At 35.6% G+C, this 58,343-nt stretch overlaps 2 protein-coding genes and 3 pseudogenes across 2 annotated transcripts; all 5 read right to left on the bottom strand.

Moving 5' to 3' along the window:
* Nucleotides 1-27,899: 27,899 nt before the first annotated feature.
* On the bottom strand, nt 27,900-31,031 carry LOC120168078 (annotated as a pseudogene).
* Nucleotides 31,032-32,742: 1,711 nt separating this feature from the next.
* Nucleotides 32,743-35,123, bottom strand: LOC120168077 (annotated as a pseudogene).
* A 4,809-nt stretch (nt 35,124-39,932) lies between these two features.
* LOC120167971 lies at nt 39,933-42,355 on the bottom strand (annotated as a pseudogene).
* A 3,865-nt stretch (nt 42,356-46,220) lies between these two features.
* Nucleotides 46,221-47,017, bottom strand: LOC120168076 (transcription factor bHLH60-like). Its single transcript, XM_039176914.1, has 2 exons — nt 46,456-47,017; nt 46,221-46,358 (listed from the first exon to the last, which is right to left on the bottom strand). Exons 1-2 carry the CDS (start codon nt 46,942-46,944, stop codon nt 46,221-46,223), a joined length of 627 nt encoding a protein of 208 aa, XP_039032845.1. The 5' UTR covers nt 46,945-47,017.
* Nucleotides 47,018-51,221: 4,204 nt separating this feature from the next.
* LOC120168075 (extensin-2-like) lies at nt 51,222-57,527 on the bottom strand. Its single transcript, XM_039176913.1, has 2 exons — nt 56,719-57,527; nt 51,222-51,592 (listed from the first exon to the last, which is right to left on the bottom strand). The coding sequence occupies exons 1-2, from the start codon at nt 57,525-57,527 to the stop codon at nt 51,406-51,408; spliced, it is 996 nt and encodes a 331-aa protein (XP_039032844.1). The 3' UTR covers nt 51,222-51,405.
* Between the last annotated feature and the right edge of the window lie 816 nt (nt 57,528-58,343).

The following is a 58,343-nucleotide window of genomic DNA, read 5'->3' as shown; positions in this document are numbered from 1 at the left end:
ATTTTTTTTGCACCTAATGTGACCCTCTAAATAAATAAAAACTAAATGTGGTCTTTTGACTAACGGCTCCGTTATTTTGTGTTGATGTAGCACGTTAAACAGGCCAACATCTTATTTTTCCTTTCAATGTGGCCCTCCAACTCAAGAAAATAACTCAATGTGACCCTTTGACCATATGTTTAATGTTGTTATAAATAAAAAAAATTATACCACTCATCACTCAACTATCTACTATATTCTATTTCGTCACTAAACTTTAAAAACTCTTTAAGAACTCTTTACAATCCAAGTTTTCATCTTCTTGTTAATAGCCATAGTCTTAGCTCATTTCCTCATGTTTTTTATTCAAAGTTTGGTCCATGAAATCTTGAATCACTTGAAAACAATCACAATATTCTCATTTTTTTATCGTGTTCTCGACAACCCTTTACTTTAAAACCCGTTCTGCAAAAGTTTATTTGTTGGACTTTGCATGTTATAAGCCCCAAACAGATCAAATCTGCAACAAAGAACACGGGCTGCAGCCATGGAAACCCGAGCATATAAACGTCGACGCTGGAAAACGTTGAATATCACTACAAGTGACGAGGTCGTTTTTCACGTCAAAATAGATTCCTTCTTCTCAAAAAATAAAGAAAATTAAATATAATATAGGAGAAGTAAGAGTCAATTCCACAAAGACTAAGGAGGTAGATGAAATTCTTTGTTCTTTACTTTGGACCTTGGCGTGAATCGGAAAGAAATAAGTGGAGGTTTTTGTAGTTGAAGAAAAACAAGTAAAATTGAAAGAGAGGTTGTAAAGAAAATCCAGAGGAAGATTGATTTAAAGAAAATAAGGAAAATGGATTAAGGAAAGTAAAAACTAATTTAAAAAAAATGATTAAATCAGCCTTAGGCATCAGCTCTTACTCAACTTCTTCGGATCATCGAACGAGATTTACTCTTCCGGATTCACGTCGGTTACTTTATCTATAAAGACAAATCATTGTGACTAGCTTTGTATTACCCAAGCACAATTCTTTGATCTTGGCGTTGGAAGTTGGTCTAGGCAACAACAATGTTATAAACCAAAATCATTTAAGTGCATAAAAACTGACTCAGATGGTTGTTTCAATTAAAACCGTTTCCGGCCTCAATCCCCTGTTTAGCAACAATTTGTTAATTATGTTCCCAAGAAATCGAATTTGCTATCAATTAGTCGGTCCTTCCTCCCACATGTTTAATTGCAACAACATTCCGACCATCGACTATATTTGGTTTTGAAAATTGTTTTGATTTGAAATAAGCGTCGAGAAATGAGGAATGTATCCGAAGTTATTTTAGTGCTATTCAATTCTCACGTTAGAATTGAATCATCGCTTTTTCCCTCGGCTTAGAAGAAAATTAGCTAAGAATGACAAGGTCATACTTAGCATTTTTTAAAAAATGAAAACTTAAAAGAAATGAACAAAGTAAAATGGAAGAAATTTTATAAAAAGAAAGAAGAAAAACAAAGAACAAAGAACAAGGAAGAAATGTTTTCGATAATTCTGAATGATGAAATAGGCTTATTCTAAGAGGGTATTTATAGCCTTCTAAAACCTTAAATTGTGCTAAAAATTACAAATGATAAATCCTAAAAATAGTTTGAATTAAATCCAAAAAATAAGTCTAAAACCTTGAATTTTAAATTGCTTGAAATGCTCCAGCCATCCATCCACCTTATAAAATTGTTGACTGGACGCTCCTCACTCACTGCCACATCAACATTTCATGCCTATTGTTCCGGTCTTGACTCCAAAATAAAAAGTGCAGTTTTGAGGTCTTTTAAGCATATTTTCCAGCAATGACCGTCTTGCACAAAAAGCATACAAAATCGTCCAATTCAGGAGCAAACATAAATAATCGAAGAGCATTTAAGCACAAAATAGACCTAAGTCAACATGGTTGAAAAATCAAGAAATCAAGAGCAAGAAACCCATATTTGCAATCACTAAAATCAATAATACCAAGCAAAACATAATTACTTGGAATACCACTACAGAGTTGAAAAATCAAGAAATCAAGAACAATTAAAAACCCAGATTTGCAATCACTAAAATCTAATAATTACTTTGACTATACAAAGTTGAATATACGTGGCACGTCGGCGAGTGTGTAGTTCAGCGGTGATGGTGGCCTGTGCCTTGCCGATTTAATGGAGACGTGAGGGGGGGAGGCTGTGTGGGGTGGGGAATATTAAAGGGAGAGGGCTGGAGGTAGGGGATGAGGGTAGGATTTTTTAAACAAAAAAGGGTCTATTAAAAATAATAAAATAAGTTATGACAATTAAATAAAATTTAGTGGCTAAAATAGAAGAGAGAAAATAGATGAATGATAAATGACATAATTTACCCAATTTTTAATAATATTAAACGAAGGGTTTAATTACTTGACGTGTCACATCAACATAAAATAATATAATAATTGGTCAAAAACATAAAATATCGATTAAAGAATCGCATTGAATATTTTTTATGATTTAGAGAGTCGTATTGAGTATAAAAAAAAGAAAAGTAGAGGGTCACGTATTTTTTTTAAAATACGATAACTAAGTACTCATATTCCTTTATTTAAGGATCTTATAAAATTTTAATGCGCAAAGACAGTAATATCCTTTGAATGGATATTCAGCGAAGGTATAGTTTTGTCATTTAGGTGATTTTGTTCAAGTACAAATAATATTATTTTCAATTGGTGTTGAACCTTTAGCAGAATAATTAGATGTCAAATCCTATAAACAACATTTTCACAAATCATAAAATAAAAGAGAGCACATAAGTATGATTGCAAAATAAATTGATATAAAAATAATCTATCACAACTCACATATATATTAATATATTTAATGGGTCACATATCTTAAATACATTTTTTATTCTAATAATGATAATAAAATAACATATTGTTTCTTAAACTAAACATGAATTTTACTTTAAGAAGTTTAAAAATTATTCTATATGTTATAATTTATCATTGTATTAAAGCTGAAAAATTAATATAATTGTTAGAAATTAAGTGGGTTTAAAAGGTTGATTTTTATAATTTGTTGCATATAAATTACTATTTTATAATTATTTACACATAAATCATTGAAGGACTCCTTTTTGAGTAAGTCATTTGATGAAATATTTAATATTATTTTTTTTTTGTTTGGCATAATTTCTTAATTTCATAAAATATGAATTAAATTTTCAATATTAATATAGAATTTTTTAAAGTAAAATTAGGAGTTAAAATTTTAATATTGTTAATAGAGTAAAATTAAATTTGAATGATTATCCTCATAACATATCTCTGGAGTATTCATGTAACTATCTAGACCAAACTTAGGAGTTACAATTGAATTAGGGTGACCATGTTGATCACATATACGATCCATGAATGAAATTTTTTAATAAGTCGTTATGAAAATGTTTACCAAATATGAAATAAAAAACAAACTCATGCCATATTTTAAAAAGGCTGAAAAGTAAATATTAAACTGCATACAATGTATAATCGAGAACATATTTCTGATAGCCAAACTGGTCCTATATCTGGATGATCTGAAAAAGAAAGATAGAAATAGAGTGAGCTACAAGGCTCAATGTCTCCTCTAAAATTTAATTAGGTAATACCACAACGTAGAAAATTTTCAAGTATAAAATAATAATCAACCACGATTAAAATTTAGATATTTTACCAGTAAAATGTCCCAACAGAAATTCACAATCTTACCTTTAGGTCCGAATCAACATAATATGCATATTACCTTACAAGGAGACATCGAAAACTGAATACCAAAATCAGAATGAGAATTTAGCCCTCATATGAGGATCCAAACAGAGTCAAGACGGAGATATAATCTCATACAGATGTCAGAACGGGGAATTTATCCCATACAGATGTCAGAACGGGGAGTTTATCCCATACAGATGTCAGAACGGGGAATGAGGTCCCATGCAGAATCAGGACGGAGAATAAATCCCATGCAGAATCAGGACGGAGAATAAATCCCATACAGAATCAGGACGAGGATTATGCACTCCATAGAATATCCCATGCATATATCATAAATGCATCATGCAAATTAATGGTGATGTCACAGTATTCAGAAGTCAGATATGTCATATATATATATATATGTAATATAACACAAACATGTTTATAGATAGAAACATAACATAACACATTAAATATATCGAACAAGTCAAAGGGACGCACCTATAAAAGAAAAATGCATATCAACCAATCCTTACATTTCTCACGTTAGTAGTACTAGGTTCTGCGAAATGGGAACCTAAAACAGTATGAACACATAATCCATAATTTTAAATGGTAAAAGATTATAAAGTCACTAAAAATACTTATGCGTATCTTGAGACAAACGGGCAAAGTTGAAATGAGCGAGAACGGTCAGGGTCAACTGGTGAATGATGCTAAGAAGCGTGATCACCTTCGAAAATCAATATCAGAAAGTGAGTCCAAAATCCCATAATTTACTTAATTAAATCATGACTTTAAGTAATAAATTATGTAAAACAAGGCTTTTGGGTCAAAAATTGGCCAAACAGACTGTGAAAAAGGACTCTGTACATTAAAAAAATATAAAGATATGATTTCGAAAAAAGTCAAATGTCAAAGTCAAATTTAATGATAAACGGTCAACGGGTCGGTAAAATAGGTCAGGTCAACGGTAAACAGGTCGGTCAAATGGGTCAGTGATCAACCCAATCGATTTAGTCCAATGGGTGACTGATTCAAACAGTCCAAACTGTTAGACGAATCCCACTTGCGTACGGCGGCGTGTGGGAGCACGTGAGGGACTTTATGATGGTCGAAAAAAATACTAAAATTTGCAAAAAAAAAAAAAAATAATAATAATAATTCCAACTATGGGGAATCACTTACCGGGGTCGGTTTGCGAAAAATATCGACGGAGATGGGATTTTAGCGAAACCCAAAAATTTGAAATTTCACTAATTGCAAACGATGACGGTGAATGAAAAATCTAAGGATACCAAACAAACGGTGTCAACGAGACAAATGTAATGGTACCGGAGGTGTCAAACACCTCATCTCGGTTAGCAACGAATCGAAGAAAACCAAAAATGTTTTGTTGAGAGAGAGAAAATAAAGAGAGAGAACCGACTAATGTGTTTTTTTTTTCAAAATACCAAACGGTAACGGTTAATGCATGTTTTGGGTATTCAAACCCTAAAATTTATGGGTTAATTACAACCAAAGCATATTTTAAAGAGTTCCCAAATATTTTTAAAGAGTTCCTCAAATTTAACTAGTAAATTACCAACACTTCAGAAACTACAATTACTCTACAGTATATTAATTGTTGATATTCATATAATTCTCAGAATTTGACCCTCACAGATAAGCATTTGAATAGTTTTTTAACTGAAATAAGATCTTAGTTCATTAATCTCAACAGAAACAACATAAGGGGCTGGTAAATTAATCACGAACACACTTGAGCTCCAGCAGTAACTCATGATGTTATATAATTAGTCCTGTTCATCACATAATTTGTCAAGGAATAAACTTAATCAACGGTAAATGATCCCTCATTATCTTGGAACATTATAATACGACATTCAGCTTATCTTACGTTATCTGAGTGATCCGTTCAACAACCCACTAGTTTAAGGATAATAAATGGTATTAAAGTTTCAATCGCGGACACAACCTTAGGATGAATCTTTTGAATCGTGAAATAAATCCAGATCTCGATCAGTCACTATAGACAAGGAAAACTTGCAAAAATGAACAATCTTATAAGTAAACAACCCAATTAGTTGCCAGAAATATAACTGATTCAACCAGAATAAAATAAACGGACTTGTTGAGATGATCGATGAAACACAGAATGAATCTTACTTTGATATAGTCAAAGGCAATCTACTGAGATAGTCTACAGTTACTCATTCACAAATCTATTTTGAAGTCTGTATGGGTTGAAATAACTAGGTAGAGATAGAATTCTAGTTTTCATACTTTTAGAGTATTCCCAAAATTAACTCTCTCCCCTAGAGATTGTCTAAATCAGAGTAATAAAGATGTTATATCATTTTAGTTTTTCAGAATATAGACAATACATATAAATTTTTATATCCAGACTCAATCAGAATACTTCAGAACCTATACTTATGTTTTAGGACAATGAATATCACATACAGATTTAATATTCCAGAAATGATAGTGTTGAAACACTTTCCCCAAGTCAGATTGAATTAGAACGATACAAATATCATATTTATTAACCAAATAAGGAAGCTATTAGTAGATATCAGAATTAATCTACAGAGGATTTGATGGAATTCAAAATGGTTCATATCAAAATAATATTCTATTATGGAATGTCAAACTTTACACAAATTTTGACAGAATAAAAACTCGAACAAAATATTGCCAAAAAATCATTATTGTACATAGAAACCCACAATGTGACAGAATAAGAACTCGAACAGGTTTGCGTTATTACAGGGATCCATTTATATCTTATATTGTCATACAAAATTGGAATTTTTTTCAAAACTCATAATCGAGATGAAGTTGGAAGAATATTTAGTCATATGTCATACATAATAAATTCCTACGAGTTACCTCTTAGGAAAGATTTTATAACAGGTTCAGAGATTTCAGTTAGAATTTCCCATATAAAACTAAACATAATGCTGAAACCATATATTAACACATCTTATTTTCAGGAGAAAATCGAGAATAAATTCAGAATTGTTAATAAATTTTAACTGATGGTGACTGAAGAGTGTTAAAGAAAACCAAGAACATGTGTTGTTATTTGACTTAATTGTAATAGTTCACACCTTACACCCGAATATCCAATTAATAGTCTAAACGACCATCAAATATCCAAACCAGATTCACGACTATATATATATATCGAGTATTAGACTATCATTACATATAAGTAGTAACTTTCATAATTGCATCGGAGTTTCGATAATTTCAAAAATACTTGAAAATTTTATGGCATGATTTTTCAAAAATCATTTTTCATACTTTTTTAAAAATCTTTTTGTAAATTTGTTTTAAACAAATTTTATAATTATAATAGACTGCACAGCCCAAGAGTTTTAACATGAGCTCTTATACCACTAAATGTAACCCTCTAGACCCAGCCTAAGAGTTACAATTGAATCAAGGTGACCATGTTGATCACATACACGATCCACAAATGAAATTTTTTAATAAGTCTATAACCCCATCATGTACCCGACCCGGATACGAATACGAGGTGTCACATTAACTTTTTAAAACATATACTTTTACAAAAAACTAATCTTTATTTACATGCCAACTACATTCTTTAAACAAAATACATACTATTTAATTACATTAAAACATACTTTACAAAATAACTAAATTCAAGTTCACATTGAAAAAAAACTGAATAATTTACATTAATTACAATCATATGATTTTACAAAACCGATCAGAGCGTATACAATTCAAATCTTTATTTACAGCCAACTACATTCTTTAACAAATACATACTATTTAATTACATTTCTGATCTGATCTCAAGAAAGGAGAAACTGACATGTCTTGATCTCTTTTGCTCCCTAATCTCACTGTAACCTACGTGTGAACACTCATACGCTAAGTCGTCGACTTAGTGAGGCATATAAAACATATAATGTAACTTTAACTCCTAACAATGCATGAACATATAATTCTATCATAACAAAACAGATACCATTCATGTAACAAATACATACATGCACATATATCATCATCTATATTCTTAACATTATTATATTATTATTATTAATCCCTCTAATAATCTAATCTTGTACTTAACACTTATACACCTTATATCATACATTTTCATACAAAACACATAATATAACATAGAATTTATTTATGTTATATCTTTTTAATAGCCCATGTACACTTGAGAACTAAAGATATGTGAGCACATTGAGGTTGTGGATATGCGTCACCACTCGTATAAATTCCCACTAGGGGCATATAAGATTGTCCGAAGGACCACGTCGAAATGTCCCGAATGACCACATATATGTCCCGAAAGACCACTCCTTAAGGATCACATATATATTCCAAAGGACCAAATATGTGTCCCAAAGAACCGCATATATGTTCCAAATTACATATAATCCCGAAGGACCACATAGAACCCTCGACTCTTGGCATGCCAACTATGCCTCTAGCTCTCATATCACATAACATGGCATTATCATTATGTTTGTTACATATTCACATATTCATATCACATAGGCATATAATCTCATAGTTTTTTATCACATAACTCATGTACATTTTCGTATAATCTCATAGCTTTATAGCATTTCTCTTGTTATACTTATCCATAGTAACCAAATCATATATACATATACTCATAAAGCTCATGTCATTCTCATGAAATCATTTATCATATCATATAGATTTATTTTTGTTATATTATCTTCTCATATGTCAGATAGCATATATAGTCACATATCACATTTCATATAATCCCTTATGTCCATATCATATAATTATAACATATTCTTATATAATCACATAAATCATTTACCCATTCACATGATTTATCACTAACATGTATTCACACAGATCATGTATGATATACATAACCTATAACATATAACTCATATCAAACATATGTTTATATTTATGAATTCATGATTTCTAATATAGAAATAGACTCATCACAAGTCTTATTCCATAAACATCATATATCAACTAGTATGCACTCACCTTAGCCTCACTAGTTCAAGTCATGCTTATCTCGTTCTTGTTCGATCTTATCTCATTGACTCATCAGATACTCGCTTACGATATCTACACAATTATACGATTATAATATCAGGGTTCAAATCACTTATAATCAATCCATATAAATTAGTGCTAAAAGAACCACTTAATTTAGCATTTCAAGCTTATAGTATCGGTACTCTACTAGTACCGATACTACCCTCTATAGTATCAATACCCGTAGGTACCGATACCATTTTGACATTCTGTATATATAACTTGAAAATGGTATCGATACTAGACACTTGGTATCGATACCCCTTTAACCAGTACCGATACCACCCTTTAGCTATCAATACTTTTAAAGGTTTCATCTGATTTAATCTTATGGTATCGATATTGTTCCTTCAGTATTGATACCCCAAGCTCAAATCTACTAATTTGCTTTGAAGTATTGGTACTGGATGAACAATACCCCATGCCCAAAACTTTTATTTTACCCAAAAATTTTACCAAACTCACTTAATATTCTACGATAACCTTTTTTAACCCTTTAGGCTTAACTATACTTAATTCAAATCATCTTATATCCTATAACACATCATCATATTCAATATCTCATCATATTCTTGAAACCAAGAATCTTACTAAATTCCAACATGTTCTAATTTCATTTCTAACACTTTAGACTTCTTATTTCAGCCCATGACAAGTCAAATTTCACTTCAAACTTATTTACTAACTCTTTATCAATAATTCCCTTAAAAAACTTTACCTTCAATCTTTCATACCTTATTCATATTTGAGTTTTAAGCCACCTTAAGTTTCCCTTAAACTTTCTTAACACTCCAAGAACCAAAACCAACTTTAAAAAGAAAGAATAATCAATAGAAATCATACTCACTTTTAAGCTGGAGCTCTCAGCAACAAGGAAGAAGATAACAATGTTCCAGACTTCTCTTTTCCTTTCTCCCATTTTCCACGTTTTTATATCACTTACAGAGGGAAGATAAAAATCTTTCCTTTAAAAAGACCATAATACCCTTCCATCTTTCCTTCTTTTCCATTCAGTCCTACCCAAAGAAATAACAATTAATTCCCTGAACTTTTAAATTTTTGAATTCAGACATAAAGTTTCAAAACTTACGTTTTAGTCACTAACCCAGTTTTTGGGATATTACAAAGTCATTATAAAATATTTACCAAATATAAATCAGAAATAAACTCATGCCACATTTTAAGAAGATTGAAAAGTAATATTAAATTGCATACAGTGTAGTCGAGACCATACTTTCGATAGCCAAACTGTTCCTATATCTGGATGATTAGAAAAGAAAGACAAAAACAGAGTGAGCTACAAGACTCAATGTGTCATCTAAGTTTAATTAGGTAACACCGTAACGCAGAAAATTTTCAAGTATAAAATAATAAACAATTAATAATCGACCAGATTAAAATTTAGATATTTATCAGTAGAATGTCCCAACAGAAATTTACAATCGTACATTTTGTTCCGAATCAACAGAAAATGCACATTACCTTAAAAGGAGACATCGAAAACTGAATACCAAACCAGAATAAGAATTTAGCCCTCATATGAGGATCCAAAACAGAGTCAGGACGGAGATATAATCTCATGCATATGTAGAAGAATTTATTCCATGTAGATGTCAGAACGGGAAATTTATCATATACAGATGTCAGAACGGGAACGAAAGTCCCATGCAGAATCAGGATGGGGAATAAATCCCATGCAGAATCAGGACGAGGATTATGCCCTCCATAGAGGATTCCATGTAGATATCATAAATGCATCAACATGCAAATTAATGGTGATGTCACAGTACTAGGTCATGCGGATGAGAATCTAAAACAATACTAGTCTATGAACACAAAATCCATAATCTAAACGGTAAAAGACTATAAAGTCACTAAATAATACTTATTCGTATCTCGAGACAAATAGGCAAAATCAAATTGAGCTGAACGAGAAAGGTCAGGGTTAACTGGTAAATGATGCTGATAAGCGTGATCACATTCGGAAAACAATATCAGAAAGTGAGTCCAAAATTCCACAATTTACTTAATTAAATCATGACTTTAAGCAATAAATGATGCAAAACATGGCTTTCGGGTTAGAATTTGGCCAAACAAACTGTGAAAACGGACTCATGACATCGAAAAACATAAAGATATGTGGTTATAGAAAAAGTCAATGGTCAAATTCAATGGTCAAAGTCAAAGGTTAACAGATCAGTCAAACGGGTCTCTCAACGGTTCGGTGATTTGACTAGCTGGTTTGGTCCAAGGGGTAACGGTTCAGTCGGTCCAAACTGTTGGACGAATCCCATGCGCATGAGGGACTTTACGGTGGCCGGAAATTACTAAAATTTGTAGAAAAATAATTCCAATTCGAATTAGTTAGTTAATGAGTAAAATATCATTGATTATAAATATGAGTAGTTATCATTTTATAAAATAAAAAAGAATAATGAATTAGATATCGATGAGTATATTAAAACATGCGAATACCTATTTAAGAAGTCAGAAATTGATATAGATTGATCAATCAATAAGCTAACAATAGCTTATTGATTCTTCTTCACATCCTTCAATGTTAATTTTGCTCAATACCCTAAGGTCAAAGTCGAAGAGAAAGTAATAGTGGTTAATTTATACTATTATTTGTTTATAAACTATTAGGTGGCGTTTGGTTAGTATGAATCTCTTGGAATTAGGGAGAATTGAAATCCAATTTCACCACTTTCTCATGTTTGGTTCAAGTTTTCCAAGGGAATTGAAATCCCTCATGGCTTCAACTTTCCATCAAATGAGGAAAGTGAATTCCATCCAAGAATGGATGGAATTCATTCCCTTGTTGGAGGGAATTGAAATTTGACCATACTACCCTCATCAATCTTTTGATAACTTATTCATATTGAATAAAATATTTTTTTATTATTTCGGGTCGGGTTTCTTATTCATATATTCGGGTCGGGTCGGGTTTTTTAAGTGTGATATTCGGTCGGGTCGAGTTCGGGTTTAGGGTGAAAAATACCCGACCCAAAAATATAATTTTACCTTATATATTTAGGAATAATTACAATAATACTCCTCTATATATTTTTTTCCAATTAAGTCACTGTTTTTATTGAATAAAAATAATTTTTTATTATTTTGGGTCGGGTCGGGTCGGTCTTTAATTAATATTCGGGTCGGGTCGGGTGAAACTTTATTTTGGTCGGGTAGGGTCGGTTTTTTTTAAATTTGATATTCAGGTCGGGCCGCGAGTTCGGTTTAGGGTGAAAATATCCAACCCGACCCAAAAAGTATATAATTTTACTTTATATATTTAGAAATAATTACATAATACCCCTATATATATTTTTTCCGATTAAGTAACTGTTTTATTGAATAAAAATATTCTTTTGCTATTTCGGGTCGGGTCGGGTGAAATTTTATTTGGTCAGGTCGGGTCTCGGATGGAGGTTCCCTTGTTCTCGGGTCGGGTCGGGTCGGGTTGACCAAAAACCCGACCCAACCCAACCCATGACCATTCCTAATTAGAATGATTTTAACTTATGATGTTTATTAGCCTGATTTTTATAATTTATTGAAATGAATAATCAATCAATAAAATTAAAATTTATTTATTTTTAAAATTTTATAATATATTGCTACATGTAATTTATAAACAAACTAAAATTAAGTAAAAAAAACAAGAAGGACAATCCTGCCATTTTATATTACTGAAATCAAATTCATCTGACATGTGTGAACCAAACATAATATGGAATTGGATTCCAATTCAATTTCCTGCCAACCAAACAGAATATAGAATTGGATTTCAATTCCTGACAGATTCCAATTCCCCTATAAACATTCCAGCGAAGCAAACGTTTTAATTAGATCTTGTTTTATGTGTGATTCAATTCACTAAATGACAAACACCATTGAAGTGGGGGAGATATTTAACAATCGTTGAATACATTTTTATCTCTTCGAAATGTTATTTTATAAGTCATGAAGCCATTTCATTTCACGTAACAAAAAATTGGGGCACATTAACAGTAAAAGTCATATTTATTATAAAATTTTATATTACATTGTTCTTATAAGTTAATTAAACATTAATTCAATTAAAAAATTAAATTACCATTTTTAAATAACAATTAATATTATAATAAAAAGTTTTTTCTTTAATTATTTTATTTTTATATAAATTTAATCAGATTCAATTAATATAATACAGAAACAGAAGTAAGAAGTTACTAAGACTGGTGGGCTGGGATTTCACTTTTTGTGTGAATAAAGAAAAAACTTTTCTTTGAGGATTTTTTTAAATATATAGTTCTTTTAGATAATCCAAACCCACAAATCTTGAAGACAGGGGCGGATGGATACTGTTTCTATTGAATTCATTACACGTCTATTATTTTAATAAAAAAATTTAATTTAATTTATTAATAAAAATAGAAAAAAAAAAAATTATCCAAATGTTTTTAAAATAAAATTTTAAACCATAATTTTTTTTCCGCCTTATTTGAAAAGAAAGTTGATTGATAAAGCCATTTCAATGACATTTCAAATAAGGTGAAACAGAAACGAGAGGAACTCCTTAGTATTCAGTTTGCTAATCTTCAATGGGGTTCTGCTGGGCAGCATTGAGAATGAACTTCAAGTAGAAAGGGAGCTAAAAAATCTTGAAGAGGCTGAGTACTATTTTACAAACAAAAAGCTAAAGCCAATTGGATCAAGGAGGGTGACCAAGGGACGAAATTCTTCCACTCAGTAGTGGCTAGCAGAAGAAAGAGTAATACAATCAGAGTTCTCTATGACCAAGCGGGGAATAGATTGGACTCTTTTGATGGTATTTCGGCTGAGGTGATTAAATTTTTCCAGAATCAGCTGGTTTGGTAGATGATAATGTCCTGGGCAGCACTGTTTCTACTATTAGGGGTCTTAATTTCTCACTCCCTACAGGCGCTGACGGTGAACTGTGCAGAGATGTTTCTGATGCTGAAATTAAGAAGCCATTTGGGGGCAAGGCAATGATAAATCTCCTGGGCCCGATGGCTTAATCCCTTCTTCTTCAAGAAAGCTTGGTCCATAGTGGGTGTGGATTTTGTTGCTGCTATCAGGTATGCTTTGATATATCTTTTATTCTCCCTGCCTTTAATGCCACTGCTGTAGTCTTGGTTCCTAAAGTGCCAAATCCTAGCCTTGTCAAGGACTTCAGGCCTATATCATGCTGCATAGTGATATATAAGACCATTACAAGGATTTTAGTGAGACGATTGTCTACTGTGTTCCCTAGCATGGTTTTAAAGAATCAAACTGCTTTTGTTAAAGGTAAGAGTATAGTGGATAATACCCTCCTTGCCCAAGAGGTTGTTAGGGGCTATAGTAGAAAGAACATTTCCCCTAGATGTGCCTTGAAGTTGGATCTACAGAAAGCGTTTGATTCTCTCAATTGGGATTTCTTAGTTGTTGTTCTCACTGCTCTTGGCCTTCACGCTAGATTTATTAGCTGGATTTCTGCTTGTTTTACCAAGCCTAGCTATTCGATTGTAATAAATGCCAGTTTAGTTGGTTATTTTAGGGGGGCTCGTGGTGTTAGGCAAGGTGACCCCCTTTCACCTTATCTCTTTGTGCTTGCATGAATGTATTATCAAATCTATTGAACCTGGCTGCTCTTAAGGGGATTTTCAATTATCATCCCAAGTGTAAAAGAATTGGTTTAACCCATCTTTGCTTTGCGGATGATCTCCTCATCTTTGCAAGCCTCTGTTGACTCTATTAGTGTGTCAAAGCTGTTCTGGAAGTTTTCTATCTCATGTCTGGGTTGAAGCTCAATATTAACAAAAGTGAGATTTTGTAGCGGGGTTAACTGCTGCTCAATGCACTGCCATCAGTGAGGGCACTGTTTTAAATTAGGCAAACTCCCTGTTCGCTACTTAGGAATTCCTTTGGTGACTAAGAAGCTCACGGAGAGAGACTGCCTTAGTCTTTTGATAAAATCAGAGCTAGGTTGACCTTGTGGGAAAATAAACATTTGAGTTTTGTTGGCAGGCTCCAGTTAGTGCGTTCTGTTTTGTTCAGCCTAACTAATTTGGTGTAGGCAAGTTATGCTTCCTCGGGGGGTAATCAAGAAAGTTGAGCAGTTATGCTCTCGGTATTTCTGGAAGGATGCTGATCTTCCTGCTAAGGGAGCTAGGGTGAGCTGGAGACAGATCTGTCTTCCAAAGTCTGAAGGGGGCCTTGGTGTTATTGATATAGAAGGATGGAATAGGGCTTGTTCTGTGAGGTTGATTCGAAACTTATTGGCTGATGAGGGTTCCTTGTGGGTGGCTTGGACTCGGTCTTATGTTATTAAAAATGCAGATTTTTGGCATATGGTTCCTCCTACTGATGCTACCCTGGAATTTTAAAAAGCTGTTGAAGATGAGACATTCGGTTAATCATCTCTTTGTTAACCGTGATTGTGCCCTCAGTACTAGGCAGATATGGAGGACTTGCGCATCGTGGCTCCAAAGGTTGCTTGGCATCATCTGGTTTGGTTTTCCGGGCGCATCCCTAAGCACAACATAATTCTGTGGATGGCCATTTTGGATAGGCTTCCCACCCGGTTAGACTGATGCGAATGAGACTAGTAATAGAGAATGATCGATGTCTCTTCTGTGATTTGGTACCTGAGACTAGAAATCATTTTCTTTGAATGTGATTATGCTAAAAGCATGTGGAAGGCCATCCTTGGCTCTGTGGAGTTAACCGAAGAGTAAGCCACTAGGAAGGCGAGCTTTCATGGGCTGCTCACTGCCTTAAAGGAAAGTCCCTTTCACGAGAGTGTTAAGCTTGCTTTGACAAGCTATGTGTATGTCATATGGAGAGAAAGGAACAACAGACTGTATGGTGGATTGCTTAGGCGATGAGTGATATCCTGCTGAGCATTAAAACTGATATCCAGATTCGACTCGATGGTTGGCCAATTAACAGAAGTGACTCTAGGAACATTGCCCTTTGTGTTAGCTGGGTATTTCATAATTGTGATGTTGTTTTCTCTGTTCCTTGTTAGCCTTTGTTTAGCCTTTGTTTTGCATATGTTCTCTTTGGTAATGCTTTGCTATTAGATGGATGATGTGTTGTAATGAGTTGGTTTTTTTTGTAGCAGAATTCTGCTTTCTTGGGTAATGAAATTGATTATCCAAAAAAAAGTTGATTGATAGACGCGAGTTTAATTAATGATCACTTCACATCAAGTACGGTTCTTAAGATTCTTAATTTGCAAGTTACATTGCGTAAAATCTATGAGTAATTAAGGGTGCGTTTGGTTCACGGAATGTAAGATTATCAGTGGGAATAAAAGATTATTAGGGAATAGGATTACTGAGAATGTTGTATTTTGTGTTTAGTTGGTTTAGCAGGAATGTAAGATTACCGTGTTTGGTTAAAAGAATAAAGATTATTCGAATGTATTTGACCAAATTGTCCTTATTATATATTTGTATAATATTACAAATCGTAAAATATTTTTATATTTCTTTAAAAATTAAATTCATAATATTTATATAACTTTTTTTACAAAATTAAAAATATAAAAAATATTTAATGAAAGGGTAAATTTTTTTTAACCCATGAACTTCATATAAAATTTTAATTATAGAATTTTTTTTATAAATCTAAAATAATTTAAGGATAAATTTGTAATTTAACTTTCGTAGAATTTTTATTATTCAATGACAGAAGAATGATATTTTTGAAAAAAATAAAAATTTAAGGACATTTTAGTCCAAAACGCCGGTAATGTTACAATACCTAAGGGAAGGGAAGTAATGACATTCCCGGTAATATACCAAAAAAATCTACTATTGGTAATAAAACATTACCGGGAATGAGATTTTCGGCCAACTAAATATGGAATGTGAGATTTTCATCCCATAAAATCCCACAATCCTTGAACCAAACACCCCTAAAAGGTCACTCTAATCCTTTTCTTTTCATTTGATCAACCGAAATCATATATTTCTAATTATCGCTCATGATATCATATATTTACTGCAACTTTTTTTTTACTTTTAACTTTTTCAGCAGCACAATCAAATATCCTTCCTTTTAAACCTTCCTCAGTATATATATATATATATATTTTACTTTCCCTCGACCGACATACGTAAAGGTCAAATTATGACATCAATCCGTACAATATAATTCGTAGATATAAATCTTATATTATAATTGATTAATTTTAAATTCTATATTAATGTTCTCACAATCATTATGCATAAGATGGAAGTTGCTATTCATTTTGAAGATGAAACTGAAGATCTTTAATAACAGAATTAACAGGTTTTTGAGCAGTAGAAAATTCTATTCATTGTTTTTTTCCTATTTGGTTCACTTTTTTAGTTCAAACCCAAAATTAATCATTGTTTTAATTTAATTTAAACCAAAATCATGTCAAATGAGTTGATAATACAAATACAGATAAAATTTAATGTGATATTTAATTATTAAAGTAACTATCTAAGAGTCTATTTGTTTAGGAGAAAACCTTTTACTGAGAATGTTTTTCATTTTTCGTTAAAGACTGAAAATATTTTACAGTCAGAAGAAAATTTAAGACTTTAGTTCTCCATAAAATAACTTACAGACTGAAAATGGATAAGTATTTTACAGGCAATTTTCCCAATAAATTACTGGTGATCGGTATATTTATCGATCTAATATCGGTCAGATTATATTTTCTCGATCTAACACCCGTAGCAGTAAAGCGTGTCCCCTGAATCACGCTATACGCTGATTTGGCGCCACGTGGGTATAGCGTGCCCCCTGTCCCGCGATATACGGTGATATGGCGCCACGTGGGTATAGCGAGCCCCCTGATCCGCGCTATACCTGGGTATCTGACACGTGGGGTATAGCGCGGTGTAGGGGGCGCTATACCCCTAAATATCCAACCCTTACGTCCTATCCTCCTTATAAATACCCCAATCCTCAATCATTTTTATCACACCAAATTCTCTCAAATTCTCTAAATTTCTCTCAAATACTATCTTTTTAAGGTATATTTTATAATATTTTTACTATTATGTATTTACTTTATTTAATATTTTACTAATATAATTCTTTTGCAGATATATAATGGAAGACAGTACTTCGCTCGGATGAAAATCATATATCTCTACACTTTGCTGATACGGTAACATTAACGTTTTAATTTAATTTAAATTATTAGTATATTTAGTTGATTTATTAATGATGATTATTAGATTAAGAATTAAATATCTCGACACTTTGCTGATACGGTAACATTTTAACGTTTTAATCTAATTTAAATTATTAGTAGTAATTAGTTGATTTATTTAATGCATGATTATTAGATTAAGAGTTAATTTTTGTAATTATTTATTTTAGGAGAAAGATCGTATTAGATCCTTTTATTAAGAATCTTAAGTTAGTGATACCCAGCCGTGTCTTGCCGTATTTAGTAGAGGCTGGATTCGGTTACATAGTAGATATCAAGGTCACTGTAAGATAGAGTCAGACATGATTTTTGCCTTAGAGCGGTGGAGGCCGGAGACCCACACATTTCATCTTCCGTGCGGAGTGCACGATCACGCTTGAGGATGTTTCTATGCACCTGGGGCTTCCGGTGGATGGATGTGATATCGGGGATAACTTCCGGTTCTTGGACTACTTTGTTTCGGGATAGTCTAGGACGTGTCCCGGAAAATTTTATCGGAGGTAGGATACCGTTAAATTGGTTAGATGCCAATTATCGGGAGATGAGCGCAGACGCCTCTGAGGATGAGGTTAAGATTTATGCACGGGCATGCATACTGCAGCTGATAGGAGGGTTGCTGATGCCGGACAAATCGCGCAACCCAGTTCACTACATGTGGTTGCGATCTTAGAGACTTTCGTCTCGCCAGATCATTCAGTTGGAGCTCGGCAGTTTTGGCTTTGCTGTACAGGGAGAGTGTGGAGCCACTGACTATAGACGTAATGCTATCGGCGGATGTCTCCTGCTGCTGTAGTCTTGGGCATGGTATCGATTGCCCTTTTTATGTCCCGTTGTGAAGAACCCATTCGTATTTCCACTACTTCTGAGGTAATTATAAAACTGATTTTGTATATTAATAATTTTTACAGCGTATACTAAATTTTTTTTCCTTGAATAGGTGGTCTACTGATAGGAAAAATCATCAGGAGCTACCTGATGATTTAGAAAAATTAGGGTGCTAATCGATCAGAAGGCTGGCACATAGGTATGAATTTTAATGTTTAAAAATCGATTTTGATTATAGTTATATAATTAGATTATTATTTTGATAAAAATTATATATTATTGTTTAGTTTGAATGGGTGCCATATTCTACTGATGATGTGAGGGCGGTGATCCCACCTGAGTTGAGGGGTCCATCAGATGTTTGGATGGCGATGGTCCATCTGATCTGTTATGCGACAGTCGAGTGGCACTCCACTGATCGCGTGCTCTGGCAGTTTGGTTGTTTTCAACCAATTCCGGAAGCACCTCGCAATATGGACGAGTTGCATAGCTTAGATAGACGCGGCAAGACATATATAGATTGGCTGGTGAGGCATCATGAGTTGGTCGTGTTGTGGGAGGATCGACATCGGCGCCTTCCACGTAGAGAGTCCATTTTACTGACTTCTTGATGTATGCTGAGGATTATTGAGTGGTTCAACAGTAACGGGAAACCGTTTCTACTTCCCGAGGATGCACGAGGGCAGACTTTCCACGACGTCGATAGAGACGTTCACGACAGCATCATCATCCCCCGACTCGTGGACGGAGAGCTGGTGCTTTCGGTTCATCCTCAGCTGCACCAGCAGGACCTTCCCAGCAGCCATCGCAGCCATATATGATGTTGCAACCATATATGATGTCATCATCGCCTTCCATTACCAGATGCCGCCATCGCCTTTCAATTATATGCCGCCGTCGCCTTCACCTAGTTTTATGACCCCGCCACTACCACCGTCACAGATGACCCCTCCTGGAGGCTATTATGGTCTATGTTTGCAGATCTGACTTGGGGTTCATATGCTGGATATTTGGCGGGTTCAGCCTCATCACTCATGGCCGCAACACAGACACCTCCTGTACAGTTTTCACACTCAGCGATGTCTGGGTTTTCCTAATTTTCGCAGGCCGGTGGGATAGTCAGTCATACACCTCCAGGGTCCTTACTCTATGGAGGTGCTTCATCGTTATCATCTCCTCATCAACCTAATGTACCTGCTCAGGACGACGACGACGACGATGACGACGATGACGATGGTGACGACGATGACGATAATGACAGCGAGGAGTCAGAATCGTGATACGAAGAAATCCTCCTCGAGACCGATAGCCACCGCCCTGCGGAACACATTCGCGACGCAGGCATCGATATATTTTTATTATATTTGTATTTACTTTATTTTGTTTAATTATAATTTTTTATTATTTCTCATTTAATACTTACTTTATTTTGTTAAATTTGTTGGATTTTTTTAAATATATTTCAGTTAATTTTGTTTATTACCATTTAATATCAGTTGTTGTAATTTGGTTATCATTTACCATTTAATTCTTATTGTAAGTTTGTTGTATTTAAATACCAAATTGTTATTAGTTTTATAAAATTTAATGATTGTGTTCGTTTTTTTAATCTTCATCAGCGATTATCGAATGACATTAACTTGAAGTAAATGCAAATTAAAATACAAGAATTATTATTTGATAAACAATCATCATTTCCTCATCAATTGTTACTTGATGACAACAGAAGTGGACATGTTTTCTAGTGTGTCCTGGTTTCTACAATGGCCACATCTTCTGTTGTCTAGATCTTCTCGAATATCCATGTCGCAATGAATTCGATTGGATTTTGGACGACCACGCTCCCTCAATAACTCGGATTTGGTATAATCGGAAGCCAATCTTGAACCTCATCAGGGTCTTTGTCATTACCTATGGGGGAAACTCAAATTCGTATACCTTAAAAACTTCAGATAGTAGGTATATGGGATCCACAAAATGGTTATAGTCTTGACGTGTATGCGAGCAAGCTGCTATCACATGAGAACATGGATACTTCAGAGCTTGAAAAAACCCACAGTCGCACGTTCTGTCCCTTAGATTTACTCTTAATGACACAGCTTCAATCCCTTGAAGAGGCGGCAACTCTATGACACGAAACATTTCATGCCTTCTAGAGAAGCTTGTTACAGACATTCCATTTGATGCAACAATTTTTTTCTGTAGATCTGCAACTAATCTAGGGTGATAGAAATGACCGCCTTGCATCCAGGTTTGAGCTTGTCCCCCGAGCGTCGCAAAAAGCGCCCCCAAACAAAAATATATTTTTACCAAAGCCGCTACAGGTAAGTGATGTGCACCCTTTAAGTTTGAATTGATTGCCTCAGCCAAGTTGGTCGTCATGTGTCCATATCGATATCCACCATCATATGCGTTTGTCCACATTTCTTTATCGATGAGGCTAATGTAATCGTATCCTTCCTCGTTCTTCGCCCGCAAATCTTGAAGCATTGATTCAAACGTTCGAGGAAGTAGTTCGTAACCTGATAAAAAAATGTATAACTTACTAACTTGCTTTCTTTGCAAAATTAAAATGATTAAAAAATGTATCCTTACTAACTTGCTTTCACTTACCCATGCGCGCAATTAATTAACGCTCATCATTCTTCTTGTACCTTCCATGATAGTTCGCAGCAATGTGTCGGAGAATACCTATGTTGGACAAAGGGTGGTTGCCACATTGGACCCAAAGACTCCATTGCTGCTTTGATCCCAGTTCCGCGATATGAAATGACATAGATTTTTTCCCTCGTGATAACATGTGCACGTAAATTTCGGAGGAAAAAAGCCCAAGAATCTGTATCTTCTCCTTCGACAAGAGCAAAAGCAACTGGAAGAATGTTGCGATTGCCATATTGGACAACTGTCAATAATAAAACTTGCTTGTATTTTCCATACAAGAAAGTCCCGTCGATCTGGACCACAAGCTTGCAGTATTTGGCAGCATTAACGCAATGTGGGTAACTCCAAAAAACCCGTAGAATTGACATCGATCGCGAAGAACTTGATCATTATGGTATGCATAGGAGGTTTCGAAGTCCAATTATCCCAGGATTCAACGTTCGCACAGCCTAAACCAACCAGGAAGTTCGTTGTAAGATGCATCTCATTTGCCATGAAGTTTGACAATGGATTTTGTTTTTCCAACCAAGCTTTTTTATAGGAGACGGTGTACCCATACTGCAATTGTATAGCTGAAATCAACACTGCAACAGCTATATGAGAGCTTGCTTTTACCATGGCTGATGGCTTGGCATATCACTTCAGAGTCCAAGTTGGGATGATCTTGGTTGACCCCTCCAGCACAACATGTGTGAGGACCGTTGTATACTGTTAGTTCTCATATGTTGTTTTTCCACTTCATTTTTTCGATACGCAAACCATCCAATTGCATCCGTTTTTACGTCGGGCATAGTAGCATACATATTTTCGGTCGTCGATCGGTTGACTCTGGACTGAACAGAATTACGAATATTGTAATTTTTGATAGCCATCATCGCTTCTTCTTTGCTTGAAAACTCCATGCCTAAAGATAACTCACCATTATTTATTGATGAGTAATATCCATAGTCTCCGAGATGAGGCATATCCGCAAATTCTGGCCGTACATTGCACCATAATCAGCTTCATACATGTGTGCAGAAGGGTCAGTTTGTGCTACATTTCCTGGAACTTCATCATCATCGGAGTTGAATTGCGGTGATTCTGGGTAAATGAATAGTCCAGTCTCAGCATCATCCGCATTAGGCTCACGAAGCGGTTCTTCTGGTGGAGATGATGGTTCCTCCACGCTCCACATTTAGGTCGAATAACCTACTACTTGCACGTCTTCCCCATGAACTGGAAGGCATATCGACATTGAGATCGAAAAAGCTCGCAGTCGAATGCCTCCCCCTGGAGCTTGAAGCCATCGTGTCAAATGGAAACTGTATAGATGGTTGCGTCGATGGCATCTCCATATGGTCAAAGAAATTTGCAGATGAATGCCTTCCTCTTGAACTGGACGCGGTGTTGCCATACGGATTGTTCGTGGACCCACCTCGGTACATATCGTAAGGAGTTGCGGATGAATGTCTCCCCATTATGGCATTAAAATCATTACACATTACTGTAGTCGGACTGTCAACTTGATCAACTTATTCAACCAGCCCATAGTGTGAGCTTAAAGATTGACCCCGAACAGCACGCACTTGAACAAAATGTGCATACATCTCAATAGCGGTGAATAATTACTTTGAGCTTCAACCATCATTTGAACATCATCATTGTTCGAAAGTTCGAACGTTGTATAAGTTAATGGCAACAATGATATTGGAAATCTGTACTGCAACGACGACATTCTTCTGTTTTCCAACATGAATCTTCCTCGAAATCTTCGTTATCAGCTCATCAAGAGTTATGTTTCTCTTGAATGATATTTTAACACACTCATTAGATACGAAAACAACGTCGGTTTCATCTTCTCGAATTTCACCATCATAATAAACAATAGCTGAAAGTCGCGCCATTCTTTGAGTTTAAAAGTGCGGCAATATTATATTTGCAAAAAAATAACTTAAACAAACCTGATTAAATAAATTATATATGAACGAAAATATAACACAAAATTTTTTTCACATCAACGTAAATAATTTAAATAATAATTTTATATTATTACCTGTACCGCAAAACAATTTCGACGTATGCTCCCGCTTTTCAATTTTACAAACATAAAAATCAATTAAAAATAATTAGTATAATATTTTCAAATAATGATATAAACAATAAGTATTAAAAAATTATAACAAAATTACCTTATAACGAAAAATCGCACGAACTTCTAAATCAAATATAGAAGATTGCCAGAATTATTACTCGTTGACGGAATTGTTGTATTAATATAAGAGAAGAGAGATAGGAGGAGATGTGAGGAGAGATGCGAGAACTGGTATTATAAACATATAAGGCGGTACCGCGGATAGGGATCGCGTTAAATATAATTTTGGTAGCGTATAGCGCCCCCCGATCCGCGCTAACCCTACGTGGCGTATAGCGCGGAGCAGGGGCGCGCTATACCCACGTGTAACCCAGTCAGCGTATAACGCGGTACAGGAGGCGCGCTATACTCCACGTGGCGCCAAATCAGCACATAGCGATACAGGGGGCTCGCTTTACTGCTACGGGTGTTAGATCGAGAAATATAATCTGACCGGTGTTAGATCGGTATATATACGATGACCGGTGATTTATCGGGAAAATAGCCTATTTTACAACCCTAAATTTCAACTTTGGAAGTTCTTGACGCTTAAAATCATCCGACCAAATAGCACCATCTTCCTCTCGCCGGTGACGATTGCTCAGACCACTGTTCTTCCTCTCAGGTAACAACGATATCTATCATCCTTTTGTAATTTCAGATATATGCTTCAAATATTTAAGCAAAGGTATACCATATTTTTCACCGTCGATTTATAATTAAAATTAATCTAAATTACTTATTGTTGAAATAATTATCGATTTTACTATAATTCAAATTTATTGATGTCACTAATTATACAGACTTCTGCTACAAGTAATGCATTAATTTCTGTATCATAACTTTCCTTCTTTTATGCACTTGTTATCTTCAAATGGAACTGCATCAAAAGTCTTAAATCAAGAATTACATGACTTTTTTATTAATTTTTTATATTTGATATAATAAGACAAGACTCTGATCTTGGAGCATAATATTTGATCTAATCAAGATCTACAATATTGTTTTCTTATTACGGTTGGATAACATTATATTTTAATATGTGTACGATTAATTATACATTTTTAATATTATTGTTTCAACGTTATGTAGTGTTACTTATATATTTTTATTGATATTACTATATTAATGTTTGTTTTTTTTATAGAAAGTCGCTAGTTTTATTAAAAATAGAAAATATTTTAAATTAAAATGAAGATTTACGAGTATAATCGTAAACCTAAAATATAATTATGACATTTTTCTATTATCATGGAGACAAAACTAGCAACCTAATTCACATAAGAACCAAGAATAAAAGTTTACCAAAAAGCTCAAACAAAATAAAGATACAAACAAATCTGACTGTATCGGCAAATGAATAAAAAAGGGGGATGAAACTACTAAATACCATTGACAAATCGTAAATCAGAGTTGAGCAACGTGAGAAAACTATCCATAAACGCAAAAGCGTATCCAAATCAATCGGGGTCTAAAGCAGAGAAGATTAACATGATAAAAAATAAGAGTCATCTTGATTAGTCGTGACGATGTCAAATCCAACCTGAAAAAAATAAACGAAAACAACAACAAAATACCGTAAGCTATCAAAGGAAGAGAAAAACGTGTTACAAAGACAGAAATAAACGTGCCATAAACAAAAACATGTCACAAAGACATAATTGTTCTTAAATTAAAAAAAACAAAGAAGAAGATAATCGACGGGTAATAACCATCATTAAAATCGGTTAAACAAAATTAAAGAAAATAAAGTTAGATTGATCAATAAAATTGACACAAACTATACCGAAGGAAAAAAAGGGAAGAGACAGGAGAAGGAAGAAAGCGACTTGTTAATATTTGTTCTTTTCAGTTTATGTATTAAAGAAGCATACATTTTCAAAAATTATTAAGATTAAATCAATTCAATAAGTTAAAATTTAAAATGCTAATGAATAAGCATTATTTTTAACGAATGAATAAGCATTATGAAGACTTTAAATATAAAATAATGTCTTTATAAATACACAATCAACATAAATTATTCATATTATCTATAAATTTAATTTGGCACACTTATATAAATAAAACATTGTACTTTATATTTAAAATTTTATAAAATATAATTTTATAACAATAAGATTAACTTAATAAAGTAAAAACAATGTTTGAAATTATTTTCAAAAAATAACTAAACAGCGGAAAACATTTTATACTACAACATCCAAACACAAGAAAATATTAAATTGAAAAATATTTTCTAGAAATATAATTTATTTTCCGGAAACTGTTTTCATTAAAAAAAACAGACCTTAATTTGCATAGATCGAAAGTTTGGTGATATAACTGTAATATTTTAAAGTTTGAGGATAAATATAAAATTAGAATCAAATTTTAGGGATGACTTGTGCAATTAACTCAATTTATAATGTAAACTAAAGAACTCGTTGTCCTCATTAACAAATGACTTTGAGAAGATTGGTCGACTTTCTTACAGTATTAACAATTTATTTGATGTTAATTAAGGACATAAACAGCTCAGTTGCGGACAATATCAAGCTAAAACTGCTGGTCTTAGGTGTCGGAATCGCACAACATATTAAGACTAATCTAAACGCTGAATCACTAAAGTCCCCTCAAATCAAATCAGCCTTTGATTTGTCTTGTTTTCCTAATTATTTATGACATTATTCGCCGAATCTTTTGTATGTGAATATTAACACCAAATTTTACCTTCCATTTCCTTGTAATATTCGAATCCTATGATAATATCAATTTTAATTTAAGGATTAAAAGGTAATGAAATTTGTTGTTTTTTATATATAAAATTGAAATTTTAATCGATTTAATTGAATATTTATCCTTATATATAGAATTTAATAAACTAATCTATTTATCGTGGTTTATCATCATTTATCATTGTATTTTTATAGAAGTGCATCATCAAAGTGGGAAGTTGAAATGGATTTCATTTCAAGGAAATGAAAATAAAAAGAGTTGAATGTGGGGGAGGAGAGGGGAAAGCATTTGTAGGTTAATACTAAAATGCTAAAAGCATTCATTTCTCTTTCACACATTGATGTGGACTGTTCATGTTGTGCTGGATTTTGGTTACATATAAAAAGCCGTGAGGTTGAAGACGTATGTTTTGGGCATATTGTCCTGTTGGATCAATACCCTTTCTTGTCAGCACTGTCACCTCCACTTCAAATATCACTCGTCATGTGACTTGTGGGTCTTTGTGCTTTTATATACGTCTTTATCAATGCCCATCTTCCTTTACCAACCAGAGACTGGAGATTTTGGATTTGGGCTTTTAAGTGTTCAATAAGTCTCAAGTTCTAGCAAGTCTAATTCTAAATATTCAAGATGACATTGTTGATAATAACCAAAGATTTCTTATTTTAAAGATGAAAAAAAACGAGAGAACGATATAATATGATATTGTTTATCACGAACTACTATATCATCACTTAAATTTAAAAAAAAAATCTTTTAGAAGAATCATCCGAACATGGTAGAATTTAAAAATGAGATCTCACGTCTTATAAGTTTGGTAGCCAACATTTAAGAGACTGCTACTACCCATAATGGAGACCAGTTAAAAATTAGGTCAGATGATTATTTTGAGTCATCTATAATCATTGTGGATATCTTATCTCTTGTTGTCACATGGCACAACATAAGCAATAATAATAGTAGATAAAATAAAAGAGAAGAGTTTCTTCATTTGGGAAGATTTCCTCCCCCCCTTCAAGTAATGTTTATTGTATAGTATTTATCTTTAAAATATTTGTTCGGTCATCATTATTTTCAACCTATTTCATTCAAATTTAAAGAGGTGAACATCTTCATCCTTTGACGTTTTATTCATTCGTAAGCCAATCAACTAATAACCTAATTGTACATAAATGAAAATACAATTGCATAGCGTGAGAGTTACAATGGACTCCGATGCGACGGCGGCCACCGAGACTGATTCATCGGAAAGATGAATCTTATCGTCTCCTAGCAGTACCGACATTGCTCCGTCCTATACGTGGCTACCGACATTATGGTTTAATGTTGAAATAAATGGTGTAAGATTCATCTCTGAAGCTCTGCAATGGCGCCACAAGGAAATTCCTCCTTTTTCCCTTTCGCAAGGAAGCTTATCGGATGGTATTCGCTTATTCCAATTTTCATTACAAATCTGGATGCCTGACTGAATCCTGCCTCGGATGATTCTGAATTGCAGCTGAGCTTCATGCCACGACTGGAACTATAGTTAACTGCTATACATATAGTCCCTTTTGGTTTAGATTCCAGGGACACACTATTATCCTTTCATCCAATCCGGGAACTAAATGGAAACTCGAAAGTCGCATCGTCATTTGGAGAATCGGTTACGGCAAGGTTGTTTTTCCGTTCCTGATGCACTAAAACCATTCCCGGGAAGTCAAATGGCTCAAACATGACGGTTTACCAATGGCTGAAAATTTATCCGATGTGTCATCAGAGATGAGCCTGAATGTGGCATGCACATCAGCATCGGTACCGGCTTCGGGGAACTTCTCCATTTGGATTGATTGGTCTGAGTTGTTAGGACGAAAGTTGAATCCCCTAACTTGGAAAACGATTCAATTCCCGCAAAGATAGAGAATTTCATCACACTTTATTCGTTGTGAAAGGAGTAGTTAGATATTGGCAACGATCCCGGACCTGTGCCGTAGCAGCACCAGAAAGAATCAAATGGTGTTCCCCACTTGTGGTAACTTACGGCCTTAGAGACGCCGCGACTTGGGTAGCATGTCAATCATCACTCCGGATATGCCACGTCTTTGGTCCATCTAAAAGGTGGCGAGAGACCTAAAAACATTACACACACAAAAATGTGGTTCATTTCGAATAGGAAGAAAGGGCGGTCCATAATCCAAAGTATATCTCCGAAAGACCTTGAAGGATTACGGAGTGATGGACAAACCTTCAGCATGTTATAAGTTGTACAAGACTCTTCGTTCTCTGTCTGTAACGTGTTTGCCAATCGTGTCGGGTCAGACCTTCCGTACGTAAATGGAATAAAACCACAAGAAGGCAGAACCAGAATCGAAACAAAGGTCATTAGATAAACTCCAGATCATTTTTTTTATAAGAAACAGCAACTTATATATGTAAAATGACAAAGCTAGTACCAGAACTCGCTGACTGACGTTCATCCGGTTGCATAGCTATGAGAAGACTAACAATGTCCATAAAGGAAGTTGCTATTGTCTGGTATCAATAAAGAGGAAAAAGGCAATTAAAATTAGATATCCAGCAGCAGTCAAGAAATTGCATATCAAGTAATTTACCTTGTAAAGTGGATCACCGATCGCTTCATACCGCATTTGAGCTCCGATGACAACAGGAATTTGTGTATTAGCATGGAAGCCTGATATATCATCAGCCTAAAAGGCAAAAGAGAAGAAAATTTCCAAGAACCAGGAATTATCATAGAGAGTATCAAATACAATTTCAAGACAAATTTACCTGAACTGCAAGCAATACTAGAAAACAGGGTTGTCGAAAAGGTGAGCCAGCAACAAATGCTGTGGATCTCCCTGCTCAAAGTAACGTGAGAATCACGTCAAATACAATTCAGCGTTGTTTAAGAACTCTTCAAACTGCAAATGGAATGAGGGTGGAAAGAATACCGACAAGTCCGAATGTGAGAAAATTTACCCACCGTTATGGTAACAATCTGTAAAGGACATCGTTCATGCCACCGGCTTCGTTAAGTGACCATCCATTTATCATATCTAAAGATTCAGCATTATCGTAAAATGTATATCGATCCAGGAGACCTGCCATGATCTACTAAATCGAACGAATTAGAAGTATTGTGTTTCTCCTTAAAATCGAACCCCATAAGCATTCTTCGAAACCACAGGGGACAGACATAGAATCTACCTTGTGAATGGTGTAGTATGGAGCCCAGACAGGTTTTATTGCTTCAAAACGATCGAAAAGTTCGGACTGAAATGCCGAAAGATCAGGTCCCCATTTTCTTCTGACAAGCGATAAGGCGGACACGACTGCCCACATCTTCTCTTTGAGAGTATCATTGTGAGTGCTAGCCCACATCTGTGCCGTGGCACTAAGTAATGCCCTTCAACATTCAAAACAGTGAATCTATGTTCAAGAGCTGCAGAACTAAATTCATAATTACAACGGCAAGCAATATAACTAAGAAATTTGGATAGCAAAGAAATCGAACTAAAGCCGTAGCCCAGCAGTAGGCAACCAGCAGTTTTCCTAAAACTCCTCATCAAGCATCATCAAGTACTCTAAGTTGGTTTGCTGTGCTCTCCAGTGAATCGAATTCGAATCCAATCTAACATCATGCACTGAGACCTCTTTCAAAGAATCTGCAGCCAAGTTGAAACGACCTGGGTGCTTCATTTTCTGATACGTCATCGACCAGCTCATTCATCTTCTTCTCTCAAAATCTTCCTTGGTAACGAATCAGACCAAGCAGAGTCATCGGTCGGGATTAAGTGGTAATGAGCAAACATCTCATGTCTCCATGTCTCGTTATTAGATTTCAACAGCTCGTAACGAAAACTATGTGACGACAGCTGAGTTGGGATGTTCGTACACTCTTTACTCACAACACTTCCACGTAGTAAGAAAACCAATGGCCAGAAACAGAACAAATCCCTTCATTTTCTCTTTCTTTGAATCAGAATTGAAATTCTCAAACTTCATAAAAAAAAAAACCCAGAAAGCTAAAAAAATTCATTGATAAGAAATGCCTTTTGTTTTTGCATGGTAAATAACAATAGATTATTGACTGTGACATATATTGCAGTGAAAGAGGGAATTCATGAAGAGAAATATGTTATTTAAACTGAAGTCTACACTTGTTCAACTTCTTTTGCTGTTTTAGTCAGGCAGTGACCGTATAAATGTTTGACATTAAAGAATAGGTTAATTTTAGACAGGCAGGGTTGAATAATAGGATCTGTGAGATGTTTGTGAATATATTTTTATTATATATGAATGGACCAACATTTGCAGCAAAAAGTGCACTACCAAGCAACTGTTACAGCGGTGTTCTACCAAGAACTTCTCGTCGGTCTCTAATAATTTATTCTCTGGTTATCAATTTCTGTTTAAAATATCTTAAACAAAATCTCTTGGGGATTTTTTTTTTAATAATCTATGTATATTAAAGAATACCACCTGAAGCAAAAACTGATGATTTGGGGCAGCCATAGTTGCAAAACATGTATTTAGATATGCAAATTTCTGCTTCACAATGATAGGAAGAGCCGACATCGAAGGATCAAAAAGCAAGTCAAGAATTTGGGGAGAGCGAAAAACCTTCAAAAAGAGGAGGGAGTCAATTTCATGGCGAGTAAGGCAAGTAAAGCGAGAGGATCTGTTGGGAAAGACTTCGTTACGATTATCATTTTCAACATTCCAGAGTTTCTTCATTATCAAGGCATTTGGCTAATTTTTGATAAATATGGTGAGGTGGTTGATTCGTTCATCCCTAATAAAAGAAGCAAGGGAGGAAGCAGGTTTGGTTTTGTTCGTTTCACCAGATTGGAGGATGCGAGGAGGGCTATCTCTTGTGTTGACAGATCTAGGATTCAAGGCAACAAGGTTAGAGTTTTTATGACGAGATTTCAACCTCGTGAAGCTTTCTGAAGAAAGAAGTTTTCTGTTCCAAAATCAGCTGTGGTCAAGAGTAGAATTTAGGATCCCATTGTTGGTGTTATGATGAGGATAAGCTAGTTACTCTTAAAGATAGTTTGGTTGGTTGGTGCAGAAAATTTATCAAATTGAAGGAGCTGGCTTCTATCATGCATAAAGAAGGTATTTGCGTAATGAGAATTATGAGATTAAGCGGTTTAGTTATTTTAATCATATTTGAAGATGAAGAGAGTATGAATTTTACTCTAAACAATCATAATGAGGCTTTGCATGTTGTGAAATTCGGGTTAATTTCCACCAATAACAGATTCACCTTGAAAACTATTATCTAGGTGACTAGTGTGAAAACGATTGTACTAAAAATCACCCCAAGGTAGATTCCCAGGAAAGAGGAGGGGTCACAATGGTCCCTCTTAAACCCACTTTCCTTAGACAGAACTACCAAGACAAGTAATTTAATAGGACAATAATTGACAACAACTATACCCGACAATAGCTATTAAATAGACATAAAAGGAACACCAAATATTTCACTAATAGAGGAAATATTACAAAGAGAGAAAGAATACAAATAGCCTTTAAATAGAAGAAGGCTTATATTTGTGGGATGATTAACTAAGGAGGAGGAGGGCTTTATTTATAACAAAAGAATTTCCCCTCCTCCTTATACACAACCAATGTGGGACTTTTCCAAAAACCAACAAATCTCCACCTTGGCAATTCCACACACATCTCTAAAAAACAATCTTTTAATTTGTAACATATTGACCAAATCTAAACAATGTTTAAACTTGACCGCAGTTACCACTTTTGTCAACATATCAGCAGGATTCTCAGTGGTCCGAATCTTCTGGATTATGACTCCACCTTCTTCTAGAATCTCTCGTACAAAGTGATATCGAACATCAATATGCTTCGTCCTTGCATGTAAACCTGGTTCTTTGCTAAATGAATAGCACTCTGACTGTCACAGTGCACTTTGATGTGCTTTTGTTCTATTCCCATTCACCAAGCAACCCTTGAAGCCAAATTGCCTCCTTCACAGCCTCTGTAACTGCCATATACTCTGCCTCTGTAGTAGACAAAGCCACTGTGACTGTAAGGTGGACTTCCAACTGACTGGTGCCTTTGCAAATGTAAACACATAACCAGTAGTTGATCGACGCTTGTCCAAATCACCTGCATAGTCTGAATCACAATACCCAACTACACACTGACCATCTTGTTTGTCCTGCTGAAAGACCAAACCAACATCTACGGTGTTTAGAATATACCGCAGAATCCATTTCACAGCTTGCCAATGCTCCTTTCCAGGATCATGCATATACCTGCTCACACCCCAATTGCCTGTGAAATATCGGGTCTCGTACACACCATTGCATACATCAAGCTACCAACAGCACTTGCATACGGAACTTGAATTGCAGCTGAGCTTCATGCACGACTGGAACTATAGTTAACATGCTATACATATAGCATCCCTTTTGGTTTACAGATTCCAGGGACACATATTATCCTTTCCATCCAATCCGGGAACTAAATGGAAACTCGAAGTCGCATCGTCATTTGGAGAATCGGTTACGGCAAGGTTGTTTTCCGTTCCCTGATGCACTAAAACCATTCCCGGGAAGTCAAATGGCTCAAACATGACGGTTTTACCATGGCTGAAAATTATCCGATGTGTCATCAGAGAGTGAGCCTGAATGTGGCATGCCACATCAGCATCGGTACGGCTTCGGGGAACTTCTCCATTTGGATTGATTGGTCTGAGTTTGTTAGGACGAAAGTTGAATCCCCTAACTTGGAAAACGATCAATTCCCGCAAGATAGAGAATTTCATCACACTTTATTCGTTGTGAAAGGAGTAGTTAGATATTGGCAACGATCCGGACCTGTGCGTAGCAGCACCAGAAAGAATCAAATGGTGTTCCCCACTTGTGGTAACTTACGGCCTTAGAGACGCCGCGACCTTGGGGTAGCATGTCAATCATCACTCCGGATATGCCACGTCTTTGGTCCATCTAAACAGGTGGCGAGAGACCTAAAACATTACACACAACAAAAATGTGGTTCATTTCGAATAGAGAAAGGGCGGTCCATAATCCAAAAGTATATCTCCGAAAGACCTTGAAGGATTACGGAGTGATGGACAAACCTTCAGCATTATAAGTTGTACAAGACTCTTCGTTCTCTGTCTGTAACGTGTTTGCCAATCGTGTCGGGTCAGACCTTCTCGTAACGTAAATGGAATAAACCACAAGAAGGCAGAACCAGAATCGAAACAAAGGTCATTAGATAAACTCCAGATCATTTTTTTTATAAGAAACAGCAACTTATATATGTAAAATGACAAGCTAGTACCAGAACTCTGACTGACGTTCATCCGGTTGCATAGCTATGAGAAGAACTAACAATGTCCATAAAGGAAGTTGCTATTGTCTGGTATCAATAAAGAGGGAAAAAGGCAATTAAAATTAGATATCCAGCAGCAGTCAAGAAAATTGCATTATCAAGTAATTTACCTTGTAAAGTGGATCACCGATCGCTTCATACCGCATTTGAGCTCCGATGACAACAGGAATTTGTGTATTAGCATGGAAGCCTGAATATCATCAGCCTAAAAGGCAAAAGAGAAGAAAATTTTCCAAGAACCAGGAATTATTCATAGAGAGTATCAAATACAATTTCAAGACAAATTTACCTGAACTGCAAGCAATACTAGAAAACAGGGTTTGTCGAAAGGTGAGCCAGCACAAATGCTGGTGATCCCTGCTCAAAGTAACGTGAGAATCACGTCAAATACAATTCAGCGTTGTTTAAGAACTCTTCAACTGCAAATGGAATGAGGGTGGAAAGAATACCGACAAGTCCGAATGTGAGAAAATTTACCCACCGTTATGGTAAACAATCTGTAAAGGACATCGTTTCATGCCACCGGCTTCTTCGTTAAGTGACCATCCATTTATCTATTAAAGATTCAGCATCGTAAAATGTATATCGATCCAGGAGACCTGCCATGATCTACTAAATCGAACCGAATTAGAAGTTATTGTGTTTCTCCTTAAAATCGAACCCCATAGCATTCTTCGAAACCACAGGGGACAGACATAGAATCTACCTTGTGAATGGTGTAGTATGGAGCCCAGACAGGTTTTATTGCTTCAAAACGATCGAAAAGTTCGGACTGAAATGCCGAAAGATATAGGTCCCCATTTCTTCTGACAAGCGGATAAGGCGGACACGACTGCCCACATCTTCTCTTGAGAGTATCATTGTGAGTGCTAGCCCATCTGTGCCGTGGCACTCAAGTAATGCCTTCAACATTCAAAACAGTGAATCTATGTTCAAGAGCTGCAGAAGGAACTAAATTCATAATTTACAACGGCAAGCAATACTAAGAAATTTGGATAGCAAAGAAATCGAACTAAAGCCGTAGCCCAGCAGTAGGCAAACCAGCAGTTTTCCTAAAACTCTCATCAAGCATCATCAAGTACTCTAAGTTGGTTTGCTGTGCTCTCCAGTGAATCGAATTCGAATCCAATCTAAATCATGCACTGAGACCTCTTTCAAAGAATCTGCAGCCAAGTTGAAACGACTGGGTGCTCATTTTCTGATACGTCATCGACCAGCTCAATTCATCTCTTCTCTCAAAATCTTCCTTGGTAACGAATCAGACCAAGCAGAGTCATCGGTCGGGATTAAGTGGTAATGAGCAAACATCTCATGTCTCCATGTCTCGTTATTAGATTTCAACAGCTCGTAACGAAAACTATGTGACGACAGCTGAGTTGGGATGTTCGTACACTCTTTACTCACAACACTTCCACGTAGTAAGAAAACCAATGGCCAGAAACAGAACAATCCCTTCATTTTCTCTTTCTTTGAATCAGAAATTGAAATTCTCAAACTTCATAAAAAAAAAAACCCAGAAAGCTAAAAGAATCATTGAAGGATAGTGCAACATGTGACTCTCCCATTCCCTGTATTTATACAAAAAAACCCCGAAAGTTCTGGCAATCGGACAACAATTAAAAGCACCATCCCGTGAAAGATAAGAAATGCCTTTTTTTGCATGGTAAATAACAATAGATTATTGACTGTGACTATTTGCAGTGAAGAGGGAATTCATGAAGAGAAATATGTTATTTAAATGAAGTCTACCACTTGTTTCAACTTCTTTTGCTGATGTTTTAGTCAGGCAGTGACCGTATAAATAATTGTTTGACATTAAAGAATAGGTTAATTTTAGACAGGCAGGTGTGAATATAGGATCATGTGAGATTTTGTGAATATATTTATTATTATATATGAATGGACCAACATTTGCAGCAAAAGTGCACTACCAAGCAACGTTTACAGCGGTGTTCTACCAAGAACTTCTCGTCGGTCTCTAATAATTTATTCTCTGGTTATCAATTTCTGTTTAAAAATATCTTAAAACAAAATCTCTTGGGGATTTTTATTTTAATAATCTATGTATATTAAAGAATACCACTGAAGGCAAAAACTGATGATTTGGGCAGCCATAGTTGCAAACATGTATTTAGATATGCAAATTTCTGCTTCACAATGATAGGAAGAGCCGACATCGAAGGATCAAAAAGCAAGTCAAGAATTTGGGGAGAGCGAAAAACCTTCAAAAAGAGGAGGGAGTCAATTTCATGGCGAGTAAGGCAAGTAAAGCGAGAGGATCTGTTGGGAAAGACTTCGTTACGATTATCATTTTCAACATTCCAGAGTTTCTTCATTATCAAGGCATTGGCTAATTTTTGATAAATATGGTGAGGTGGTTGATTGTCATCCCTAATAAAAGAAGCAAGGGAGGAAGCAGGTTGGTTTGTTCGTTTCACCAGATGGAGGATGCGAGGAGGGCTATCTCTTGTGTTGACAGATCTAGGATTCAAGGCAACAAGGTTAGAGTTTTTATGACGAGATTTCAACCTCGTGAAGCTTTCTGAAGAAAGAAGTTTTCTGTTCCAAAATCAGCTGTGGTCAAGAGTAGAATTTAGGATCCATTGTTGGTGTTATTGATGAGGATAAGCTAGTTACTCTTAAAGATAGTTGGTTGGTTGGTGCAGAAAATTATCAAATTGAAGGAGCTGGCTTCTATCATGCATAAAGAAGTATTTTGCGTATGAGAATTATGAGATTAAGCGGTTTAGTTATTTAATCATTTGAAGATGAAGAGAGTATGAATTTACTCTAAACAATCATAATTAGAGATGAAGAGAGTATGACTTTTACCAACAACAAATTTGCAAACCTGTTTTGACAAAGTGGAGGTGTGGTCGGAAAATGTTCGGGTAGCAGTGACGGCCATGATTATTGTGTAAAGGGATCCCACCATTTGTGTGGAGTCCTTCAACCCTCAGAAACATAGCAGGAAAATGGGTGAGCTAATTTCCATAGAGGAAGGAACTTTGATAAGGCTTTGTTTCAGGTTATTATGAACCATCAACCTCGAGTGGAAGAAAATATTGAATTGATAGTCGGGGATAGGACCTTTACAGTATTTGTTTCAGAGTTTGAACCTTGTTTCAAACCAGAATCTGTTTGGGAAGATTCGTTGTTGTTGGATGAGGCAGTTGCTATCCCGGTTTCTATGGTGGGTGAGATTGACGGTGCCACGCCAATTAAGCCTCCCGAGCTGGAGACATGTGCCGGATTGGCTTCCCATGTAAATATTGATTCCATTCATATGGAGGATGTTCAAACAGATAATCGAGAGCTCCAAGATGGCTTCAGTGCTGGTGATGGTTCGGGGCGCTCAGTTGCTGTGAAAGCAACTATAGGTTCTCGTTTCGAAGTTGAATGGGCTAAGGAATCAGATTCCAGGCAGCTCGTAATGGGGCAGCAGCGCATGTTGCTTTGTGTCAGTGGAGTGGCATTTCTAATGCGGTGGAGGAAGAATTTTTGACGATCGTGGATCCTATAGTGGAGTTAAATGCTGGTGGAGACGGTGATAAATTAGAGCTGGCGCTGTCGCCTAATATACTGCGCACGAACAAAGTGGCACATTCTTTGTCCTGTCAGAGGAGCGGTAATACAAATGTGGTGGATGAATTAAATATTATACATGCGGGCTCAGTAGTGGCTTTGGAGGCTGCTCACGAGGTTAATGCTTTTGAGGGACCTTTCACGCCTTTGGATAAGTTGGTTATCAAGGGAAATACAATCATGGTGCAGGAAATTAATAATATGCATGAGGGTTCAGTAGTGACATTGGACGCTGCTCACGTGGTGAATGCTTTCGAGGGTCCTTCGACGCATTTGGATAGGTCGTTAAACACAGGTATTGTCGTTGGTTCGAATGTAGAGTTAGGTTCTTTCCAAAATGCGGAGGGGACTTTATCTAAGACTCTTGGTGGGGGTGATTCGGAGGAGTCGTTGGTATTGCTATATCGGTCATTTGCTAAAAAATTGAAATTGAAGAAATTTGGATCAATGCTTGACATCCAGGGCAAAGTTCTTTCTAAAGTTAAGAGAAGAAGGAGAGATTTAGCGCTGAAGAAATTCAATTTGAATAAATCGGATCTATTATTATCTGAATTATCAGGTACATCTATTTCAGATTCTGTTTAAAGCAAAGGTGGGCTGAAGCTTTGTTGAAGCGCAGGAGGCAATGTTTGTATGTAGGAAACTTGGACTTATGGTTGGTAGTCCTGAAATGATGGTTCTTTAGAAGCCTTTGACGTTTCTTAGAGTATTGTTGGAGTTTTTTACGTGATTGCTTTCGGTCTTTGAAAACAACTTAGTTTATGTTTTTGTTTGATTGAAAGGGGATCTGGAGCCGTTGGAATGACAGTTTGGAGTTTTGGTCGATATTTGTGGCCTGTGCAGCTCCCTTGATTTCCAGGATTTAGTTCGAAGTTTGAGGTCGTTCTATTATTAAGTTGTTATTGTTGAGTTCTGCATTGGTGTCTCTCCGTATGTGGTTATGTGGTAAGTTGTATTGCTGCTCTTCATTATGTGTTCTTTTTGGCTGACGTTTGTAGCTGTTTTTAACAGAAGGTTTGGAGTGTCTTTGTAGTATCCTGTATTTCAGGCAGTGTTTGCTTTCTCAGGAGCTAGTCTTTGGCATTCTGTTTTTTCTAACTCATGGTTCACTTTTTTTCCTCCAAATAAGTTTAGGGAGGTTTTTTAATGAGATACATGAGGTGGTGTACCTTGTATCCTTATCAATACAAAGTACTCATCTTTAAAAAAAAATATATATGCAAATTTCAATCCTCTCTAACGCATTAGCCATAGTCTTCAAAATAATAGCAGCTTAGGATGGATGATCCTATATTTGACCACATGTAGTTATTTCTTCATTCAGATTTTAGTCAGATTTTTAAAATATCTTCCACGTAATTTCCGTTTATGCTAAAATGTAAATTAATATAACGTTAAATATAGCTTTTATTTCCACGAACCAATTTTCCTTAATGGTTAAAGGAATCGTTGTTGTTTCTAGAGGTCGCGGGTTTAAACATCAATTTTCCTTAGTGCTTAATGTTTCATGAGCGCAAAGAGTAGATTAAAGTCATAATTAAGAAAAGAAATCGAAGGTTGAAACAATGACACCATCGATCATTGATCCAACTGATTAATTGGATTAAATTAACGTATAATTAAATGAAATAATTTTTGTTACAGTAATATGATTTTTACTGTAAAATTAATTAGTAGGCCATACACTTAAATCTTAAAGTATAAAAATTATCCATCGATTATAAGATATTACTTTATTAAGTCCCTCGACTATTAAAAGTTATAAAATGATTATCCGACTTTAGAGTGTTGTTTTATTAAGTCCCTCGACTATTAAAAGTTATAAAATGTTCACTCGACTATTTGTTATGTTTCAAACTCATCATTTTCTGTTAAAAATTAGCGGTTGTTAGAACTAGACATTAACATGATGATTGTGATTGAGATTCTTGGATCAGATTTTATCATATCACAATTAGCACGTTAACATTCACCTCAAAATACCATCAAATTTTTAGTAGAAAAGGACGAGTTTGGGACATAATGAATAGTTGGGTGACCATTTTGTAACTTTTAATAGACGAGGGACTCAACAAAACAACATTCTATAATCGGAGGATCATTTGTAACTTTAATAGTCAAGGGGCTTAATAAAGCAATACTATATAGTCGAGGGACCATTTGTATACTTTATCCTAAATCTTATGGTTTAGAAAAATAAAAGTAAGCTAAAAGAAGCCTTTTGTTTTACCGATGCAACCAATGCTAAAAACGGAATGAATTGATGTTTGGCTGGTTAAATAAAATCTCCACTAGCCCTTGCGTGGTAAATAAAATAAGAGAGTTGAAATTTAAGTTAAGGTTGAACAATAACCTCAAAATTAATTACTAAGCAACAAAGGAGAAGGTTAGTAGGAATAAGTATCCATTGGGCATATTGAATAATTAGAGATTTGCAGATCCGAATACAAAATTTGGGTTCAACTTAAACCCATAAACATATCCAATTAAATTGGATATAGGATCATTAGGTAAAGCTCCATATTTAAGAGGATTGTATTAAGAACGTCAACCAGAAACAAAAAGAAAATAAACAAAAGGCCATTCCACGAGAAACCGAAGTCAATAAGCCTTTTTTTCTTTTTTGCATTGGAAATTAAACGGTTATTAGTTCAAAACAGAAACAATGGTTTTGATGTGTTGTTAGTCATTCCACGTTGGAAAAACACCGGGATTCAAGCCTTGAATGGAGTCACCAGACCAGCCGCCATAGCTCCCAGGCATGTCGTAATCGACTTTGACCAGTCCCGGCTCTTCGGTTGTTCCCACCGTGTTTCCTGTCGTACCCAGATACCCTCCGCCGCTGTAACTCTCACTCGAGCCACCGCCGCCACAGTTGTCGACCACGGAGGGAGAAGAGCAGTTCATGTTCATCAACCCGTGAAGCAAAGCCGGGTTGCTTTGAATGTAACTGTTGTAAAATTGGGAACTCTGGCTCGGCTGCTGCAGGTTATAAGACCCGGCGGATTGCTGCTGGTGCAGTTGGAGCTGCGTTTGGATGTAATTCTGGTGAAACGTGGAGGTTTCATGTGCATATTGAGAGTTGATGTCGTGGTTCTGTAGTGTTAGCAATGGTTGAGGTTGATGATCAAATGTGGCTTGCATTAAAGGGTAGCCTTGTAGCCTGCTACTGCTCGAGCTCCGTATTGGAAACTCGAACCGAGAGCGATCATTTCTTCGCGTTTCCTCGTTGATTCTAGTGCTTGAGCTTCCTTCAGCCTTTTAGCAGCTCCTCCTCCGATCGGCAACGTATTGCTCTCGAGAATGGCCTTTACGTCGTACCGATTCATGTCGAAGTTTGTCACGGCATTAAGTCCTCTGAATTTAATCGCTGCGATGTCGTAAGCTTCTGCAGCTTCCTCCTCGGTGCCTGTAATTTGGTAAACAAATTGTGATCATTAAGCACAATTTAAGTTCATTTTGTTGATGGGGAAATTTGAAACTTACCGAAAGTTCCTAAGTAAAGATCTTTGTTTCCAGCAACTCTGCCGATCCTCGCTTGCCATCGGCCATGCTGATGATGCCTGTATAAAAGATTCACGTTTGTTAGAGAAGGAGAACATCATGCAAGGAGCGCTGTTCATTTTGATGATAAAATACCTCGTTACTCCACGATACATGGATGCACCCCTTGAAAAACCACTACTCTTCCTGATATTTAACATTATAAAAAAATTAAAGATATATATATGTAAAGTTCTTGTCTGATTCCAAAGCCTGCAAACAGAATCTCTTATTATATATACATGTGTGTATATGTACCTTCTAATGGATGCAACAAATTCTTGTCTAGTCATGTGCTTCATTTCTTCGAGTTCCTTCTCATAATTACTAATCTAAAAATGCACAAGAAGAAAAATCACAGTTTAAAAATGGAGATTAAACTTTAGTTGCAGTACATCACTTAATTATGTTATATACCGGGAAATTAGTGGTGGTGGATGTTCCCCAGTATTTGAGTGCAGCAAGATCATAAGCCCTAGCTGCTTTCTCTTCTTTATCATACCCACCTGCTCAGCATAGTTCACAATATTTAACGAAAGTAAATTTATGTATGTATATACAGGTTGAATAACTGTACTCACCCAAGTATACTGGTATGTTAATGATGCAAAGTCATCAAGGTAACCATGAAAAAGAAAACAGAATATAGAAATGGGTTAGCAAAAGATTGGAATTTTTACTTGAAATGAAATCATAGAAGAATTTCAAACTCTACCTTGTCTTCCTTTCCTTGATTGTCCTTCTCTCCTACAACTATTATCCCAAAGATGAGCTTCATATCTTCCAGTCCATCTATGCCTGTACTTGCACCGACTTTTATTATTTATTTATCCAAATTATTACTTAGTTTATATTGAAACTGATCCGAAAGATAGCTCACCTTGTGACGCCACGGTATATGGATGTTCTTTGGCCAAAAGTGTCCAACGTCCTTCTCGGGGGAGCCTCGACGATACTGGTGCTGTTTTCGGCGCTGGTTTCGCTGGTTGAGCCCTTGCCACTGCCCATGGATAATGTCAGTGACTGCAAATTGTTGGCACTTTCTTGGAACTCACCAGCGGGTATTAGGGTAGTGTTCTGCACTTGGACGATGTTGCTAGGTTGAAATGAATAGTCAGAATCAGTAGATTGATGAAGTTCGTTGAATGCCAGGAGATCTAACGACGGGCTTTCGGATTTCGAAACTCCGAGGAAATCTGCAACCTTTGGCACTTCAGTGCTAGTATTTTCATGGGTGTTTATCAGGTTCCATTCTGTCAAAATATCCAGAAAACGAGGAGTTAGATTAAAAATAACAAGAAATCGAGAGTGAGAGAGAGAGAGAAATACAAGATGATACCTTGAATTTGAAAGGGATTCTCCATGGTATCATTCACTAAACCTAGATTGAACTGATGATGAGGCTGAGACGAGTGCAAATGCGGTGGCAATGAAGAATTAGTGGGAGAAAGCGGAAATGAAAGCCAGTTGTTTGAATTCATGGAACCCATATCATATATTATTACCAAACTCCAAACTCCGAATCAAAAACTGTGCTTTGGCAGCCCTCCAACAAATCAAAACTCTACTGCAACAAGCGGAAAAAAAGGAGAAAGAAACTCAAGGTGATCAAGTGACGATCAACAACAGAAATGATAAAAGGAGAAAAACTGTCAAATACCTAGAGTTAGATAGTGCCAAAGTGACCACTGACTAGGGTTTGAGCTTTGTTGATTCACCCTTCTCTCTCTTAGTTTCGTTCTTGGTTAAACCTTTTGTGGTGGTAGGAGATGATATTTTACAATGAAACTAAACAAGAGAGAAGATAAAGAGAATGAAAGAAGAAGAAAGATACAGTATGTATATATATATACATGAGTATATTAAAAGAGAGTTATTTTGTTATGTGACCCGTTTTGCAAGGGTCAAGTTCCCAACAATTAACATGATAGGGCTAATTGCATATAAATAATCAGTGTGTTTGTAGCAAGACAAACCCACAATTCCAACTAGGAAAAATCCAGTTATAAAAACTTTGAAATATAAATAAATTTATCTTTTGAATGCCCCACTAGGGTTTATTGGAACTCTGGGGGACCTCGAAGGAAGCAATGCATGACTCCCGAAAGCCCAGCATTCCCACACTCTGCAAATCATCTCATAGTCTAAATTCAATACATTGACCACTCTACGTAAAGCCAACTCCTCTCTTTGTCTCACTCTTGCCTTGGTGCAATTTCAAAATAGATCAGCTTAATTTCCCACTGTTTTTCCTCACCAAAAGCTATCAAAATTTTGTTGTAGATCCCCGAGTTCACCTCGCTCTGTGTACGGACATGCATTATTCTATCCCGAAATATCCGACATATTTAATATTTAAAGTACCCCATCCCATACGTTGAATATATTGAAAGAGTAATGTGTATAGATCGTTGTTCGTGTATGAACTTATACAACGCAAACTATATGTGGTTTCCAGTTTTATTATTAAATGGGTTATTTTTTTTTAAATTTGAATAGCAATTAATTAATAATAATGAAGGATGTTGAAACTTAAAAGTAAAGGAAGATTTAATTGAAGGATTTGGTTTTGGTTTCCCAAGTAGAGCTCTGTTGACTGCCAAATCGGTTTGCGCACCCCGTCAAAAGGTTAACAATAACACGGATTAAAATACAAAATGTATTCTGTCATCCAATTACCCCAACCATAAACTATTTATTCAGACTCATAAAAGCTAATATAAAATGAGATTAGTTTCATGTGTACAAACATTTATCGAAACAACAAAGGTCGGTCACTTTAGGGTTGCAGAAGAATATTCATTTATTTTATAATATCACATGGATTGTTATTTGAATCTCTATTATCAGTATTTTTTATTTAACGATTTAATTAAAAAATAATTCAATAAAATCTAATAAGATGTTGAATGTTATATGATCCAGATCTTAAACTCAATCTTTAGTAAAACTAAAACATTCTCGGCTAGTCCAAGCGATTAGTGGTGACAAATTATGTACATCTTACCGTCAGACGGTTCACAATTTGTCAGTAATCTATGCCCTTTCTATTTGGAAACTAAAAAGAAAATCAAAGTCGGGACTGTCTAAGAGCAGAGAAACTTCTTAACTTAATTAATTATGCATTTGATGAAAAATTTATTAACTTAAAGAAAAAAATAATGACAATATCAACAACAACAACAATATTTATAATCAGCCACTGTCCATTTATGGTAAATGAATTAAATGAAGAGAGTGTGTCACGTCGTTTCAGATATTGGTACCAAGCCTCATAGGAATTTGACCTATTCTTTTAATTTCCATCCCATTAATTAATTATTATCTTTTTTTCCTAAAGATTTTTATATGCGGCCTTTAGTTTTCAAAGGGTTCAGACTCAGCAGGCAGGTCTCAGATGGACCAATTATTCGTTTGTTCATGTTTATTAGAATTCAAATTCAATAATTTGTACTTGTAAATAGATGGACTTATAGTAATCAACAAAACACCAATTCTAGCTAATAATATTAATTAAACTATGATGAAACTGTAAGTTATGATTGAATTGATGTGCAATATTAACCACAAATTCTTCATGCATGTCCATTTTTTTTTAATAATTTAGTTTTTTTGTTTTTAAATAGTTGAATATGGATCTGAATAAGAGCATATAATATAGGATGGGGGCATTGAAGTACATAAAGTGAAGAAAGGAGGGCATTTGTGGCCAAAGGAGGTCACGAGAATCCATAGAAAAATTTGTAGAGGGTTTCCAATTTCCTAGAGAAGGTGGGAGCAATCGCCGGAAAGTGCTCGTGTCGCCTCGAACTGAACCCACTTTAGAAACTCTTAATGTATTCTATAGGACACCCCTTTCTTCATTTTATATTATCTCATGAAATGTAACTTAGGGTTAGGGTTGTTTTGTTTTGCAAGAGCTATAAATGCGATGCTAAGGAATATATGGTACAAGACTCATAAAACATGCAATCTTGTTTTGCACTCACTTTAATTCGTTAAAACTCGTAATTTCTTTTTTTATGTAAAAAAACAAGATCTTAAGTATTTTTATGTTTTATTTAATTATAAATAAATTTTTTCTCTAAATAAATTTAAAAAATGTTCTTTTAAATATATCTATTGTCATTTAATACGGTGGGGGGGGGGTGTTAGGCTTCAGTTGATCGTTTACATAATTTTGTAGAGCGCATCAACTTGTATTAATTAAAATTTTCGGTCTTGTTTATGTGAGTTGTGCAACATTTTCACTTTTCATATCTTTTATCTTCATATGTTATTTTAAACGACTTAGCAAACTCTTTATTCATATTGACAGTTGTCTTAAAAGAATGAGAAGAATCGTGATATTAAAACAAGTCATTTTAATAGAATATATATATAGGGATATAATCTTCTTACACACAATATAAAATTCTTTTATTTTACACAAATTTATGACCGTTGGACTAGTTAAAACAAATGATTGAGATTAATAACAATAAATGTGAAGATATTTATTGAAAAAAACAGAAGGAGTCGATCTCAACCATCTATTTCACTCATCCAACGGTCTTAAATTTGTGTAAAACTAAAGAATTTTACACATTTTTAGGATCTTTGGATTGAGGGAAACCAAAGTTTGAGATTAACTCATTGTTTTTGCAGTGAATATCTTATAATTTACTATTGTTAATCTTAATTTTTAATTTCTCTCATTTAATGATCTTAAAAAGGTGTAAAATTAAATAAATATATATATATTATATGGGGCATGATCCACTCACACTTTGTTAATTAATAAGTTTTACACTAATTTATAGTCATTACATTTAAATAAATAAATTATTTAGATTTTATTAAAATTTATAATTCATCAATAAATATCTTTTAACTCACATAAAATAATATCTCTTTTTTACCCCAACCCTAAATTCTAAATTCTAAACCCAAAAGCTCAAAAGCTCAAACCCTAAAACCCCTATCCTAAACATTGAACACTAAATTATAAAGGCATAATGCAAACAAATACCCCTAACGTTTGACAGTATATGCAAAATTGCCCAAATCGTTTTTTCGGAACATTTGACCCCACAACGTTTAAATCTGATTCAAAAGTCTCCCTCGTTGGATGGAAACCGTCAGTCAACAGACAATCAACGATTCCAGCTGACTAAGCAAGCACAGGTGGACAACGATGATGACGGCATGTCCACGTCACTAATTTATGATTATGTAGAATTGACACGTCAGCTTTTTTTATACCAATAGGATCACTCTCCTACTGTTGCGTATTGGCATGAATGGATAAAATGTTAAGGAATGCTGGGGATGGGAATCAAACTTGGGGCAAGGGCATGAAATGGGATGTCCCTTGCCACCAGACATGCATGGTATTTTGTTATTATGTGTAACAAAATATTAATAAACCCATAATGAATGTTCAGATTAATACAAAAAAAAGTTATGGCTATGGCTATCCGTTGCTTGTCCCCGGCGTGCTCTCACGTGAACGTAAGGTAGCTTCTGGGAGTTCTCTGAGCTCTCATTCACCGTAGTTTTGCTTTTCTTTGTTGACCCTTTAACCTATGCAAGTTCAGAAAACAAATTAATCAAAAATTTTACCAAAAAAGAAAACCCACAAACCCTTGATCAAATTTACCTTTTGGTTTTGGTTTTCTACCTTATTTTCTCCATCCTTTCTCTTGATATTCCGCTTGTCTAACGTTGGATCGGAAACCAACAGCTGGGATGACCCGGTCTCCGCCGGCTCACTCTTTACCGCCTTCTCAAGATTCGTGCTTAATTTTTTCGACTCAGGCGACTTACTCTTCTCACTCTCATTGTTGTTATTAACTTCTGCAGAAAACCTCGCATCTCGTTCAATCAAACAAGTATTCGAAGGAAAATGGAAGTTGCCTTTGAAATCTTCAACGTTCGGAGGTGAAGCAGGGATAAGCTTCGACGATTCAGGAGAGTAAAGAAGCTCAACTGCTTGTGGAGACGGTAGTTCAAGCAGAGCCGTGAAGGAACTGGCGTTATCAGTTGGCGGAGCCGAAATCAAACGGTGGATTTCGTCGGTGAATTGGAGCGATTCGAACGCCGTAACTTCATCCCCGTCTAAGGCCGTTAAATTAGATCTGGTCTCCGCCGTCCTTGCGTTTGGCTCCATGGTTGAAAGATAAAATAAGAAGCGCCCAAAGTCGAAATTTTGAAAGAATAACCCAGCTCAATTTTCTGGAAAATAAAATGTACACACTTGGTAAGTTCAACCCAATTAAGAGATTTAAGAGATTCGAGAAACAAAGCTTTGATTAGTTTGTTCAATGGCGGTGAGGTGAAGCTTAGAGAAATGATGAGTTTGTTGCACCTCAAAACAGGTTATTTCTCAGCCATTTCAATTACAGAGAAAGCAACGTTGCAGTGGTCGTTTGGTTTATTAATAAAAAAGGGATTATTTTGTTTGTTTATTTATTTGTAAGACATTTTACAATGAAATTCTGTAAATATATATATATATATATTAAATAATATAATAAAAAATATTCAAATGGGTTAATAAAAAGTGTAAGTTCTCAATTAGAGGACTTGTTATAACATAATAGAAATATCTTTGAACCATCTCACTATCGTTACACATATTAATCTGAACATTTATTATAGGTTTATTAATATTTTGTTACACATAATAACTAAGTAGCATACTTGGTCTGGTGGCAAGGGCCATCTCATTTCAGACCCTTGCCCTAGGTTTGATTCCCATCCCCAACAATACTTAGCATTTTATCCATTCATGCCAATACACACCAATAGGATAGCGTGTCACTCTCTTATTGATATAAAATACTAATTAAAATTTAATTAAAAAAGCTAACGTGTCAATTCCACATCATCATATATTAATGATGTGGACACGCCATGTCATCATCGTTGTCCATTTGTGCTTGCTTAGTTAGCTGGAGTCGTTGATCGTCAGTTGACTGACGGTTTTCATCCAACGAGAGGGACTTTTGAATCAGATTTAAACGTTGTGGGGTCAAATGTTAAAAAAAACGATTTGGCCAAGTTTGCATATACTGTCAAACGTTAGGGGTATTTGTTTGCATTATGCCAACTATAAACTCAAAGCATAAACCATATATCCCTAAACCATAAAACTTAAATCTTAAATCTTAAACCCTAAACCTCAACTCTAAAAAGAAAAAACATTATTTTACTGTGAGTTAAATAAATATTTATTTATGAATTATAAATTTTAATTGAATTGAATCGAATCTATTTATTTATTTAAATCTAATAGCTATACATTAATATAAAACTTATTAGTTTTACGTATTATAAGTGGAACCTAACCCTATATGTGTAGGGGTGGGGGAAAAAGTTAAAATTAATAATATTGTTGAGAAAGTTAAAAGAAAACGATTGAACATGAAATATCGTTCAGTATCACAGAGAAGAAGATATATGTATTATAATTTGAAAAATTATTTGATTTATGGATTATATAAATAGACTATGAAGATTAGAGGATAAGAAACAAAAGCATTAAATACTAGATTAGTGGAGTTTGAAATGTTTCTCGATTAAATGGACATTAGATTCACATTCAGAAGGATGAAATGGCTTAAGTGGGAAATTTTGAGACTCATCAACTATCATCTTTGAAGATCATCGATAGTTGGTGTGGCGGCTAGAATTCGAGAAAATTGAGGGGAAAATGAGAAAAAAAGAAAAAGAAAAAAAAAGGTTTTATACAAATTCAAATCGACGTCATTTTAGTGTAGATTTAACTTTTAAGAACCATGTTGTTTTGAAGTTGTATGCCAATTGTTATGTCATACTATCATTAATTATTTAAAAACTGAGAAATCAAAATAAGAGTTCTTCAAAATTCTAATGATTAAATTGAATTTATTTTAATTTTAATCAAGAAATTAGAAAGAGAAAAGAGTAAAAAATTGAATGATGAAATTTATAGTTCACTCTTGTTTCATTCTTTTAATAGGATTTACCCTTATTTTATTATCAACTTACCTTCAACGCATTTCATTCATCCATAGCACATGCACCTCCACGTTATTAAACTCCATCGCCATCCGTTTTGGAAGCCTAATCGTTATTTGTGTTTTTTATTATTATATTTTCATATTTTATCTACAATATAAAATCTTTTTATAATAAATATCTCGATAATACAATGCAACTTAAATGTAAGGTTTTTAACATCTAAACACCAAACATAATCTCAGGGTTAAAAATAATTGGATGTATAGACTAATTGAGATCATGTGCATGCAATTGTCTTGTTTTAGAAAACCAAGGTTAAATAAATATTTAATCATATAATGGTAATGATCCTAAGTTATACAAAGAGCTGAGGATGATCCTATTTTTTTTTAATCTATGTTATACCACAGTAAATACTTGCATATGGTAATTACCAAAGAGAAGATCAGACCCAAATGCAAACCCAAAATTGCCGTGGTTTATTCGCGAAATCATTGGCCATGACACCTGCCATTGTGTCCAATCAACCATAACCGATAATTTTAGCTAGCTTGTTTCCTCCTCCAATTTTATGTGTTTATTGAGATTTCGTTACTCCTGGTACTCTCTACCCTTCCAATGAGTTAAAATCTTTTGATTGCTGCCAGTAAAAAAAAAACTTATGTAATTATAATGTATTGTGTACATCATGCACTATTTATGTATAAGTAATATTACTGTATCACTTCTTTGTATTACCTTTTGCCAAATTTTGTAATTTTAATATGCAAGCATAATACTCATTTATTGATTATCTATAAAAGATTAGGTAAGTATAATATTTAATCGGTTAAGATTTACTTACACAGTGTAATTTTATTTTCGGTTTTACACATATTTAGGACTATTAAATGAGTCTAAATAAATAGTTGTTTATATGATACATATTTTACTCACGGTACTTTCAAAATTTTCAATTTGCTCATTCTACCATTAAACTTCTTATCGTCAACGAACGTCCACAATTGCCCTCATCGTCAAACCCATCTTCGGGCAGCAGTGGCTCGCACCACCACCTCCAACAGCACTGGTGTCACCTCGTTCGAAGCCCTACCCTTCACCATTGATGAAAGCTCGTTGTTCAAATCATAAGAAACCATTCGATGACCCGTCGTCGATCTCAGTCGTCTTTGGACGGTGACTGTCACCGCCAGTACTGATGTGAATGTCAAGCCACCGCGACCAAAACCCTTGTGGCCGATCGTCTAGGCTCCCCGTCGTTTGCTGTAGAGAAATCGTCGAAGGTTCGATGGGATACCAAAGTTTCACATCGATTTTCGGCCACCCCTGCCATCTTTTCGTCTCACCGTTGCCATCGCTGAAGTCCTCTCCTCTTTCTGATCAAAACCTAGTTGATTTTCCCTTTCACCATCGTTGCCTCTATCGTCAGTCGTTGGGCACCTTTTCCGTTTGTTTTACCCTGTTTTACTGCATATCCGATGCCAAAAAGACCATCGAACTTAAACCCGACGTTGTTTTCTGGTCACCCCGACCGTCCATTCATCTAACCCAGGCTCTCCTAGGTTTGCATGAATTAAAAAATCATTTCTCTAAGCCACGCCATAACGGCATGAGAACTTTAACGACATATTGACAAAAAAAACTCAATCTATAAAGTTGAGTGAACAAATTGAGAATTTTAAAAGTAAGGTGTGTAAAATAGGAATCATATGAAAGTTCGGTTGTCAAATTTGTAATTTATCCAGAGAGAAAAAACAATAAGAGAGCCACATTGATTTTTTTTAAAGTACACGCATCTGATTTTTTTTACCAATTTTTTCAGTTCTTTTGAAGGATTGTATTTGACAAGGTACGGGAATCAACATTCAACAACATTTGTTGGGCTATAATTTTTGGTTCCATTGCTGCTTTAATTTTACGAGTATTGACCCACAAATTTCTAGATATAACAAATAAAAAATTAATTTAGTATCCATTTATATTTGATGATGTGGTGACGAGTTTATGAATCTATCCACTAACAATAAAACTATTCGAACCCCATTAAACTTTCTTAAAAATTAAATTTTTAACCCTTAAATAAAATATTTTATATAACCATCATGTAATTCACTGTCGTGATGGTGACGAGCAAATTGTTGGGGTGATTTAGCTTCGACTGGTGATCTTGCGCAAAAATACAAAGACTAGTTCGGTATTAATTACATTATTTTGCATCTTTGGTGTTTAAACACACATAAATCGATAAAACAAAACACAAAAGTATAAATCATTAATATAAATTAAAATTCATTGAGAACACAATCAAACCCCAACCCTAAGTAATCACTAGGGTTTACTGAAAACCAAGTAGTGATTTCTTGTGGTAGTAATGGCTTGCCTTTCTCTTATTACATCAACAACGAGAATATGCATTAATCTTAGACAAACTAAATGACTGCAAGATGAGTAGAGAAACTGCTATTGTAGTAATACGTTGTCGTACGCAATCTAGATGGTGGGGGTAGAGACTTGAAAATTTGAGGAGGAGGTGGAGGTGATGATAAAGGTGGCCGTAGAAAGTTGGAAGTGAAATGAGATGAGATGGAAGAGGCGGTGACCTTTTAACGGAGGGAGATACCAAAGTTTACTTGTAATAGGGGGGAGATGGTGGTGAATTGTACATGTATGGAGGTGGTGGTGGTGACGTGTAAAAATATGGAGGAGGAAGTGGCGACTTATACACATATGGCGGAGGAGGTGGTGGTGATTTGTATTCATATGAAGGCGGAGGAGGTGACTTGTAAATATATGGAGGTGGTGGTGTTGGGGAAAATGGGTTATTTTCCACACGAACGTAGTTTTAAAATTGACCTAAAATGTCAAGATTAAAACCACCAAAGGTTGCACAACGAATAAACCTGTCAAACTATTGAATATTGAAACACAATGGAAAAGAACCGAATAAAAACAATAAAGGAGAGAACACACCAAATTTACGAGGTTCGACGAGAATATCGTCTACTCCTCGGGCACCACATCGGATGATAACTTCACTATATCGCCAATATTACAACAAATAGAATTCTTTAGAATTCCCAAAGTGGGAGAATGAAGAATACAAGAGGAAGAGAGAACTTGTTTTTGGGATGATTTCTAATGGAAATATTTAGGCCTATTTATAGTTGAGTTTTAAGAACAATATGTTCAAAGTTTGGCCACCTACCAAAGAATTTTCCAATGTGTACAAGTTAGCCACCCAATATGAAATTCACATGTTCAAAGTTTGGCCATCAACCAAGATGAAATTTCCAACTTGTCAACTTAATTTCTAGACAAATCTAACAAATCTCCACCTTGGCTTGAAATTACCAAGCCTACTCAACTTCTTCAACTCCCCAAATTTGTAGTGCCTCTAATTGTGCTCACAAGCGCCACACACCTGAAGGTGTTCATACTTTCAGGATGTTAATCAAGTTCAAACAATGATTGAACTTGATTACTGTTACCACCTTGGTCATCATATCTGCAGGATTTTCTGATGTCGCAATTTTTTGAAGTAGAATCTTTCATTCTTCAAAGATCTCCCGCACAAAGTGATTCCTCACGTCGATATGCTTAGTCCTTGAATGGTAGACTTGATTTTTCGCTAATTGAATAGCGCTCTGACTGTCACAATAGAGACTAATGTGACTTTGAACAACTCCCAAGTCTTCCATCAACCCATTAAGCCAAATTGCTTCCTTTACAGCCTCTGAAACTGCCATGTATTCTGCCTCTGTAGTAGACAAGGCCACCGTAGATTGCAATGTAGACTTCCAACATACTGGTGCTTTAGCAAGAGTAAACAAATACCCAGTAGTTGATCGACGCTTATCCAAATCACCAGCATAATCAGAATCAGTATATCCAACCACACACTGACCAAGTTCTTCATACTGTTTAAAAACTAAACCAACATCCACGGTTTGTTGGAGATACCGTATAATCCATTTCACAGCTTGCCAATGTCCTTCTCCAGGATCATGCATGTACATGCTCACAACTCCAACTGCTTGTGAAATGTCAGGACGCGTACACACCATTGCATACATCAAGCTCCCAACTGCATTAGCATATGGAACTTTTGCCATATACACTCGTTCTTCGTTAGTTTTAGGAGATAATTGAAAACTAAGTTTCAAATGAGAAGCCAATGGGATACTTACATGTTTGGTATTTTCATTCATGCCAAAACATTGTAATACCTTTCTCAGATACTGCTTCTGTGTTAAAAAAAGCTTCCATCTCTGTCTATCTCTGCTTATCTCCATACCAAGAATCTTCTTGGCCTCACCTAGATCTTTCATCTCAAACTCTTGATTCAACTGAGCCTTTAATTTGTCTATCTCCTTTTGACTCTTCGAAGCGATCAACATATCGTCAACGTACAAGAGAAGAAAAATGAAAGATCCATCTTTGAGATTTTGTAAATACACACAATGATCATATTTGCTTCTAGTATACTTTTGCCTCCTCATAAAGCTATCAAATCGCTTGTACCACTGCCTCGGAGATTGCTTCAATCCATATAGCAATTTGTTTAGCTTATAAACCCATTTCTCACAACCACCATCTTTGTATCCTTCTGGATGAGTCATATAGATCTCCTCTTCTAAATCACCGTGCAAGAAAGCCGTCTTTCCATCAAGTTGAGCTAGCTCCAAATTCAACTGTGCTACCAAGGCCAACAATATTCTAATGGAGGAATGCTTCACAACAGGGGAAAATACTTCATTGTAGTCGATTCCCTCCTTTTGAGCGTAGCATTTAGCTACCAACCGTGCCTTGTAGCGAACATCTTTCTTGCTATGAGATCCATCTTTGTTTACAAATACCCACTTTCATTCAATGGCTCTTTTACCTTTCGGTAATTGTGCCAGTTTCCAAGTGTTGTTCTTTTGGAGAGATTGCATTTCTTCATCCATTGAACTTTTCCACTTATCACTTTCCAAGCTTTGTATTGCTTCTTGGTAAGTGATAGGGATATCATCATCAACAACTGGAAGAGCATAGGCCACCATATCAACAAATCGAGCTCTCCTTGGCCTTGTAATTGCAAGTGGTTCTGGTGTCTCCAATGGTTCTTGGGTTTGAAACTCTCAATCTTTTGATTCTTCTATTGGAGTTGAAGAATCAGCTGCATCAACTTCTGGGATCATCGTCTGCTGAAACTCTACCTGTTTTGGAGTATGCTCTACCTGCTGCGGAGTACTACTTATTTGGACAGCTTCACTTGTTACCTTCTTTACTAGGGCAGATTCATCAAAGGTAACATCTCTGTTACAAATTATCCTCTTGGTGTCTAAACACCAAAGCCGAAATCCCTTCACTCCATGGGTGATTCCCATAAAGAGAGCATTCTTTGCTCTCGGATCAAGCTTGGATTCCTTCACATGATAATAAGCAGTGGATCCAAATATATGTAAGGAATCATAATCAGTAGCAGGTTTTCCAAACCATACCTCCAATGGTGTTTTTCCTTCTATCGCTGATGACGGCAGAAAATTGATGAGATGGCCAGCATATGTCACAGCCTCAGCCCAAAATGCCTTGCCTAACCCAGCATTAGACAACATACATCGAACTTTCTCCAATAGTGTTCGATTCATATGCTCTGCCACCCCATTCTGTTGTGGTGTATGTCTAACAGTGAAGTGTCGAACAATACCATACTCATGGAAAACATTAAAGAATGGGTCACTTTTATATTCCCCTCCATTTTCCGTCCTAAAACGTTTTATCTTTCTACCAGTCTGGTTCTCGATCATATTTTTCCATTTCAGGAAAATTTGAAGCACTTCATCTTTAGACTTCATCGGATACACCCAAACAATTCTAGAAAAGTCATCTACAAAAGTTACAAAATAATGGTTTCCTCCCAAAGACGATGTCTTTGAAGGACCCCATACATCTGAGTGAATATAATCTACAATACCTTTTGTATTATGTATAGTGGTGTCAAACTTCACTCTCTTCTGCTTTCCCAGAACACAATGCTCGCAAAAGTTCAATTTGCAAGCCTTTGCACCTTTCAACAATCATTTCTTTGCGATAATTTGCAAGGATTTCTCTCTAGCATGTCCCAACCGCATATGCCACAACTGGGTTGCGTCCAAATCATCACCTCCAGAAGCTGCTGCAACTGCTCCAATAATTGTACTACCTTGGTAGTAATATAAATTATTTTTCCTGATGCCCTTCATCATCACAAGTGCGCCATATGTGACTTTTAAAACTCCATCTCTCATAGTGACTACTGAGCCTTTGGATTCCAAGACTCCCAACGAGATGATATTTTTCTTCAAACTGGGCACGTATCGGACATCCGTCAGAACTCTGGTTGATCCATCTTGATTTTTCAATCGAATTGAACATATCCCAATATTTTTATAGGCATTGTCATTGCCCATATAAACAACTCCTGCATTTAGTTCCACTAAATCAGAGAACCACTCCTGATTAGGGGACATATGATAGGTGCAACCCGAATCTAATATCCACTTATCGGAATGGAATGTTGTTGATGAAGCAACCAATGATACGTCAGAGTCATGTGCATCATGCTCTGCAACACATGTATCTGGAGCAGCTTTTCCTTTCTTCTTCAGCTTCGGACAATCTTTCTTCCAATGGCATTTCTCATGACAAAAGACACATTCATCTTTTCACTGTCTGGACTTCTACTTTGATCTCCCTCTCCACTTTGGCTTTTGACTTTTCGAGCGACCTCTTGCCACCATGGCCTCCGCTCATTCGTACTTGCTCTCCTTCTTGGTTTTCTTCCTGAGTTCATAACTATACAAAGCAGCAGTTACATCTTTAAGGGTAACATTATCCTTACCATGAAGTAACGTTGTCTCAAGGTGCTCAAATTCATCTGGAAGAGATGACAACAACATCAAAGCCAAATCTTCATCTTTGAAGATTACATCCATGCCAATAAGTCTTCCACTAGCTCATTGAACGCAGTGATATGTTTATTCATACTGGTGCCTGGTTGATAATCAAATCTGAATAATCTTTTCTTCATGTGGAGACGATTCTGAGAGCTTTTCTTCATGAATTTTTCCTCCAAAGCTTTCCACATCTTACTTGCAGAAGTCTCGTTCTTGTAGCCATACTTCTGCTCCCTAGAAAGACAAGATCGAATCGTACTGCACGCCAAACGATTGATTGTTCCCTATTCTTTCTCCTCCATATATTCGGGCTTTTCTTTCTCAATGGCGATGTCTAGACCTTGTTGGAATAAAATGTCTAACACCTCGCCTTGCCACATTCCAAAATGACTGGATCCATCGAACAACTCCACCGAGAAATTTGCATTTGACATCACCCTCCTCACCGGTCCAGATGAAGAGCTTGATATCTCAACTGATCCGTATTTTGGCATTTTAATTTTAACGAACAATATTCAATATCACGAACTGTATCTTTTCAGCAACGGAACCATCAGGATAACCTCAACCGAAGCTCTGATACCAATTGTTGGGAAAAACATGTTATTTCCTACACGAACGTAGTTTTAAAACTGACCTAAAATGTCAAGATTAAAACCACCAAAGGTTGCATAGCGGATAAACCTGTCAAACTATTGAATATTGAAACACAATGGAAAAGAACTGAATAAAAACAATAAATGAGAGAACACACCAAATTTACGAGGTTCGACGAGAATATCGTATACTTCTTGGGCACTACACCGGATGATAACTTCACTATATCGCCAATATTACAACAAATGGAATTCTTTAGAATTCCCAAAGTGGGAGAATGAAGAATACAAGAGGAAGAGAGAACTTGTTTTTGGGATGATTTCTAATGGAAATACTTAGGCCTTTTTATAGTTGAGTTTTAAAAACAATATGTTCAAAGTTTGGCCACCAACCAAGATGAATTTCCAACTTGTCAACTTAATTTCTAGACAAATCTAACATGTGGTAGTGATTTGTACTCATATGGAGGTGGAGAAGGTGACTTGTAGACATATGGTGGTGGAGGTGGTGATTTGTACTTATATGGAGGAGGAGGAGGAGACTTGTACACATATGGAGGTAGAGGCGGTGATTTGTACATGTATGGAGGGGGAGGAGGTGATTCATAAACATAAGGAGGAGGAGGAGGTGACTTATACTCATATGGAGTTGGAGGAGGAGACTTGTAGACGTATGGAGGGGGTGGAGGTGACTTGTAGACATATGGTGGTAGAGGAGGTGACTTGTGAACATATGGAGGAAGAGGAGGAGACTTGTACACGTATGGAGGTAGAGGCAATGACTTGTACACATATGGAGGAGGAGGAGGTGACTTGTACTCATATGGAGGAGGAGGAGGAGACTTGTAGACGTATGGAGGGGGAGGAGGTGATTTGTAAACATACGGAGGAGGTGGAGATGACTTGTACTTATATGGAGGTGGAGGAGGTGATTTATAAACATAAGGAGGAGGAGGAGGTGGAGGAGAGTTGTACACGTACGGAGGAGGTGGTGGAGACTTGTACTCATATGGAGGCGGAGGAGGAGAGCTATACACGTACAGAGGAGGTGGTGGCGACTCGTACTCATACGACAGAGGCGGTGACAGTGGTGATTTGTAAACATATGGAGCAGGTAGAGGTGACACGTAGTTATCAAGTGGTGGAGCACGATAAGGGTCAACGTCGACAGCTACATTGTTTATTATCAAACACAATGCCAAAGAAAATGCTAAGTGTAGCCAAAGCTTGGCCATTGAGGGCGGAACGAAGCACTTAAAACTTCCACTACTTTGCACTTGTATATCATACAAATCAAGGGCTATTTTTATTACTATTTTGTACAATACAATGGCCAGCTTGCTAGATTTTATAGTGAGATCTCCTACATCCAAATGAATTATAAAGTGATGTACCAAACTTCATGACCCGATCCATCAATTATTTTATTTCCATAAGCAGGTAATGTTATGTTATTTATTGAGGAATAGATGTGACATCCCACTTGCTCCGGTAAGACTTTTGCACATTAACCTTGAAGTAGTCAGAAAATTTTACTTGAACAATTCTCGGCAACCTTATTCCATAAGGTAATTTAATTTTCATTCTATATAATATATCATTTTCTGATTATTAATTCATTTATGTTTTCTAATAATTAATTCTGATTATAATATGTTCGAATATATATTATTAATAATTTTAATTATAACTTGTATTTATAAATTAGAAAAATAAACTAATTTATTGTCAGTTTCATTGGAGAGGTAACTTCTCACCCAGTTCTTTCCTAGACCTGGTCAAAATGTAAAAACAAAAAAATGTCAATTTGTTAGGTTTAAAATAATTACTATTTAAGATTGTAAAATAATTCATGACTGAAGCAGCAGGAGTGTAACAAAATTTTATTTTAAATAGTACTAATTATTTAAATAAATTTTATCATACAAGAAAAATTAGAGTAAACTTATTCCCGTTCTGCTGAGCCACTAATGAAATAATAAGTATTTGCAAAATTCAACTAATAACAGTCCCAATAATTTTGAGTTTTAGTTGTTTTTTTAGTAGCATAG

This window comes from Hibiscus syriacus, unplaced genomic scaffold (genome assembly GCF_006381635.1).
Source record: "Hibiscus syriacus cultivar Baekdansim isolate YM2019G1 unplaced genomic scaffold, ASM638163v2 tig00111708_pilon, whole genome shotgun sequence".
NCBI classification, from domain to species: Eukaryota; Viridiplantae; Streptophyta; class Magnoliopsida; order Malvales; family Malvaceae; genus Hibiscus; species Hibiscus syriacus.
This window is presented reverse-complemented; position numbering and strand designations above follow the sequence as displayed.

Coding starts and splice junctions, on each gene's coding strand:
- LOC120168076 (XM_039176914.1), bottom strand. CDS start 46,944: ATGGAGCCAAACGCAAGGACGGCGGAGACCAGATCTAATTTAACGGCC. Junction 46,359..46,455: donor GAAAGGATGGAGAAAATAAG/GTAGAAAACCAA, acceptor GAACTTGCATAG/GTTAAAGGGTCAACAAAGAA.
- LOC120168075 (XM_039176913.1), bottom strand. CDS start 57,527: ATGGCCAAGCTTTGGCTACACTTAGCATTTTCTTTGGCATTGTGTTTG. Junction 51,593..56,718: donor CCACATGTTAGATTTGTCTA/GAAATTAAGTTG, acceptor AAATAACCCATT/TTCCCCAACACCACCACCTC.